The sequence below is a fragment of the Cupressus sempervirens genome, chromosome 2 (assembly GCF_028749045.1).
Source record: "Cupressus sempervirens isolate cs-2001-9-10 chromosome 2, ASM2874904v1, whole genome shotgun sequence".
In the NCBI taxonomy this organism is placed as follows: domain Eukaryota; kingdom Viridiplantae; phylum Streptophyta; class Pinopsida; order Cupressales; family Cupressaceae; genus Cupressus; species Cupressus sempervirens.
In genome coordinates, this window is record NC_143119.1 from 327,698,025 (window position 1) to 327,770,113 (window position 72,089).

The window sequence follows — 72,089 nt, forward strand, 5'->3', positions numbered from 1 at the left end:
ACATAGCCTAAGTACACTAAGGATGTCTTTGCAAATTCGCATTTTGACATCTTTGCATAGAGTTTTTCTTTTCTTAGTACATCAAGTACTTTCTTTACATGAATTACATGATCATCCCAAGACTTACTAAATACAAGAATATCATCTAAATAGACTATGACAAAATCATCAATAAAGGGACGAAAGACATCATTCATGACTCTCATGAATGTAGCTGGTGCATTACAAAGCCCGAATGGCATAACCAACCACTCATAAAGTCCCTGTTTTGTCTTAAAAGCGGTTTTCCAAATATCACTTTATGCAATTCTTATCTGATGATATCCACTACGTAAGTCTAACTTAGTGAAATAAATTGCATGTTTCAATTAATCAAGTAAATCATCAATTCTAGGAAGAGGGTACCTGTTCTTTACCGTTATCTTGTTCAGAGCCCTGTAGTCAATACACATTCTCCAAGTCCCATCTTTCTTTGGAACCAACACAATAGGAGAACCACAAGGAGAAGTACTAGGATGGATAACTCCTTTCTTGACCAGCTCTTGAACTTGCTTCTTGATTTCTTCATTCTGCAACACTGATAAGTGGTACATGCCGATATTAGGAAGTGGTGCATCTTGCTGCAACTAAATCTCATGTTGTATCTCTCTCTTAGGAGGCAATCCTTTCGGTTCCTGAAACAAGTCATTGTAGGCCAAAACAAGTTTGACCATTTTAGATTTATGTTTTGGATCACATCCCTTAAATGCCTCAGATGTTTCATCTTCTTTGGCTTTTACAATCATTAACACAAAATTCTTACTAGAGTTGACTAACCTTTTCATTTGACCAACATTGACTAATACCAAATTAGTCTTAACCTTATGTGCCCTTACAATGTATTCAATCTTGTCTTTAAACAAATGATACTTATTTTCCCCCCTATAGAAGATAGCTTGTCGATCATACAAATAGGGACTCCCAAGTACAAGACCACAAATATCTAAAGGGACTACATCAGCTTCTTTCGCATCCACAAAGTTTGCAGCAATAGCAAATCTTAACTTGCATTGTTTAGTTACCTGTAACTGTGCATCATCTCAAACCCATCCAAGAGGGTATGGTTTCAAATGAGGCATTGTAGTCAAATTAAGCTTTTTAACAACTTCTTTAGATATCAAATTAACTTGAGAACCCGTGTCAAATAGTGTATCAACCTTAGTATGCTTAATAACAACTTGGATGTGAAATAATTCATTCCTTAGCTTATCATCCTTAGGAGAAGATTCTTTACTTGTACTTGCACTTATGCGAGAAGAATTTATAATTTATGAGAGAGATATACCTTTTCCTTTACCTTGGATCCTGGTAGCAACAATTTGTGTTTCGTCTCCAGAGTCAGATCCAAGATCTTGTTGAGTTATAGTAGTAGTCTTTTGTTTGCCTCTGTTTCCACCAAATCGCTTCGACCTCTTTTCAGGATGCAGCTTCCAACACTTAGAATCATCATGCCCTTCTTTCTTGCAATGTGAGCATGTGGGTTTCTCACCCTCTTTCTTTACTGTTGGTTCCTTTTTACCCTTTCCTAGATGGCTTTTTATCAAACTTATCAATGAAAGTACCCTTGCCCCTTGATTCTAAATGTGTTGCCTAGACACATACTTCATCCAAATTACAAGGATTTAGGACGAGAATAGAATGCCTTAGGTAAGAATGAAGATCACCTATATACTTGAGTAAAGTGTCTTGGGTATATAATGGGACATTTAATGAAATAGCCTTTTTACGAAATTCATGGGTGTAATCCTGGACAGATAGACCTTTCCCTTGCCTAAAATATTGCCAGTTCATCATTAACTGTTGCATATGGCCTAGGGGATAGAATTGCTTCTTTAAGGCACTAACAAATTTTGACCAAGATAAATTAAACTTACCATGCTGTGAAGTTTCATCCCGAGACCTACTCTCCCACCAAGTTAAGGCTACACCACCTAATCGAAGAGTGGCTAACTAAATTTTGTCAACATCATCTACAAGGTTTTGAACTCTACAGTAGACTTCTACTTGTTGAATCCAGTCATCTAATTTCTCAGCATTTAACTCCCCACAATAATTTGGGAAGTTAAACTTTACATCCAACTTGATTTGAGGCTTATGTCCACCCTTAAAAATATTAGAAGACTCAGAATGGGTAGAAGAAGGAGAAGAGGGGGAAGAAGGAGAAGAGGGAGAAGAAGAAGAAGATGGAGGTGTCTTTGGCAGGTCATGATCATCACCTTTCTTTTTCCCTTTGTCCTTTTGAGCTGCACATGTTCACATCTTCTCTTCTCTTTCTTGTACCAAAACTTCTACCATTGTCTGCAAATTCTGAAGAGTCTTCTGAATACTCTTATCTTGAAAAGCTTGTCCACCACCTTCATCTGCCATTTGTGATGATGGTTTAGTCCTTCATTTTCCAATCTCAGGATTGTATTCTTTGAGCTTTCCTTCACCTTTCTCAATCCTGGATCTTGTTAGCATTCAAATCTGCAATACTAGTCCAACAAAAGCTCTGATACCAAATTTGATCTGATTAGGATCTAGGACTATTACAGAGAAATGCTAAATGATTACATAACTTAATTTAAACCTTTAATGAATCAAATTAACGTAATTGAAATAAGAGAACAACAAGATTAAGCTGTCAAAAGAGAAATTGGGAGAAAGAAGATGCAAATAATTTGATCTCGGAGTTCATCCATATGGACTATGTCTCCGGGTCCTGCTCCAATAGGGGGACCAATCTGATTATCTCCAAAATCAAGTACAGATGTTTACAAAATCACTCCTTTGGAGTACAACAGCATTACGCTATTTCAAAGTACAGGAATGAGCACTTCAAAAATCTCCCTTATACTCAGCACTTGGACATTCTCTCCTTTTTATGAATGAATATAAGAGCCTCCTAACCCCCTTTTTATATATGAAACTAGCCAAAATAAGGCTATAACAAAATTTTACAAAAATAACCCTTTAATTAATTCCCCTCTCGGAATAACCCTTTAGCCATTTTTGACAGATTTGTCTCCATGTCAATTTTGGGGTCAAAAATAAATAATAACCTTATTTTACTAAGGTTAGGCAGAATACTACTAACTTTAAATATGATATCATGCTAATAGATTATCAGGCGCCCAAATGGTGCAACAACCAACTAAATTTTATGGTGTGCTGCCGGTCGGCGGTTCCAACCCCACCGGCGGCATGGCCTTCCTTATTCAAAATTTCCATTAGATAGCATTTAAATATAAATTCTCGTCTATATACTTTAAAAGCTATGCTTGGTGTAGCGGTTGAAGTATGTGTTTTGGAAGTAAATGGTCATGAGTTCAAATTCGACCATGAACTTTTTTTTTAAAATCTTTTTTTCACTCTTCTGACATCATGATGACATAATACATATTCATCTCTTACTCTGAATTTTAAAATGTCATAACTTCCACGCACGAGCTCTTTTTTTAAAGAAACAAACACCGTCGGAAAGCTCTCACCGAGCTTTTTGTTTTGAAATCCATTATTGACCACTTTGGAGATGATTATTTTTTCACCTTTTTGATGACCTTCATTCTTAGTTTGACCAACCTTTGACTGACCATAACTTTTGTGTACGAACTGCTTTCTCACCCGTTCAAATTGTGTTGGGTTCAGAATTTCAAGGAGTTTAATCTGATGTTGATTGTTGGAGTTTTGGAGATACTTCAATTTTGACAAAAATATCCCCCGGATCACAATATAACACATAAGCTACAATTTATTTTGATGTAAGATAAAAAGTAAGAAAACAAATAATAGAAAAAATTATATTAAAAAAGTAAAGAATTCAAATAAATTTAAATTTTAAATCAAATATAAAATATAAAAGAAACGTTAAAACATCATATAAAATTATATCTAAATAAATAAAATTTATATTTATATAAAATAAAGAAACTCTAAATTAAAAGAAAAATAAGAAATATAGAATCCAAAGTGCTAAGTTCTATCAATCAATACCTTAAACCAATGTTTGAAGAAGAGAAAATTATTATAACATATATTATAATAAATTATATATATTAATATGATACACACATTACTCTTTATTATTATATTAATAATAATATTGATATAAATTTCTAAAGCATGTATTAACTAGTGATTATTTAATTTTATTTATAATAATATTTTCGTTGAGTTAATTTTTTCTCCTCCAATTTAACATTGTCTACTTATAGATTTATATAAGATTAAAAAATTTATGTCATTGTAGCTTACCAAAATTCTAAGCTAGACTATGTAGATATATTTTCTTGTATAGATTTATTCGCTGGAATAAAAATAATAGATATGGCTGCACAAACCACTTAAGGTAATCCAAGAATAGAGAAAGTGCTCAGAAAAGAGTTCAAAGTAGTTATTCCAAGCAAATGCAATGTTCATTTCTTCGGACTCTTTTCGTATTCTCATAATATTAGACCAAAAATATCTTGTTATTGAGATAATGACTAGACCTTGTTAGTACAAGTGCTAATAATAATATTTGTGATGCCTTTTCATCACATGTAAAAAATTCACCACCTCATAAATATGATGCTAAAGTGTATTATATTTGTGGTAATGTATGTACTAAAAACTAACTTTCATTTCAAAAGAACTATCTTATTTTCCTTCTTATAAAAAATATAATTTTGAAATTCTCATAACATTATAAAAATATAATTTTAAAATTCTCACAAAATTTAATTATTTGGAAGTCAAAGGAAGATTCCCCCTATTACCTCCCTACCCACTCCATCCCCTTGGTCAAAGCCACCCTCCGTACTGTCAAATTGGAAAATGCTCCCTTTGGGTAAGTTGAAGATGAGATAAAGAACCCATGGGTGTTGTCAGAGTTGAAACTGAGGTTCAACACTGTGGTGGACTTTGTTGTTAAAGTCATGCATTCTATGACTACTACCCTCCAACTCTTGTAGTAGGAAAAGGTGGAGGTTAAAGTAGAGGAGGAGATTGATATCTCCCTAAGACTCTATAAATTTTATGCAAATGACTAGAAAGATGCTTTATTTACAAAACCACCCCTCAAGAGGAGAAGAGGAATGTAAATTTGACCTCATTTTGTGATACTTATTATTTTTACTTTTTAATTATAGTTAAGTTTAGGCCTTATATGGCTGACATGAATATTTGGACTTTTAAGACAATAGTTAGTACTCCTTATAGTATAGTTTCTACTATTTACTATTTTAATACTATTTCCTATTATAGGTACCTTTCATAGTTTAATGCTAAACTATTTCCATATCATTGTGTCTTTAATATTAAATGTGGGTCACTAGTTGTTTGTTCTTGTGGTAAATGAGTTCTTAATCATGTATTGGTGTTTCTATCACTACTTTATTTTACTAGGCAAGTCACCCATTTTTTACAAATTTTAATGTAAAAAATATTTAATTATTTATTAATAAATTAAAAATATTGTAATTTTCCAATAGATATATATGAATAAACTCATTAAGAAAGAATTAAATTATTGATCTAAATACACACCTCTAGAAGTAAGAACATAATTGAGTACTACTATTAGCTTGGCTGGAACTAATAAACACAATTAATATTAGTTAGTCGATAGACATTTTCATCAGGAGCATGGACTATCGGATTCATCTCACATTGTCTAGTAGAAACCAATTCGGCCCCTTGTCTCTTGCTTCCAACCACTGCCTCAATTGTTAGCATTTGTAAGTAAATTTAGACTATTGTGAATTGAAGACATGCTAGAGAACTACTTCCCATCATTAGGGCAGTCATGGTGGCATCTAAACGGCTTAAAGGTGGAAACATTCCCACCATGGTGTTCACATGCACTGTTATAAAAAACTACTATAATTCTATGCACAGTTCAAAGTCATCTCATTTTATATTTTAAAAGAACTAATCAATAAATACAAAGTTATTTTAATTGATTTTATTTTCTCAATAAAATTTAAGATTTAACTTAATTATCTGAACGTTAATATATTAAGTAGAACAAAAGAAACGAGCTTTCTCTATACTATCTGGCCACGGCCGAATCCATGCAGCCAATATGATTGGAAATGGCGCTATCGCAAAATGGAATGGTGTTAGTTTACTAAGCCATACATACTACTTTGCATCATCCAGCTCATAGTAGGGAGACCCCAGTTTACATGGAAGAAATCTGAGAGACATAGTGGCATCTTTCTATGGTCCCAAATTAATTATGGAAGATATCTGAGAGGCATAGTGGCATCTTTCTATGGTCCCAAATCATGGAACATGTTTGGGTTATCTCTGAATGTGTTCCAGAAAAGAGAAATCATTTGAAACGGAAGTCGGTTTCCCGGTGGCGTCGAGCAAAGATTGTTGCGAGAAAATGGGAATTGGATCATAGTATCGATACCTCAAAGACAAGAATGTCAGGCATCTATAGAGTAATGGTTAAGAAAGAAACATATATGGCATCTTTAGAGAATTAGGGTATAGTATCGATGCCTCAAAGACAAGAATGTCAGGCATATGTAGAATAATGGCAAATAAAGAAACATGCACGACATCTCTAGGCCAGCACAGCACGGCATGCTCGTGATATCAGATATCGTCCAGCCACACTTATAAAACCCAGCACTCATTGGGTTTGTTTTGCAAGGTCACTGTTTTCAGAGTAAGTGATCGGGTGCGTTCTCATTATTTTCCATTTGCATTACGAGTCTGTTCACCTTTGGAAAATGGATTTCCTTGGTGGATTAGTGGGTGAGGCTATAAAGGGTCGCTTGAAAGGAACTGTGAGTGTGATTAAGCACGTAACCAGTTTGCCCGACGATGCCCAACGCCTCCATTAGGAGATAGATCATGTAAAGATCATAGTCGACGATATCAACAGTCAGTTAAGCGGGCAAGGTCGACGGCCTAAGCCACTCGTGAAGAATTGGCTTGACAGGCTACATCAAATCGTCCAATCTGCCGAAGATGTGCTTCTGCAGTACGAGCAAAGCAAGGACCGTCGCTTGTGTGGGTGCTGCCCTCACTACCTCCATGTCCACAAAAACAGTCATAAGATCCGCAATTGTATAGCGGAGATGGATAAGCTTGTGAAGAGAAAAGAATCAGATTTTCCTCAAAATGGAGAGCTGGGAGAGATCCCGGGGAAGCTGAAACAGCCCATGGAGAATGAGCTTGTCGGCAAACTTGTTCACGAGAAGCTGTCCGAGCTGGAGAGATGGCTTCTGCAAGATGACTCTGTTAGTCTCGTTGGCGTCTACGGAATGCCCGGCGTGAGAAAGACAGCCCTGCTCAAAAAGACCAACAACAAGGAAAAGGTAGTCAGTTCCTTTAAGCTTGTCATTTGAATTACTGTGTCAAGAGACTGCGATGCATCTGACCTCCAGAGACGCATTTGTGAGAGAATTGAACTGCCTTGGCGATCCGGTTGAAGCATCGACGAGGCCGCAGGGGCGTTGCACTCGGTTTTCAAGGAGAGGCGGCTGTTGCTCATTTTGGACGACGTGTGGAAAAGGGTGGATGTTTCTAATTTGGGAATTACTCCTCCTGAGAACAAATCGAAAGTTTTAGTGAGTTCCAGGGACAGAAAAGTGTGCAAGAGCATGAAAGCAGACAGGATGATTGAGATGAAGCATCTACCGGAGGAAGAAGGTTCGGAGCTTTTCTGCAGAGGAGCCTTCGTAGCAAGCGAGGTTCAGCACATGGACAGGGAGATTGAGTCTGTAGCAAGAGAAATTGCAAAGGGCATCCGCTTGACATAAGGACCCTTGCTCGGGCGATGCCGGAGCTTCACGACAGTACGGCGTCTGAATGGGAACATATTCTGAAGCAGCCAAAGGAGATTGATCCCAACTTCTATCGCGTTCATGAAGAGCTTCTGAGGGAGTTATTCAATCCTTTGAAGCACAGCTACGATGCTCTGCAAACAGATAAGCTGAGGCATTGTTTCCTGTACATGGCGGCTTATAGAGAAGACGAGGAAATCGACGCGGATGAATTGGTTCAATTGTGGTTGGCAGAGGGACTGGTGAAAAGTAGAGAGGATGGACACCAGTTTCTCAAGACCTTGGAGAACCGATGTTTGGTTCAGATTGAGAAGAAAGAGGAACGCGGGCTTCACATAAGGGAAGTGAAAATCCACGATGTTCTGAGGGATATGGCAGTACACGTCGGTGAGGTCGACCAGAATACCCTGTTCCGTGCAGGGCAGAATTTACAAGAGTTTCCAAAGAATGCAAATGCAGCAACCGTGAGGATATCACTGATGTACAACTGCATCAGATCTCTGCCTGAAACTCTTGATTGCGGGAAGCTGGTGACTCTGTTGTTGAGCTGGAACGCATTTGAACAAGTTCCAGAGGGGTTTCTGGGGAAGTTGAATATGTTGAAGGTGCTCGATCTCAGCCACACGCCGATCCAATCCTTGCCAAACTCCATCCACCAACTGAACCATCTCGTCCATCTCCAACTTTCAAGTACACAAATTAAGGTAATCCCTGATCAAACATTTGAGGTGAGCACAGTGCAATTTTTTGATCTTTCCTTCTCCCCTCTCAAAAGTATTCCATCCCTGATAAAGAAGCTGAAGCATCTGCGAGTTCTCAAGTTAGCTTACTATTACGATCTGGAGTTCATTTCGTGCGATATATCACTGCTGAGTGGATTAGAAGAGCTTGACATGTGGAAGACGACAATGTGTGCATTATCATGGGAGGTGAGGGACAGAGGAGAATTAAGGGACATTGCTCCGTTGCAAGATGTATGCAAACTCCATCGTCTGAAGCGTCTGCGGCTAACCCTAAAATGTCCAGTTGAGGAGGGAACAGTGGGGATTCTAGTGGAGGTTGAAGAGCTTTGGCTACTTTGGATGCCCGAAGTCCGTCAGACACAGCTGCCCACTGACATGCGGGTCATGCAGAAGTTGGAGAGGCTCCACCTGTATGACTGTGACATTGAGGCGACCCCAGATTTATTCTCAGGATTAAAACGTCTCAAGTACTTAAAGCTGTACCGTTCTCAAGAACTGCCCACGCTTTCAGGATTAGGGTTGGGCAAACTATCCGATTTAAAGGAAATAGATGTTGAGGAATGCCTTCTGCTCAAGGAGTTGAGAGATGATTCTGGGAGGAAAGGTTTGTTTCCAAAGCTTCGTACTCTAAAATTGTCGAAGTTGCCTTCTCTGGACAGTGTGTGTAGTTCTGTGGGAGGAGCTTTCCCTATGTTGCAGAGTATGATTATATTCCGTTGTATGAAGGTTAAAGTGCTGCCATGGGGTTTTCATAATCTCAAGTCTCTCAAAGAGATCAGAGGAGATAAAGCATGGTGGAATGATATTAGCTGGCAAGATGAAGAAATGAAGCAGCGTCTTTATCCAAGTACGTTGAAATTGTGGAGATCCGTGGTAATAATGGTGTTTGAGCCACGGTTTCCTCGTTAGTAAGACATGAAATAATTGCTTGGATGAACATGACTATGTTATATTTTTTTCGTTTTCGCTGTAGTATTTTAAAAATATCATCGCTTATGGTAATTAGCTATGAAATGAAAAGCTTTATGTTTGTAAACTGTACGCTGCTAAAGATTCTTGGGTTTGTAATTATATAACCCAGCGTTGAAAAATCATTGCTATAGAATTTGTTAGTCCCTGTTATTAAGGCAGGAGACTAAAGTTTTTCATAGCATTTTTCACATTAGTTGGATCTTTGGACAATATACATTCTTCCTTTAATCTATGGTCTTTAGAAAATTTTCTATTAAAATGATTTTTTATTTACACTCCTTTTTTTTTCCATTGGTTATGGGCTTTATTCCCACTAGTCTTTTTAATTTCTCTGCTAAAAAATCAGGAAATTTTTTGGAAGGTGTTGGAAACGTGTGATGTTGCATGAAGGTTGCATGAAGTTTGACAGCTAGCATTGGCTTTTCTTAAGTTAATCTTTTTCATTCTCTCATCTAGGAAAGTCTTAAGAAAATAGGCCTATACAAAAAGACACGTGATAGGAGCAAAAGACGTGTCACTCACGAGAGGCTTCCCATGGCTATTTGCATGTATGCTTGGTTTTGCCCTATTATTCTATTGTAATATGCCATTCATTACATTTGCCTAATCATTCTAGGTTTTTTCTAGTGTGAGAGAGGTATGTCGGATTTGTCCATTTCAAGTTTTTTGTTAGTTTTTTGTCCGCATTCTGCATCTTTTCTTGAAATTAAGATAGTTTGTATCTGTCAACGGTTAATGAGAATGTAGCTTTGTGTTCTTTAAGATTGAATTTTCTACTTGATTAAAATTTGCTATTGCGTATCACTCAACCATGTTCTAGAGATTTAATCTTCTACTGAGTGCATTTTGTTCTTAGATTAATTTTGTTCCTAGATTAAAAGTACCAAGCATATCATTTTGTACTATTCTCATATACATCACAAGCTGTGATCTTAATAATTTAGATTAACAATTTAGCAGAAAGTTCTCACAAAAAAATTCTTTGGGTATCAACATTAGATTCTTTGATATTAAACTTGTGGTGAATTATCATTCAAACATGGTTGTTTCAAATATTTTAGGTTAAAATAGAAGAACGGGAAGGGAAACAATGAGTTTTTATTTTTTTGCCAAGTGGTGTCCTCCATGGAAGGGATTTACTAGAGAATAGGGATTTTGAGATCATTTTTATCTTTGAAGATAAAGATGAGAAATCATTTGAAGAGTATTAGAAGACCATGCCATGAATAACACAATAATATTATGGGTCCAACCAAAGGCACCAAATCTATTATTTTAGCAATAATTACTATGTTTCTAAAATGTCTCTAAAATGTGGAATGTAGACTCTGGATACAACTATCTTTAAATATTTACATTCTAATATTTTCACTTTCCTTCATTGTTTGAAGTCTCCTTCCAACTCCATTTTCCCCTTCCAATGCTTTGAGTCTGCTTCGATATTCCACTTTTCTTCTCCAAAATATTTTAGCTTGTTGGCAGGATCTGCTTCTTTCTTCTAAAATTTCCATATATGTGATCAACTACCTTCACATCCATCAATAGTAGATTACCAAAACAACCAATTCATATTTTTTGGAATTAGGTTATCGCAATACCCATTTGGAGCAATAGTTTATAACAAACCCTTTTACTTAAGAAAGACCATAAGATGACTATCTTGATCACGATTCTTCTGCAAGTATCCATTTTTGAGCTCATAGGCAAGACTGTTGGTTTATATTTTTTTGCTCATTGGTGCCCATTGTACCGATCATTCACACCAAACCTTGCACAAGTATACAACAAGCTCAACAAAAATGGAAAAACCTTTTAGATTTTTTTCTTCTCTACTAATAGAGACCAAGAAGCCTTTGAAGAGTACCACAGAAGCATGCCATCGCTAGATCCTCCATTTGGAGATAGAGTGAAGAAGTATCTAAGCCATTACTTTTGAATTCAAGGAATTTCATCTTTGGTCATAATTGGCCCTGATGGAAAAACTATGACAAAAGATACTAGAAACATTGTTTCTCTTCATGGGACAAATGCTTAACCCTTTACTAGTGAACTGCAAAAAGAAGTCAAAGAAGCAACAAAGAAATATTCAAAGGAAATCAAGCATGAGCTACATGAACATTCTTTGAATTTGATTTTGAGGATGTCTTATATCTATGATGCGTGCAAGGAAGGAGGGAATGCTTGGTCTTTCTATTGCAAAAAAATGTGATTTTGATCTTCATCCAAATTGTGCTTTGAAGCATAAAGCTTCTGATGAGAATGAGAAATGGAAGACACAGGAAAGTGTATTGAAAATAGGGATGGGCACAATGTTATGATGGTAACACTTAAAAAGTGGTAGCACTTTAATACATCTACCTTTAATCTGTTGATCATAGAGGGGTAATTACTCTATTGGATATGTGGCAAATCAGCTATGTTTCAATTGGAGAAGTTATCCTAGAGTAGACACTAGAGGATACCGATTACTACATGGAATAGCCTTTGTGTTTGAAATGGAGGATTCCTACAGACCATTCACAGATGCCCCAGAGAGAGATAGACCATTAGATACTATTGTTTTTGTTTTATATTGGGGTCCAAATCCAATGTCAAATGCACTACCATTAATGCATGGTTATAATCTCTTGTACCAAAAACAATACTATGAGCAGGGGAATTCTCACAGCCACAACAAGTTATTATGCAACCACTCTTCTTACCCCACTATAGGCAGGGACTTGAGCTAGACATAGCCCTTGTTTTCATTTCTTTAACTGACATCTTAAATATATACCAAGCTAGGTTTTAAGTGTAAGGGTGCCTTTTAAATGGTAAAATAATTTATTTCATTATATAATTTATTATTTTAAAAATAATCTTGAATTTTAAATTGGATCAAATTGAATAATATAAACCAAAAGTTCTTAGGTCAAATAAGTTCATTACACATTGTAAAAGAAGTTTTGAAAGGAAATTTTATCTTTTATATTTAACCTTCTCAAAAGTTCTATTTAATTTTCATACAAGAGTTTTAATTCATCCACATCCCACCTATTAAGGTTCTTAGAATCTCATTTTTCTAGAAATCTAGCACATTTGTGGACATGATCCATCCCTGCCATAAGCTTCCAAATCCTCCAAATGTATACGGTCTCAAAGAAAAAATGAGATGCATTCTTTAGTATTACTACAAAGAACACATAAGAAAAGGAATTAAAATCATCTCTTTCATAAATTCTCCCATGCAAGGTACAAATTATACACAACTAGCCATAGAATTACATTCAAGCCAACATAAACTATTTCAAACCTATTTTCACTATGACACATTGACACAATATTTATATTTACACTCCAAAAATCACATTCAAGGCTTTTGAGCAATCTATATATATAGTTTAGTGAATTTAGATTGTTCAAAAGCCTTGAATGTGATGTTTGGAGTGTAAATATAAATATTGTGTTAGTTTGTCATAGTGAAAATAGGTTTGAAATAGTTTCTCTTGGCCTATAGAATTACATTCAAGCCAAGAGAAACTATTTCAAACCTATTTTCACTATGACACACTGACACAATACTTATATTTACACTTCAAAAATCACATTCAAGGTTTTTGAACAATCTAAATTTACTAAACTATTACACACACACACACACACACACACACACACATGTATATATATATACATATATATACATATATATCTATACATATATATATATACACATATATATATACACACACATATATATATACACATATATATACATACACACACATATATATACATGTATATATGTATATATACATATACATGTATATATTCATATACATATATATGTATGCATATATATACATATATATACATATGTATATATATATGTATATATGTATATATATACATATAAATATATATTTATATGTATATATACATATATATATATATATATATACATATATATATATATGTATACATATATATATATACATATAGATATATGTATACATATATATGTATACATATATATATATATATACATATATATATATACATATACATATATATATACATATATATGTATATATATACATGTATACATATATATATATATATGTATACATATATATGTATACATATATATATATACATATATACATGTATATATATACATATATATGTATATATATATGTATATGTATATATATATATATATATATATATATATATATATATGTCTTAAAAGAAATTAGTAATGTCAATTCTTTTGATTGTGGAAATAATGATTGAAAGTGATGTGATTTTGACGAAAAAAATTAATACATTTTGAAGTGAGCTACTACTAATGCAATCTTGGGAAAAATATCTCAAATGACATATTTTATTTAAATTGCCTCTCAATTGTCAAAGTGAAACTACTCTACCTAGATTGTATAAAATAATTTAAAAAAATCGAATCATCCATCAATCGCTCCCTAAGTCATGATGTTTATTATTGTCAAACACTTGGTCATACACAAGGTAGGGCTTTTTGGTCATCACTCCGACCAAGCCATCCTATATAGGTCGAGCTAAGCATTGATATATATATATATATATATATATATATATATATATATATATATATATATATATATATATATATATATATATATATATATATATATATATATATATATATATATATATATATATATATATATATATATATATATATATATATATTTACCCAATAGTAGTTATTTCTGAGCGAGCTAAAGGTCATCGAGTACTCCATAAATTACCAATTTTGTTAGGGACAATATTTGAGGCCAAGTAATTCAATTCATGTCGAGCACAGTTATGGCTGAGAGATAACATGATGAAATAATTTATCCCAAGCATCACTATGATGTAAATGCTAAGTAACACAGTTTCACATATTTGTTTAGAATGACATTAAATCTTATGTAAACCATTTTTATCAAGCTAGAAGCAAGTTTTGAAGACCGAAGAGGTAATCAAGAAGTTGATTATGCATTCAAATGAAGATCATTAATCCCCATGTGAGGCAATCCACCAATCAAAAAATTGCAAGGTTGAGCTAAGCATTGATATATATATATATATATATATATATATATATATATATATATATATATAGTTATGTACCCAATAGTAGTTATTTCTGAGCAAGCTAAAGGTCATCGAGTACTCCATAAATTACCAATTTTGTTAGGGACAATATTTGAGGCCAAGTAATTCAATTCATGTCGAGAACAGTTATGGCTGAGAGATAACATGATAAAATAATTTATCCCAAGCATCACTATGATGTAAATGCTGAGTAACATAGTTTCACATATTTGTTTAGAATGACATTAAATCTTATGTAAACCATTTTTATCAAGCTAGAAGCAAGTTTTGAAGACTGAAGAGGTAATCAAGAAGTTGATTATGCATTCAAATGAAGATCATTAATCCCCATGTGAGGCAATCCACCAATCAAAAAATTGCAAGGTTGAGCTAAGGATTGATATATATATATATATATACCCAATAGTAGTTATTTCTGAGCAAGCTAAAGGTCATCGAGTACTCCATAAATTACCAATTTTGTTAGGGACAATATTTGAGGCCAAGTAATTCAATTCATGTCGAGCACAGTTATGGGTGAGAGATAACATGATGAAATAATTTATCCCAAGCATCACTATGATGTAAATGCTGAATAACACAGTTTCACATATTTGTTTAGAATGACATTAAATCTTATGTAAACCATTTTTATCAAGCTAGAAGCAAGTTTTGAAGACTGAAGAGGTAATCAAGAAGTTGATTATGCATTCAAATGAAGATCATTAATCCCCATGTGAGGCAATCCACCAATCAAAAAATTGCAATGACTAAAGTGCAAAAGAAATAAATCTAGATCATTGGTTTGGATCTAGAAGGTTCACCTAAGCAGCTATTTAAGGAGGGTCTATGACATAGTTAAGGTGTGTGAGTATGTTGAATGGGAAGTTTGATTTCATGCTAAATTTTGGAATTGAATTGGAGTGTTAAGTCAGAAGAAAGCAAGCAGTGGAGTGAACAGTTTCAAGTAGAGATAAAAAAGATGAGTCATAGTAAGGTGATATTATATTTCATAGAGGAGATCTTATATCAAGCATTGAAGTGCTAACTGAAGGAATAGGTACTAAACATTCTAGCAGGTGTTTCAAGGTTTAAATCTCTTAACATAGTAGATTTAATAGGCTTTTGTAAATCTCCTAATAGATTACTCATTTAGTTGTGATGTAAAATCTTTTAATCAAGGTAGAATGATGAGGGCCCAATCCAAGACAACGAACACAACAGAAAAAGGAGAATTTTGTTATCAAATATGATATGCTATTACATTTAGTTCATTGAAAATAGACTCAACTACATGCCCTACAGGCTTACGATGCTATCAGATTCTTGAGAAAAACCCTTCTCATAATACTTTCTCCCAAACTCCACAAAAACTGCCTTCACAATGCAAGAAATGACCTTAAGTAACCTCTCTTGTACAACCTTGCTACATAATACTCACAAAGATACCACAATTAATATTGTACAAAGCTCAACAGGCAAGCTTAATTTAAAAAACTAAGGAACAACCAAAACAAAAAGCCGCAATCGCTCGTACAAGCAACTATTTTGTGCGTCTTACAGAAAACCGTGGCTTAAACACAATTACTATCATGGATTTCCACGTACTTAGCACGAAGACTTTTCTTCATCTCTTCATCTTCCCGACCTCATTACGTTCCGTTCCACCATTCTGATCTCCTCTCGAAGAATCCCAACCGTTCCCTCCGTTTTATAAGTATGGCTGGACAATATCTCTCTTTGTATTGCCCAATATTTCATGAGCATGTTGTATTGTGCTAGCCTAAATATGTCTTGTACGTTTCTTTAATTGTGATTATTCTACATATGCCTGACATTCTTGTCTTTGAGGCATCAATACTATGGCCCAACTCCCATTTTCTCGTTACATTCTTTGCTCGGCCCCAAGTGGAAACCCATTTCCATTTCAAATGATTTCTCTTTTCTGGAAACCGTCAAATTGGGACCACAGAAAGATGCCATTATACCTCTAAGACGTCTTGCAAGGAAATTGGGGTTTCCCTACGCACATTCCATTTGGGATTGCAACATTTCCAATTATTACGTCTGCATGGGTGCATGGGTTAGACCGTGGCCGGATGGTACGGAGAAAACTCATTCCTTTTGATCTATTTAATATATTAATGATTAGGAGAAATTACATATATATATATATATAATCAAGTGACTTTGAGAAAACCATCTACAAACATGTGAAGGCGCATATAATTATAATAACATTTAAATATCTATTTATATTGATTATATTAATTATTTCAAGGTAAGTAAGTAGTATTATTCAATTATGTTGTTAGTTTTTGAAATGTATATATTTGAGTCAAATTTTTAATTTTTCCTTGAGTTTATTCATATATATCTTTTGGAAAATTGTAATATTTATTTAGTGATGAATAATTAAGTATTTTATAAATTTCAAAATTATATTTTTATAAGAAAGAAAAAATATACTTGTTTTCAAATGAAGTAAATAATAGCTTTTATTTCATATTATTACAAATATAAATTGGTGTAGCATCATATTTATAAGGTGGTTAAGTTTTCTTATATGGAATAAAATGTCATGACAAATAGTACTATTAGTGTTGGCACTAACAAGGTGCAATGGTTATGCCAAGAACAAAACATGTCTTGTGTAATATATTGAGAATAATACAAAAAAGTTAGAAGAATTGAATATTGTGTTTTCTTAGAATAACTAGTTTGAACTCTCTTTTGGACACTTTTTATATTCTTGGATTAACTTTCGTAGTTTTTCCGGCCATATTTATTATACTGTCTAGCAAATTCATGAACTGAAAAAAGATAGTGTTGACATTCTCCTTGGAAAAATTGTTGATATTTGAAGTTGACTATCCATTCTAGTGATTTTACAAAAGGCATTGTCAGTACCATTTTCATTTATGTTTATTCTAGCAAATAAGTCTATATAAGAAAATATATCTATATGTCTAACTTGGAATTTTAGTAAGTTGTGATGACATATATGAATTTTATATCTCACATAAATCTATAAACAAATTATGTCAAATTGGAAGAGAATAAATTAATTGAACAAAAATAAATTTGCAAATAAAATAAAAATAAACAATAGACAATGCATGTTCTACTTGTGTTATATCAATATTAATATTAATATAATAATAAATTGTAATATATTAATTTATATTAAATATAATCAACCATAATATTTATCATATTAATACAAATAATTTATCAAAATATATTCAATAATAATGTTCTCTTCTTGTTACAATCATATGTTTGGAAACATTGGTTAAAGGTATGGGTTGATGCACCTTATTTATTTTGGTTTTATATTTCTTGTTTTGATTTAAATCTAAAATTTCATTGTTTTCCATATAATTCTAAGTTTTATTTGTTTTGATTTAATTTTATATGATTATTATTATTATTATTTATTTATTTTTGTTTAAACTTTAAATTTCTTTCAATTCTTGTCATTTTGCTAATATAATTTATTAATTAATTTATTTTTTAACTTTTACCTTTCTTTTAACCAAAAATCTCTCTACTTTCCTTATTTCTAATCTTGTCATAATTTTTGAATTCAACATTTCTTTGAACTTTTTTATCCTTAAAAAATCTCATTTCCACATCTTAAAATAGATTATGGCTAACTCACATAAATGAAGTTTGGTACATACTAGTAATTTATGTAATTAAATTATAATTTTTTTAATATTATATATTTAGTACGTGCATGTAGATGCAGATGTATACACACACAATTCTAATTATTTTCCACTATGCAAATGTGAGAAACAAATAGACCTTTAGAAGAAGATGTTTGTGTTGGAAATATAAGAGGAGTAACTAAGAGGGGAGGGGTGAATCAGTTACTACTAAAATAAATCCTAGATCCCTTAAATGTCAAATAAAATTCAGACTAATAAAACTCATTACTGCTAATACTCGGTAAGCATACAAAAATTGTTGCAACTCAGTAAATGTAGAGTGTGTATTACTTTAGCAGATCTTAAGATGTTATCAGTAATTTACTTGCAAGCATAAAAGAAATAATATGAACACATATGATACTAGGATTTAATATGGAAACCCAATTTGGAAAAAACCAATAATGTAAGGAGTTACTTTTTTCACTCTTTTGAAGTGAGCCTTGTTAGGAGCCAACCCTGTTAAAGGTTAGAAAACACATTTTTAGGTGTGACCCTATTAAAAGATTTAATCACCCTGTTAGGAGTGGCCTTGTAAGAGGTCTTGAAACAATTCAATGGAATTGCCACCTTGTTTGAGGATTTACAAATGGCAATTAAACCAACTCTATTAAGAGATTTTAGATCACTGCTACAATGGTTAGAGATTAACAATGAAATGACCTGATTGTGATGCAACTAAATTGCTGATTACATATATACTTGATCCTTCCTGATTGAATAACACTTTTCTGCTCCACAAGGATACCAACTTATCCTTCAAGTTTGCTTCCTCTCTTCTTATCTCTTCCAACTCATTCAACTTTCATATCACACACTTTGAAATCACAACTTGACCTTTTACTTATACCTTTTAGATTATCAAGTCAACCCAAATACAAATTAGAATAACCAATATTCATTACCATAATCAGCTAGAATCAATAGGTAAAACAATTAAGCTTCACATGCCAAAATAAGAAAATCCTTTGGTAGCCGACCTAGCTTGGTAGAAACTACCTCTAAAGTAATTTCCTGTGTTAACCAATAGGAGCTCAGTTAAAATTGTAAACTTGCAAAATTTCTTTGGTAACTGAGTGAACTTGGTTAATACTAACTTTGTTCACTTTTCCTTTTCTTAACCAAGTGAGCTTAGTTAACACTAGCTCTGTTCAATTTTCCTTTGTTAACTGAGTGAGCTTAGTTAACATTCTTTTCTGCATAAGTTCCTTTGACACCTGAGTGAGATTGGTAGACATTGCCTTCTATACAGAGCAGACTCAGGAATGCTTCGTAGACAAGGAAAACTGTCTTCACTAACCAAGTGAGCTCAGCATGCACTCTTTGTCAACTAATATGACATTTGTCTAACATCAAAGACAACACACAATTAATCAATTGTATCCAACAATTTCCCTCTTTAGCATTGATGGCATTACAACATGTCATAGCACAATGAAATTTTGAGAACAAGACTCCCTCTGTTAGAAAGTTTCACCCTCTTTGATTTTATATAGAAAACTTATCCTATAGTATTCTCCCTCTGTGAATGAACTTCTTAACTTCTTCTTGGAATTACAAAATTTCAAAAGGATATAATAGTAAACTTCTCCCTTTTCGAAAACACATGCCAAAGATAATTTTGATTAGTGTCAATGTACCTTGAGTACAGATTCATCTGCAATATGTCCTTTTTAATACTACATCAACCGATTGATCTTCTGCTTAGTTTTTATTGATGCATCACTAAACTTTATTTGGTGAGCTTTAGATAGGAGAATGACCCCTACCTTACCTCTTAGATACAAAAATGCATCCTTCTTAACTTCTCCTTCTTGGAATTACAAAATTTCAAAAAGATATGACAGTAAACTTCTCCCTCTTTAACAACACATACCAAAGATAATTTTGATTAGTGTCAATGTACATTGAGTACAGATTCATCTGCAATATGTCCTTTTTAATACTACATCAACTAATTGATTTTCTACTTAGTTTTTTTTGATGCATCACTAAACTTTATTTAGTGAGCTTCAGATAGGAGAATGACCCCTAGCTTACCTCTTAGATACAAAAATGCATCCTAAGGTAATGGCTTGGTGAATATATTTGAATTTTTTTTCTTTTGTATGCACATGTTCCAATCTGATTTCCTTGTCCTGTACTAATTCTTGTAAAAAGTGATATTTTATAGCAATGTGCTTTGTTTTGGAATGCATCACTTGATTCTTTGATATGTTTTGCATTGGTGTTATCACAATACATGACTATTGGCTCTTTGATTTCAACATTCATCCCTTCCAACAATTGTTTGAACCAAACAATGTTAGATCAATTCCCTACTGTAGCCACATATTCTACTTCTATTGTGGATCAAGATGTGCAGTTTTGCTTCTTACTTGTCCAAGATACCAGTCTTTTACCAAGAAAGAATGCTCCACCACTAGTGCTTTTTCTATCATCAAGATTTCTTGCCCAATCAACATCAATAAATACTTTTAAGTCAAGGTTCCCTCCAAGTTTATGCCATAAGCCATAGTCTTTAGTACCTTTTAGATGTCTCAAGAGTCTTTTTAATGCCATCATGTGGTTTTCTCTAGGTTTTGCTAAGAATCTTGCCACTATCCCAACTATTAAGGCAATATTAGGCCTTGTATGTACTACATACTATAATTTTCTAATCATTGATATGTATAAGGTCTGATCTACTTCTTTGGAGTCATCATCTTTGGTAAGCTTAAGTCCAATACACATGGGGGTTCCAACTAGTTTTGAATCTTCCATTCTAAATTTCTTGAATATCTCTTTGATATACTTAGATTGAGTGATATAGATACCATTTTTGTTCTACTGTATCTGCAATCCAACAAAGAACTTTATTTCACCAAACATGGACATCTCAAATTTTTTATTCATTTGTTCTAAAAATGCTTTGCATAAGTCATCATTTCCTATAAATAGAGTATCATCCACAAATATTTCTTCCAACACAATATTCTTATCTAGTCATTCCTTGATGTACAGACTATTGTTATCATTTTTTCTTTGAAAACCAATCTGTATCAAATAGTTATGTAATCTTTCATACCAGGCTCTAGGAGCTTGTTTAAGACCATATAGGGCTTTGTGTAATTTGTAGACCATGTCTCTTTTGTCTAGATCAAAAAAACCTTATGGTTGTTCAATGCAGACTTCCTCATCAAGAATTCTATTTAGGAATGTAGATTTAGAATCCATCTAATATACTTTGAATCCTCTATGTGTTGCATAAGCCAGTAAAGTCCTAACACCTTCTAATCTTGCAATAGGGGCAAAATTTTCACCATAATCAATACCTTCTTCTTGAGAATAGCCTTTACATACCAATCTTTCTTTGTTTCTTGACACTTTTCCATCTTCTTTCAACTTATTTCTGAATACCCATTTTGTACCAATCACATTTTTATTTTTGGGCCTAGGTGCAAGAGTCTAAGTTTTATTCTTTTCTATCTGTTCTATTTCTTCATTCATAGCCTCAATCTGACTTTCATTTTCCAATGCATCCTTAACACTTCTAGGTTCAAATTCAGCAAGTAAGCATGTACCTTTTAGTTTTCTTCTTGTCTTTGTTCCATCTGATTTGTCTCTAATGATTTGATCAGGTGCATGGTGCCTTCTAACATATTTAGCCAATACAGGTTCTTTGACTTTTGAAAGAATTGCATTGTCTTCACTTTGAATCTCAACTTAAGGCTTGGGTCCTTCTATATATGGCTCAGGTCCTTTAGACTCGATATGTACTAACCCTCTGAATGTGACTCAGGTTCCCCTAACTTGGTTTGCACTTCCTACAACTCGATAACTATTGGAGTCTTGGAGAGCTCAGGAGATGAAATCTCCTTTTTGTCAAATGTGTTTGGAAATGTATCAGGTTCATAGTAAATAAATCTTTTGTAATCTTTTGGCTCCTTTATGCTTTCTTCTTCACTCTTTTCTGCAAACTCATCAATTCTCACATGTACACTTTCTATGATTTTGTGAGTGGACAAATTCAAACATTTGTATGCTTTACTTCTGCAGGAATATCCTAAAAATATACCTTCATCACCTTTTACATCAAATTTGACTTTTCTAGATTCTTTCACGATATAAAATTTGTTTCCAAATACTTTCAAGTAACTTATATTGGGTTTGTAGCCATACCATAGTTCATAGGGAGTTTTGTTTGAGTCCTTCTTCAACTAAACTTGGTTCAAAGTATGAATTGCAGTGTTGATAGCTTCCTTGCAGTATTTGATAGCAACACTCTTCTCAATCATTAGTGTCCTTGCACAATCCATGATGGATCTTTTTTTTCTTTCAGCTATTCCATTCTGCTCAGGAGTACTAAGGGTTGATACTTGTCTTTTGATTCCTCTTTCAATGCAAAAATTATTGAATTCATTTGAGATGAATTCACCACCTTTATCTGATCTTAAGCATTTCAGTATTTTTCTAGTTTCTTTTTCTACACTAGCCAGATACCATTTGACTTTTTCAAAAACTTTTGATTTTTCTTTCATATACATAACAATCATCATTCTAAAAAAATCATCAACAAAAAGAATGAAATTTTTTTCTCCACTATAAGTTTCTATTCCAATGGGTCCACAAAAATTAGTATACACAATTTCCAAGTCATCTTCTAACTGATAGTTTTTGCTCTTAAAACTAGTCTTTCCCATTTGACCAATTTGGCAATTTTTGCATAATCCAACACCAAGTTTCTTCAAACTAGGGATACCTCTTACTCTTTTTGAGTTTTCTTATCTTGACTATATTATCAAAGTTTATATGACATAGTCTTCTGTGCCATAACCAACTTTTTTCTACTTGAGTAATAAAACATGAGCAATCACCAAGATCAATATAAAATAGGTTACCTTTTATTTGACTACCTAATCCAATCAGATTTTCTTGGTTGTCCAGTAGTCTTGCCTTGCTATTCATGAATTCTACCTTGAATCCAATGTTGTTTAGTTGTGCCACACTCAGTAAATTATGTTTTAGTCATTCAACCCAATAGGAATTTTCACATACAAGTTCATTGGTTAATGAGATACAACCTTTTCCTTTTATGCAACAAGGTTCATTGTTTCCAAACCTTACACTGCCTCCATCATAGTGTTCAAAATGTTCAAACTTAGTTTTGTCTCTAGTCATATGGTGTGAACATCCACTATCTATGATCTATGTGTCATTTTTACTAACATGAGAGACAAGTGCCATCTTATCTCCCTCATCATTAGATTCATCTTTTACAACAATATACACTATTTCATCTTCACTATTATTAGAATCTTTAGCCATAAAGCAAGTTGTCTTACCTTTTTCTTTGTAGGATTTGTGACCTTTGAATTCTTTCTTGCCTTTGTACTTGTGGCTTTTCTTTTCTTCCTTACCTTCTTTGTTTGGACACCTAGCAACAATATGACCAATTTCTTCACAAGAAAAATAGAATAAAGGAATTTACCTTTGTACTTTCCTCTACTCCTGGAATATTTCTTTGCAAGTAGGGATTCAACAATTTCATGATCACTATCAGAACTTTCTTCAGTTTCTTCCTCACTTCTTGATTGATTGTCTTTTATTTTCTTACCCTTTTCTTTGAGTGAGAGTTTAGCTTTAAATGTAGATTCAATATTCTTTGAAGCAGGAACATAGTTGTCAAAGTTGTCTAGTTCAAAAGCTATCAATCTTCCTACTAGGGCATCCAAGCCTATCTTGTTATTTGGGTCACATCTCTTTTCTTGAATAGAAGATACTCTAATTGCATAGATGGGAAGTAAAGTTCTGAGTATTTTACTTACAATAGTTTCTTCTTTGATTTCTCCTCCAGATACTCTTGTTGCACTAACACTTGCCTTGATTCTTTTCACATATTTTGCAACGTTTTCATCATATCTAATTCTCATTTGATCAAATTGTCCTCTAAGGATTTTTGCTTTGGCTCAAGATTCTTACATTTTCATCTCCTCCATAGATTTCTTTTAGTTTGTTCCACATATCAAAATTAGTTTTACAGTCTTTGACCTCATTAGATTTAGCATAACTAAGAGTAGATGCAATATCAATCATCATGATGTTATGGTTCTTTTTCTCAACAATATCTTCAACTGATAATGTTCTAGTGGGAGTTTTATATTCTTCATCAAGATATTTTCAACCTGAATCATTGATGGTAGCCATATGAAGCCTCATAAGTCTTTTCCATGTTGCAAAGTTGTCTTTATTCAGCTTTAGAATCTCTCTTTTGTAAGACATCCTGATCTTTAGCTTAGGTTCTTGAAACCTTCTCTACAAGCACCAAAAGCTCTGATACCAATTGTTGGAAATATAAGAGGAGTAATTGAGAGGGGAGGTGTGAATCAATTACTACTAAAATAAATTCTAGATCCCTTAGATGTCAAATAAAATCCAGACTAACAAAATTGATTACTGCTAATACTCGGTAAGCATACAAAAATTGTTGTAATTCAATAAATGCTGAGTGTGTATTACTTTAGCAGATCTTAAGATGTTATCAGTAATTTACTTGCAAGCATAAAAGAAATAACATGAACAGATATGACTCCAGGATATAACATGGAAACCCAATTTGGGAAAAACCATCAATGTAACTAGTTATTATTTTTTACTCTTCTGAAGTGAGCCCTATTAGGAGCCAACCCTATTAAAGGTTACAAAACACACGGTTAGGTGTGACCTTGTTAAAGGATTTTATCACCCTATTAGGAGTGCCATGTAAGAGGTCTTGAAATAATTCAATGAAATTTCCACCTTGTTAGAAGATTTACAAATGGCTGTTAACCAACTTTGTTAAGAGATTTTAGATCACTGCTACAATGGTTAGAGAGTAACAATGAAATGACCTGATTGTGATGCAACTAAATTATTGATTACTGATATCTATTCTAGTTTATATGTGATCCTTCCTAATTGAATAACACTTTTCTGTTCCATAAGGATATCAGCTTATCCTTCAAGTTCACTTCTTCTCTTCTTATCTCTTTCAACTCGTTCAACTTGCATATCGCACACTTTGAGATCACAACTTGACCTTTTATTTATACCATCTAGATTGTCAAGTTGACTCAAATACAAATTAGAATAACCAATATTCATTACCATAGTTGGCTATAATCAATAGGTAAAACAATTAAGCTTCACATGCTAAAATAAGAAAATCCTTTGGTGGCCGACCTAGCTCAGTAGAAACTACCTCTGAAGTGATTTCCTATGTTGACCAACAGGAGCTTGGTTAACATTGAAAACTTGCAAAATTCCTTTTGTAACCAAGAAAACTTGGTTAATATTAACTCTATGCACTTTTCCTTTTGTTAATTGAGTGAACTCGGTTAACACTAGCTCTATTCAATTTTTCTTTGTTAATTGAGTGAGCTCGGTTAACGCTATTTTCTACATAAGTTCCTTCGATGCCTGGGTGAGCTTGGTAGACACTATCTTTTGTACAAAGTAGACTCAAGAATGCTTGGTAGACAAGAAAAACTATCTTAACTGACCAAGTGGGCTCGGCATGCACTGTTTGTCAACTAATATGACATTTGTGTAATATCAAAGACAACACACAATTAATCAATTATATCCAACAGTTTTTAATTTTAAATTTTATTACAAGAATTGTCAAAAGATTTTTCCTTATCCACATGTCATACCAAATCATGAATGGTGTTGTAGGATTTTTTTTTAACCAACTAGAGGCATATGCCAATTTATTTATGTTTTACAAAGCTGGAGTATTCACATAAAACTATCACATTATGATCAAGGAAGAAAATAAACTAGAATATTCATTTGAACTTATGCTTTAGTTAATTGTTGAGATTGATGCTAGTTTAAATCATAGATAGCCATGCCACTAAAAATTGAAACTAAGAAAATCAACTACAGATGTGAAAAATGAGTTTGAATCTTGAGGGATCAATTTATTGGTGGCAGGGAAGAATATTGTATTACAATTTACAATTTTTTGAGATAAATACTAGCTAGTAATAGAGTAAGGCATCCAACTTCTATTTTTTCTCTTCGTTTTCACTCCTTTTTCCTCTGCATACCCTCCTCATAACTCCATTTTCTCGATATGGTGTCATATCCTCTCCTGTAAGTCATAAAGAGAATAAGTTAAATTATAAATCTATCATTTTACACCATAAATTTTGAAGATGGAGGGAGATGAAAGAAATTTTAATCTTACCCATCCATATTCCCAAACTTTAAAAGTAAAAAGAGAGTCTTGGAATCAAGTATGAAAATATATTTGGTCATGAGAAAATTCCCTATTTTCTTGATTTACAAAGACACATGAACATCAAATGAATTTCATTGATCTTACAATACAAAAGATGGAGTTGGAAAGCTAATAGGAAAAGTGATATACTGAGGGGTGGGTGGGGGTGAATTAGGATCTATCAAAACTTCTCACACTTCAAACATGAAACATATTTGACATCATCACATAAACTCTCATATGACTATTTATCCTATATCAATGTAATCATTCACATCAACATAATATCATATCTACCTTCTAATTACATGAATGAAAACCATAAAAACATAATGCATTAACACACAGATTTAGTAATGTAGAAACCCTCCAAGGTGAAGGTAAAATTTTGATGGAGATGACACCTAGAAAATGTTGATTTAGGCAAGATAGATGAAAATGGACTTGCATATCCTCCCATGAACAAAGGCTCATAGTAGCTCTACAAAATATCATAGGGAGTCTAAATGCCATGTTTCTGAAATTAGAGAACTCTAACCGATGGAAGCTTAGCAATGGGAAACTATTGAACATAAAAAGGAGAAAACTAACATATGTTTAGTTGGTTTATGAAAAGCCCTTCACAAAATCCATCACTAGCTTATTTAATCCAAGTCTTAATAGCCTCCCAAGATCTCTAAATAATTTTAGATGCAAAATTACCTTGGATCTAAACTCATTCTTTCATAACAAGAAGAGTTTGAAAGCTAATCCGCTTCCAAGAAGGTCTATGTATAGGAAACCCTAAAGAAATACAATGTATAGAAGAATTTCTAGGTTTCCTTTCTAGAAAAGTAATGAATGGTCCATTGGGAAATAGATCCAAAGCTTTCTTCTATATTTCCAAGAGGTCAAGTCCTCTAGACTTATTAGGAAAACAATAAAAAACCCAAGTGACTGTGGAATCCACAATGGTCGCTTGAGACCTAGAGAAAATATGTAAGACACTCTAACTTCAAATAAGAAGATTTTGAAGGATTCCAACAAGAAGATTAATAAACATGAGTATAAATAAGGAATTAGGAGCAAATTTGAGATTTACTTGCCAAAGATAGAGGCTTTGTAGTCTAGTAATCAAGATCCTTCTCCATTCAGGAAAGAAATGCATTCCAAAGATCCAAAAGATTGAGCAAAAAGGTGAAAGGAATGCCTAGAAACTTGAAAATATGATGTGTCTATTTCTAATAAATTTGTTGAAGCCCATGAGGTGCCAGTAGAAAAGACATGTGGTAACAAAGGGTCTTGTGCCAATGAATAGCTGACCCCAAAGCAAGACAAAAGGTGTCCACACATTAAAGAGTTTCTTTTCCATTATCCTCATCCTTAATGAGAGCGTAGAAGGATTCATTCACAAAATGACTATTCTCAAGATGAGTACGTGACTCGAGTAGGAAATTTTCTAGAAAAACCACAAGAGACATGGCATGAGAAAGTATTCAAACCCTTCTGTACTAAGCACAAATAAAGTAGGAGCTAAGTGACATCCCTAGAGAATAGAGTGAAGGAGGCCTAATTCTTGGGATTTCCAACCATTAATGCTAATACAAGAAAAGGAATCTCCAAATAGCATCTGAACAGACTTGATAAAGGTAAGGCTAAATCCAAGGGTTTTATGAATGGAAAAAATCAAATCCCACTCAATGGGATCACAGTCTTTGGAAAAAACAATCTTGAGCACTATAGTTGCTTGTTTGAATTTTTTGGGCCATTAGATATCTTTTTAGATAGAAATAATGTTGTTAAGAATGTAGCAATACTTGATAAAAGTAGTCTTCGTAGGAAATATCAAAATACCTATAGGATATGATGTTTTTGAGAGTTGTTGTAGTTTCACAACGCACACCCCATTTTCACACAGAAAATGGTGACCGCTAGTTTCAAATTTCTCCTCTAAGGCTTCTAGTCTAGAGACCTGGTCATTTTGGACCCTCCCCTAGGTCTGGGTCAAACCCTAGTCTCTAATTGGGAAGTTTTAGGTAGTCGGCAATAGAGAAGAAATTAGGTTTTGCACTCCATTATTGCTTTAAGTGTGCACATGCACACTACACCCCTAGCTTTGGGGATGTGCACATACACACATGCCCATGTGTGCATCTTCAAAGGCGTGCACAAGGGTCCACCTTGGGGTCTATAAATAAACCCTAACACCCTCCATTCCATTCACTTTTCTCTCACCTATCTCCAAGTATCGCACCTCTATACATCTACTCTTTGCGATACTCTACTCTTGTCTTCCTCTGTACATTCAAAACATAAGGTTATACTCCTTATGAGGTGTACATGTGCTAACCTCCTCGAAACAGCAAAAACATAAAAACATAAAATAAATATAAAAAAAAAATAAAAAATAAAATTAAAAAGACGTAAGGCCTTCCAAGAGGTGTGCACATGCACACCCCTAAGAGGTGCACATGTGCACACCTCCACACAAAAAACATGAATTAAGACAATTCCCCCTTTTATGCACATGAGCCACTATGCATGTGCATAGTTTCACACCTTACCAAGGTGTGCATGTGTGCAATTGCACACCTTACCAAGGTGCATGTGCAGTGATGTGCAACTATGCACTTAGCTATTTTATAGGATAAAAAATTGCACTAGCACACCTATAAGGGTGTGCTAGGTCTGCTAAGGTGCAGAACATGTTATTCTTAGGGTGGGGGACAACATTTTGGTTTTTTCTGACTATTTTTTTATCTCTTTTGGAGTTAGTCTAGGGTCTTTTAAGGTCTCATTTTTTCCTTCTAATATCCATAAGACTATTGTTTGCCTCTTTTGTGTAGATCAAATAATGTCATCATCATCCTCCATGCATGAGAAAATGACACCAAAACCTGTTTCTTTCAAAATACTAGGGAGCACCAAAGAAATCAAGATTCTAAGATGGATACAAAAAGGTCAGAGATACAAGGTTGGGCCACATCAACAAGAATGCCTTCTTGACAATCTACAACAAACACAAGGAAATGCTAGTGATGGTATCTACATTGATCTGGTCTAGGCTAGTTAATGTAATATCACATCCCCCATCAGTTCAATGTTTTGAACTAATAATGATATTAGTAGAGAATTATGAGACTTAGAAGAAGGTAGAAAAAAGTGTCACATGAGAGATAACCTTGGACCTTCAACCCTAAAACATAAAGAAAGTATTTCACCTTCCAAGGGTGGATCAATATGTCCAAATCTCATATGATGGATCAGAATGGTGGTATAGGGAGAATGAGAAAGAGGTGAAGAACCAAGTGCAAACCCCATTTATGATCGATAAGAGACCTTTGGGCCATAGAGTAGGCAAGGTAGATATGACTAGAGAGTATATAAAAGATGATATTAGATTCTCAATCATCCTCCTTAGAAGAGTAATGGGCCTTCCTACAATGCAACATCCTTAAACATGGATGGTTCATTTCATTAAAACCATAAGGACCACTAAGATGCCCGTTGATTGGGCCACCATCTTAAGTGATAACTTTGATGAGTAGCTAGTCTCTGTTAAAACTAGTCCTCATTTCTACATGACATCATACATGGTGTACTTGCTAGAGACCATAACCACTAACTATCTAGGCCTATATAGAAAGGGAAGCATGTAGGATGCAAATGCTTGGCCCTATGTAGTATACCCACAATTAGAGAAAACGAAGCTCCCATTCTATTAGTTTGGAACATAGAGTGGTCAATGATGGGTTCATCTTTCCCATCATTAGATTCATCGAAGGAGATTACACAAAATGAATGTTAGTAGAGGTGGTAGCTTGAATCACAAAAACAAGAGCCTACTACAATCAATTCAAGACCTTTACATATCTTTGGGCAAACAACTCACTTCTACTTATGATAGAGTGAGGAAAAAATATAAGAAAACATGGGTTTGGTGAATTACAATTGGCATATTTGAGGTGAAGCAAAAACAAGATATTGCCACGTTTCACTCTGAATGGGATTAGCATCGCTTGGAAGAATACAACTTCCCTCACCCATTCTTTGACAACATTAGGATGGTCTAGCATCTGGTAGGGAAAGAGTTTATTCATGTTGAAGCACTAGAAGATGACTAGATTAATGCAATAGATGACTATGATGGGTATATGCAGGATCATGGTGTGCTAAAAAGTGGAGATCTAAAAAATATGTAGTTCTAAAATGCCTCAAACCATTTCAAAATCTATGCCAAATTTTTTCCCACCCACCTTGATACTAAATGAAAACAATTAATATCTTTATAAGGTCTACTATATCTTTGGATACCAACCCTATATGGTCAAATTTAAGAACATCCTAAAATTGTGTTTTTGGCCTATTTTTATGTGATTTTTACTTCAAACATGTAGCTGACGAATTTTTTTTTGCCAAAATTTGATGAAATGAAAATGATTTCTTAAGAATGTTCTTATCTTTCCATTAATGTAAGGTTTTTCAAATTATGAGTTTAGTAAGTAATTATTACTTATTTTCTAATGGAGTTACGTATAAAGTGCTGACTGACACACTACTTGAAAAACAACTATAACTGTCAAATGGTAAAACATTTTTTAAATCCAAAAGATGCATCACATTCTATGTTTCTTCCACTATAAGGAAAAAAATGAAAAATTAAATTTTGCAAAGTTTTGAATTAGTTAAGGTGGTCAGACATGAGATTTTTTTATTCCAAAATTAATTAATAATTATTTTATTTAGAATAAAAATACACAAAAATATGTGTCACATCTAAGCATGAGTCTACTACTTATATCTAGCATATTATTAAAAAATATTATCATTTGATTTTGATTAAGGTGGTTACACATATGTCTACTTATTTTTGTTCGGAAATTTTTGTAATATTGCATTAAAATTCAAAATTTTGACCAATCAATTTTTTTTTTTTTGAGATAAGTCCTAGTAGTTTAGAAACTAGATTCATTTTCCTAGAGATTCTTTTCTCTCAACTTTTTGATATAAAGCTAATAACAAGTAGAAAATTGTGTGCCAAGTTCACATAACCCTGATTTTCTAATTTTTTATTGCCACTTTTGGTTGACCATGATCCTACACATACCCTGATGTTTGTATAAGGGATTATTGTAGGATGAGTCTATAGCTAGAGGAGAATGTGCTCAAAATGAAGATTCCTCTGAAGGTCATAGAAAAAGATGCCCCTGAAGTCATGGATCCTTTGTACAATAGAGACAAAATCTATGATGGGCCTATCATGAATGTTAAGATTGGGAAAGAGGACAATGATGACATAGATTATTAGGCCAAACATGTCATAATCTCAAGTCTCTCAAACAGATCAGAGGAGATCAAGGATGGTAGACCAAAATAAGATGGCAAGATGGAGAAATGAAGCAACATCTTCATGGTAAGTATGTTGAAATTATGGAGATCCATGATAATAATGGTGTTTAAGCCCCTGTTTCTTCATAATTAAGACATGTGAAATAATTGCTTGGATGAGCAAGACTATGTTATATATATATATATATATATATATATATATATATATATATATATATATATATATATATATATATATATATATATATATATATATATATATATATATATATATATATATATTCGCAGTAGTATTTAAAAAAACCATCACTTATGTTAATTAGCTATGACATGCACATCTTTATGTTTGTAAACTATATGCTACTAAAGATTCTTGGGTTTGTAATTATATAACCCAATGCTGAAAAAACATTGTTTATAGGATTATTTTAATGTTCTTTATCTTACAACGTTAAATATATGGAAAGCTAGGTTTTAAGCATGAGGGTGCTTTTTACATGATAAATTAATTAATTTAATTATATAATTTATTATTTTTCAAATAATATTGAAGTTTCAATTGGATTGAATTGAATTTATATAAATCAAAGGTTCTTAGGTCAAATTAAGTTCATTACACATATTGTACAAGAATGTTTGAGAGGAAATTTTTGTCCTCTATAATTAACTTTCTCAAAAGTTCTATTTAATTTTTGGACAAGAGCCTTTAGTCATTCGCATCCCATCTAGAAAGGTTCTCAGAATCTCATTTTTCCAAACAATCTAGCACATTCATGGGCATGATCCATCCTTGCCACTAGAGATTCCAAATCATCCACATGTAAAGGGCCTCAAAGAAAAAATAAGATACATTCTTTAGTATTACTACAAAGAACACATAACAAAAGCCATTAAAATCATCTCTTTTGTGAATTCTCCCACACAAGCCATTCATTATACACAACTAGCCATAGAATTACATTCAGGCCAAGAGAAACTATTTCAAACCTATTTCTAGTATGACACACTGAAACAATATTTATATTTCCAAAAATCACATTCAAGGTTCTTTAACATTCTAAATTCACTAAATTTAAAAAAAAAAATCTCCTTTATATAGATCTTAAAAGAAATTACTGATGCCAATTCTTTTGATTGTGGAAATATTGATTGAAAGTGATATGATTTTGACAAAAATGATTTAATAAATTTTAAAGTATGCTACTATTGATGTAATCCTAGGAAAAATATATCAAATGTCATAGTTAATTTAAATTGTCTCTCCATTGCAAAAGTGAAACTACTCTACCTAGATTGTATAAAATAACTTAAAAAAAACCAAAATTTAAATCATCCATCTGTTGATCCCTAAGTCATGTTGCCAAGTAGTGTCAAAGAATTGGTCATACACAAGGAAGGGTTTTTTGGCCATCACTGCAACCAAATCATCCTATATAGGTCGAGCTAAGAATTGATACTTATATATATATTTTAAGTTAACTACTAAGCAAGCTAAATGTTGCCAAGTACTCAAGAAATTATTGATTTTGTCAATGATAGTATTTGAGTCCATGAAATTCAGTTCATGTCAAGCACAATTAAGGCTGAGGGATAACATGAAATAATTTATGTCGAGCATTAGTATGGTGTAAGTGTCAAGTAACACAGTTTCACATTTTTTAGAATGTCACTAAATCTTAGGTAAACCATTTTTATCGATCTAGAAGAAAGTTTTGAAGATTGAGGAGGTAATCAAGGGGTTGATTATGCATTCAAATGAAGAACATTAATCCCTATGTGAGGAAATCCACCAATTAGAAAATTGAAAGGACTAAGAAGCAAAATAAATGAATCTAGGTCATTAATTTAGATCTAGAAGGTTCACCTAAGCAGGTATTTAAGGAGGGTCTATGACATAGTTTGGGTGTGTGAGCATGTTGAATGTAGAGTATGGTTGCATGCAAATTTCTAGAGGTGAATCAAAGTGTTATGTTAGAAGAGAGCGAGTAGTGGAGTGAACAATTTCAAGTAGAGATAAAGAAGATCAATTATAGTAAGGTGATATTATATTGCATAAAGGAGATTTGATATCAAGCATTGAAGTGCTAATCAAAGGATCGAGTACTAAACATTCTAACATGTGTTTCAAGGTCTAAATCTCTTAAGAGAGTAGATTTAATAGGATTTTGAAAATATCCTAACAGAGTACTCACTTAATTGTGATGTAAAATCCTTTAATCAAGGTACAACCTATAAATTATTTTAGCCTTTGATAGGGTAGACCCCTCGCATGGTAGATCATTAAAAATGATCAAAATATTGTAGCATTGACATGCACACTTTATTGCTGCAGTAGTAAAGAATTTATGGTTGTCATCCCCACTATTGTTTTACCTTCACCTTGGAGGGTTTGCGTGTTACCAAATATGTATTTTAATGTGTTATGTATTTATAATTTTTCATTCATGCAGTTAGAAGGTAGATCTAATACTATGTTGATGTGAATGATTACATTGATATAGGATAAATTTTCAAATGATGGTTTATATGATACGGTAAAAAATGTTTCATGTTTGAAGTGTGATAATTTGCAATAGATTGTGCTTCAACCCCCGTATTACACCACCCCCACCCCCCCCCCCCCCCCCCCCCTTAATATATCACTTTTCCTATTAGATTTCCAATACCATCTTTTATATTGTATTATGAATGAAAGCCATTTGATGTTAATTTGTGCCACGCCCTTAATATTGGTGTATATAGGGTTATGAATAGTCAACTTGTGGCTATCTTAATCCTTAATTAAGTCATGTTATCATTATTATATTATTATTTAGGTAGGTAGGTCAGCCTCGATGTTATGTAGGGTTGTGTCTATTCAACCTAAGCATAATTAGGTATATATAGGAGGTTGTTAGTCTTATTTCAAGATCATATGGTGAAGTGTGTTCTCATTGGAGATATTTGGAGGTTGGCCCCTCAAAGTGGCCTATTATTCTCAGTTATTATCAAGTGTTTATGTAATATTTCATATTATTTCTTCTATTATGCAAGTTATTTCATTAGCATGATCTTGGCACCATAGAGGCAAGATTTTTTCTCAACATTGGGGTGATTTTGCGAAGTGCATAACTTTTAGATTTTAGTGATTTTTTCAAATATTTTTAAAGGGTTTTTGAAGACCATATTATATAAGATATTATCCAAAATTCAGAGAAATTGGAGAAAATTTGAGCAAATTATTGTAGAACTACTATTTCTACACAATTTATTAAGATCTTCATATCTCTCATGTCTTGCCGAATTGGAGCATAACTTGTATTGGTTTTTGAATACATATTAGAGGAGCCTAAATTTCAAAGCTTGGAGAAATTGAAGAAAAAATAAGCAAGATATTTCAAAATTAGGAAAATTCACTCTCAAGGGAGCAAATTTGATAAAAAAGTTTGGATTTTTTTCGAGTAAGGGTATCTTAGCCCTAGTAAGTTAAATAATAAATAAATAAATGAATAAATTAGAGAATTTAAATCTCATTTGTGTGATTTATTTCAAAAATATTGGTCTCCATCATGATGGAGCCTTCAACAATAGGCAAAAAGAATGGTACCACATTGGGGAAATCCTCTGATCAAGATTGGGAAACAACAAAGGATGGTAATCCCAATGAGGAACTAAGTAAGTTCAAGGAAGAAGTTAAGAGGGATATGTGTGACCTATGAGGAGATATATCACATATATGAATCATGTTAAGCACCTATATGAATGAAACAAGGAAGGAGATCTCAAGAAATCAAGGTGAAACCTTCAAGTCAACTAATAATGACACAAATTTTAATACTCCTACGATATCTAGGAATTTTTTTTTCTAAAGGTGGATATGAAAAAATTTGATGGCAAGTATCCTCTAACATGGATAATTCAAATGGAGAATTTATTTGAAGTACATCAAACCCCATATGGACAAAAGGATACGATGGCTTCCTTATATCTAGAACCAGATCAATTCAACTGGTATCGTTGGCTTTTTACTCACAAGAGGAAAAAGGGTCTCACTATATCATGGTCAATTTTTATAGAAGAACTCCAAGCACAATATAGCAATAGTGTGACATAAAACTTCTTTAGCCAAATTGCTAAGCTTCAACAAACAAGATTAGCTAAGAATTATATTCAAAAAAATTAAAATCTATCTTTAACAATGGATATAATTATAGAGAAGAACTTGAATGATTTATTCTTGGGTGGTCTCAAGGATCACATTCAACATGAGGTACGCATGTTTTGTCCCAACTCAGTAAATGAGTCTTTTATATTGGAATGCAGGGTAGAGAAGAAGTTCTTGATTCCTAGAAAGCAAGGGGCTAATGTGACAAGAGAAAAAGGATATTCAAACTCTTCTCTTCCTTAACCTACTAGGTTGACTCGATAAAAAATTAAGGAGTAAAGAGAAAAAGGATTGTGTTTCAATTGTGATAACAAATATAGTTGAGGACATAAATGTAGTGTAAAGAAATTGTTCTATATTGAAGGTCCAAGTGAGGAAGAAGAGGATGAACCCATATTAAAGGAAGATAGGGAGTCAAGTGAGGAATCACATGATTCTCAACCAATCATTTCTTGTTATGCACTTTCAAGTTTCAGTGCACCACAAACTCTTAAGGTATTGGGTTTCTTAAAGAAGCGAAAAGTAACAATGTTGATCGACTCAGGTAGTACTAATAATTTCATCAACAAAAAGTTGGCAAATCTTCTAAATTTTTTTATATATCTAGCCCCACAGTTTCAAGTTTTGATTGTAGATGGGGGCATAGTTAGTTCAAGGAAGTGTCTTAACATCAAATTATCCATGGGATATTATCAATTTGATACCCCAGTGTATGCGATATCCATGGGTGTGGTAGATATTGTTCTAGGAGTATAATGGCTTACTACATTAGGAACAATTGAGATGAACTTCCAAGAACTATTCATGCAATTTCAATCAAAAGGAAAGGTAGTGGAGCTAAGGGGATTGAAGGAAAAATCTCCATAGATGGTAAGCTCTCATCAAATGCAAAATTTTCTTAAGAAAGGAGTGGATGGATTTATGGCCCAACTATATTCATTAGAAGTCTCTCAATCTAATGCTCTTACTCATCTAGATTGACAAGCAATAATTGATCATCACTTAGTGATTCTTGGACATATGCCTAAAGGACTTCATCCTATGAGGGATCATGACCATGCCATACAACTAGTTCCAAGGAGCCAACCACTAAACATTAGGCCATATAGGTACCCACACATACAAAAAAATGAGATGGGAATTTTTTTGAGGAAATGCTAGAGGCAGGAATTATTAGGCATAGCCAAAGTGCTTACTCCTCACCTATTGTGATGATGCATAAAACTTGGTACGTGTGTCTAGATTATAGAGTGCTCAATAGGTACACCATTAAAGTTAAGTTTCCTATTCTAGACATCGTCTATCTTCTAGATGAATTAAATTGAGCTATGTATTTTACCAAGTTAGATCTTAGATCAGGTTATCACCAAATTCAGATTAAAGAAGAAGATATTTGTAAGACATCATTTCTAACTCATGAGGGTCATTATGAAATTTTGGTGATGTCATTTGATCTTACCAATGCACCAACTACATTCCAAAATTTGATGAATTCCATTTTTAAGAAGTTCTTCAGAAGGTTTGTGTTAGAGTTTTTTTTATGATATATTAATTTATAGAAAGACTTGGGAAGAACATTTGCAACATGTAAATCAAGCATTACAATTAATCGAAGATCATCAACTCTATGCTAAGCCATCCATGTGTGCTCTTGATCTTAAGGATGTGGAGAATTTGGAACACATAGTTTCACATGAAGGAGTAAAAGTGGACCCTAACAAAATTAAGGCTATCATCAACTTGCCTATTCCAAAAACCATTAAGAAGCTGAGGGGTTTCTTGGGATTGATAGGGTACTATAAAAGATTTGTGAATAATTATGGTCATATAGCAGCACCCCTTACCACTCTATGAAAGAAGAATTCTTTTCATTAGAATCAATCTGCTAATGTAGCATTTGAGCAATTGAAGAAGGCTATGTGTACAACTCCAGTGCTTGCCACTCTGAACTTCACCAATTTATTCATTATGGAATGTGATGCCTCTAGGAATGGGATAGGAGCAGTTCTCATGCAAGAAGGTTGACCAATTTCTTTTGAGAGTCATCAATTAAAAGGTAAAAATCAACTCAAACCTATCTATGAGAAGGAAATGCTAGCAATCCTCATTGCAGTTAAAAAATGGAGGCCTTATTTAATGGGTCGACACTTCAGGGTTAAGATAGATCATGATAGCCTAAAATATTTTTTGGAACAAAGACTATCTTCAAAAGAGAACCTAAAATGGGTCACTAAGATGTTGGGATATGCCTTTGAAATTGTATACAAGAAAGCAAAGGGAATTATTGTGGTTGATGCACTTTCTAGGAAGAATCAAAAAGATGAAGCCTTATGGTGTGCCCTTTCAATATTACAAGAAAATTGGGTGGTAGAAGCCAAAGAAGAGTGAAAAAATGATGTTGCAATAAGTGATCTCATCAAGAAAACAAAAAGTGACCCTAGTAGTTCAGATAAGTTTTGTTTAGAGGGGAATATGCTTTGGTATAAAGAGTGCTTGTATCTCTACAAGAATTCCACTCTTAAACACAAGATTCTCAAAGAACTACATAAGTCCCCAATTGGTGGTCATTCAAGATTTTTGAAGACATATCATTGGGTCAAGCAAGATTTTTTTTGGGAAGGACTAAAATGTGATGTTCAAAAAATTGTGGCTAAATATTTGGTTTGTCAAAGAAATAAGGGGAAACAATTAAGACACTAGGTCTCTTGCAGCCATTATCTATTCCTAGCAAACATTGGGAAGAGGTATCCATGGCCTTCATCACAGGGTTTCCCAAATCTAAAGGTCATAATGTCATTATGGTAGTAGTTGATCACCTCACTAAATATGCACATTTCTTTGCATTATCACATCCTTTTAGAGCAAGTATAGTGGAAAATTTTTCTTGGAGAATATCCAAAAGCTACCTGGTACACCTAAGGTTACTGTTAGTGATAATGATCCTATCTTTACTAGTCACTTTTGGAAAGATTTATTCACATGTTTGTGTACTCAATTGGTTCATAGTTCTTCATACCATCCTCAATTAGGTGGGAAAATTGAGTTTGTTAATAAATGTTTGGAAGGATATCCACATTTTTTTAGTTAAGAAAAAAAATCTCAATGGATAGATTGGATACCTCTTGTAGAATGGTGATACAATACTTCTTTTCATAGCTCATAAAAAATGTCTCCATTTTTGGCACTTGATGGATATCATCCTCCTTCCATCACATCATCATTAAAGGTTTCACCAAGAGTTCAAGTAGTAGAGGACCACTTGCTTCATCAACAATAGGTACTTTCAAGACTCAAGGAGAATTTAGCTATGGCACATAATCAAATAAAACAACAAGCACACCAACATCATAGTGAAAGAAATTTTGAAGTTGGGGACTGGGTCTTCTTGAGATTGCAAACTTATAAATAAATCTCAATTAAGGAACAAAAAAAGAATAACAAGTTGTCTCCAAGATATTATGGACCATACCAAATCATGCAAAAGATTGGTAGTGTTGCCTACAAGCTTGAGTTGCCACCAAAAAAAAACATACATCTAGTTTTTCATGTTTCTTGTTTGAAGAAGGTAATTGGGTAGAATATTCCTACTCAAACAATACTACTAAAGCTTGATGAAGAAGGAAGAATAATTTTGGAACTAGAGTGCATTCTTCAAACACAGACAAAGAAGCTAATGAATAGAACCCTCACTTAATATCTCATCCAATGGAAGAACTTACTAGTTGAAGAGGCCACATGGGAGGATGAGGAGTTCATTCAAAAGAATCCACACTTGGTTAGCATTGAGGACAATGTTTCTTTCAAGAGAGGGGGCATGCTATGCCCTTAATATTGGTGTAAATAGGGTTATGAATAGTCAACTTGTGGCTATCTTAATCCTTAATTAAGTTATATTATTATTATTATATTATTATTTAGGTAGGTATGTCAGCCTAGGTGTTATGTAGAGTTGTGTCTATTCAACCTAAGCATAATTAGGTATATATAGGAGGTTGTGATTCTCATTTCAAGATCATATGGTGAAGTGTGTTCTCATTGGAGATATTTGGAGGTTGCCCCCTCAAAGTGGCCTATTACTCTTAGTTATTATCAAGTATTTATATAATAATTCATATTATTTCTTCTATTGCCCAAGTTATTTCATTACAATTTGTGCCTTAGTAAATCAAAAAAATAGGGAATTTTCTCATGGCCAAATATATCTCCATGCTTGATTCCAAAGATCTCTTTTACTTTTGAGGTTTGGCAATATGGTTAGGTAATCTTAAAATTTCCTTCATCTCCCTCCATCTTCAAATTTTTTGGCATAAAATGATAGGTTTTTAATTTAACTTATTTTCTTTATGACTTGTAGGAAAGGATATGACACCATATTGAGAAAATGGATTTATGAGGAGGGTATGCAGAGGAAAAAGGAGTGAAAATGAAGAGAAAAATAGAAGTTGGATGCCTAATTACTAGCTAGTATTTATCTCAAAAAAATGTAAATTGTAATGCAATACTCTTTGCTACCACCAATAAATTGATCCCTCAAGATTTAGACTCAATTTCTCCATTTTTAGTAGATACTTTTTAGTTTCAAGTTTTAGTGACATGTCTTGTTGCGATTTAAACTAGAATCAATCTCAATAGTTAACCAAAATATGTATATGAATGAATATTCTAGTTTATTTTCTCCCTAGATCATAATGTGACTGATTGAGCTTTGTAAAACATAAATAAATTGATATATGCTTCTAGTTGCTAAAAAAATATCCTACAAAAAAATTCATGATTTGATTAGACACACAAATAAGGAAAAATCTTTTCACGGTTCTTCTAAAAAAAATAAAAATTACAAACATCTTCTTGTAAAGGTCCATTCGTTTCCCACATCTACATAGTGGAAAATAATTGTGTGTGTATGTGTGTGTGAATGCACTAAATATATATTGTTAAAATAATTATAATTTAATTACGTAAATTATTAATATGTACCAAACTTCATTTATGTGAGTTAGTCAAAATCTATTTTAAGATGTGGAAATGAATATTTTTTAAAGATTGAAAAGTTCAAAGAAATCTTGAATTTAAAAAAAGATGGAAAGATTAGAAATAAGGGAAGTAAAGAGATGTTTTATTAAAAGAAATGTAAAAAGTAATAAATAAATAAATAAATAGTATAAACAAAATGAGAAGAATTGAAAGAAATTACAAGTTTAAAGAAAAATATAAATATAAATGAAAATAAAATCATTTTATAAAATTAAATTAAAATAAATTAAACTTAGAATCATATGGAAAACAAAGAAATTTAGATTCACATCAAAGCAAGAAATACAAAACCAAAAAGAAACAAGGTGCATCAAGCAATACATTTAACCTTGATGTCTTCAAACATATGATTGTAACAAGAAGAGAACACTATTATTGAATATATTATAATAATTTATTCATATTAATATGATAAATATTATAGCCAAGAGCCTACAACACAACAATAAATTTTGAGCCTCTTACATGGAAGGTCTTGGGTTCATAATAATAATTAAGCACAATGCATAATAATAATGAATCTTGGATCTAGCTGCTTACCAATCCAAAAAAAATGATAAATATTATACTTTATTATATTTAATATAAATTAATATATTACGATATATTATTATATTAATATTAATATTGATATAATAGTAAAGTAGAACATGTGTCATCTATTATTTATTTTATTTTATTTACAATTTTATTTTTGTTCAATTTATTTTTTCTCTTCCAATTTGACATTATTTATTTATATATTTATGTAAGATATAAAATTCACATGTCATCACAACTTACTATATTTTCTTATATAGACTTATTTGGTGGAATAAACACAAAGGCAAATGGTAGTGACAATACCTTTTGCAAAACCACTAGAATGGATAGTCAACCTCAAATATCAACAAATTTCCAAGGAGAATGTTTACTTAATCATTTTTCTTTTCATGAATTTGCTAAACAATATAATAAATATGGCCGCACAAACTACTAAAGGTAATCCAAGAATATAGAAAGTGTTCAAAAAAAATTCAAACTAGTTATTCTAAGCAAACACAATATTCAGTTCTTCTAACTTTTTTTGTATTATTCTTAATATATTACACAAGACATGTCTTGTCGTTGGCATAACCATTGTACCTTGCTAGTGCAAGCATTAATAGTAGTATTTTCCATGACTCTTTATTCCATATAAGAAAACTTCATGACCTTATAAATATGATGGTACAACAATTTATATTTGTAATAATATGAAATATAAACTACTCTTTACTTCATTTCAAAAGAAGTATAAAGAAGTATATTGTTTTTCCTTCTTATAAAAATATAACTTTGAAATTCATAAAATATTTAATTATTTATCACTAAATAAATATTAATTTTTTTTCAAAAGATACATATCAATAAACTCAAGGAAGAATTAAAAAACTGACCCAGATATACACATTTGAATAACTAACAACATAATTGAATAACACTACTTTACTTACCTAGAAATAATAAATACAACTAGAACTTGTACTCTAAAGGTTAAAGAGTTATGCCGATTCATGATGCCACAATCTCGATTCTAATCTTATAATTAAATGTGTTATTAATCTACAACTTACAAGCTTAAATAAATAATTTATTTTCATAAATTCACACTCTTTATAGGCAACAACCTTAACAAAGACATTTTCATAAATTCACATTCTTTATAGGCAACAACCTTAACAAAGACATGAGAACATTCCAAGAACATTTCTATTTATTCACAGCGAAGACAAAATAATAGAAACATAGAATGCGTTATTTAATACAAAAAGCAGAGGCCAAAAAAGACTTTTTATTTTTAAGATTTATACAGCTATCTTCTTAATCTATGCAAAGATTTGGTGCCATGCAAGTACCAGAAAATTCTAGAATGCACACCGGAGTGCACCAGAATCTCCCATGTTGTGGAGGTCTCTTGCTGAAGTGCAATTGAGAGGGGGGGGGCTGACTCTAAAATGCTGCTTGAAATGGTAGCGTTATTGCTGGGTACATTTATGTTTGTCATGTTGGGTAACCTGCATGCACCCATTGTTATAGTCCCTTAGATCCTCCTTATTGTCATTACAATGCCAATTATTGTCATTTTAATTTCTATATAGCATTATTATTACATGCCTTTAACAAATAAGAATCTAATTTGCATTGAACTCCATCATTTGACAATGCTTCGTTTAGATATTTATATTTATGGTATATGCTTCCACATTCCAGCTCTCTGTCCTACGCCTGTAATAAATCATTGTCTATGTATTCCAAACACTAACAACAAACACATATTTCACAACACAAACATTAGGAAGGTAGAATAGCAAATAGACAATAACAAACCCTCTTAACTATTACAAGCATCTCTATTTTCATTTGTGTGCATGGTTCAAAAGTTTTAGCGTTAAACGTCCTTTCCACTTTTTACATTTTGTCGGACGAGGGTCCAAATAGATAGTATTGTATTGTTTCTAACATGTGAATGGTCAAAACATTAAATAAATTCAAGACCTTTGGAAATATAAGGCAACATTAAGTGGGAGGCATCTTGATATGCATAAATGTGCGTATCAGCAAAACATGTTTCATTATGCAATGATTGGCTGAAACTCTACCTCAACTATTTTATTTGAGTTTCACTTGCTATATGTTATATATGAAGAACTTGCTATATGTTATACATGAATATGTTTGACATCCTCCTAGAGTTAATTTAGAGTAAACTTAGACTGGTTTGTATCTCCAAATGATAGATCACCATTTCCAGACAATGTTTATTAAACAAACTTAAAACATGTCAAACTTGTCCACATTAAGAATACAGTTCACGTAAGAAAAATATAAAAAATATCAATAAAATCCTTGAAAGACATCCTCAACTGCATTGTAAGTCCAGTAAAAATCATCTGTTTGGACTTATCCTCAACAAGAACGGCTCCATTCCAAAATGTGGACCAATCCATCATTCAAATTAATAAACAAGAAAGTGGAAACGATTCAAATACAATTCCATCCAAATGAGAAAGAAAGAGAAGGTAAATGGTTCAAATATAATTGAAAAAGGTATTGAGATTGATTACAACATACATTCTTGAAGATATCGTTGTAGTCATCCAATACTGTTGAATTTTTAATGTAGCATTTGTCCTTTTGATTTTCAATGGCCTTAATAGTCTATTCCGAAAACACCATACCTAGATTGAGCAAGCTTGATTGCACATTATGCCAAACAAATGTATTACATAAAATCGATATAGAGATTAATTTTCCAACATGCAAACTGCATTTGCTTCCCACATCTCATAAATATGTTGCATTCCATTCCATACGCTCAAAAATAATCATAAATGAATCATGTGATCACGACTACAAATGCATTAACAAAAAATTTCTTAATCCATTAACAAATATATTTTTCTTATTCTTACAACAGGATAAGAAAACCACAGCTTGAGGAGATTTTAGAGGCAACCATCTACAAGTAAATATCTACACTCTGGAATTTTGAATGGAATTCTACAAAAAATAATCAGAATCTGTTCAGTCCATATCTATATCCAGCATATGCAGTGACTTCCTAACTGGCTAGCTATTTACGAGGTTGGGTTTGGCCTACTCGGAGCTTCATTAACCTTGTGCTTGACATGTTGGATTCTCACCATTGAAACTCTTCTTTATATACTGTGGAGTCTAAGCTGTAAGGATACATGAACTCACTTTTCATGGAAAGCATTCACAGACCTCTGGTCTTTCCTCAAACTATCCTTAGTCTTCAACAAATATTTAATTCTATTTGTTTTTTCTGTTCAATTTAACTGCAGATTTGAATTCAAATGATCACATTTAGGTAGTTATTCTAGATGGAAGGAAGGAATGGAGAGATAGAGTTTACTTGACATTTGCATTAGAATCATACTAGTCTTTGGGTAACTGGCAATTACTAGTGGAAGTCCAATGCCTCCTTTGTGTGAGAGGGATGTAAGGGCCTTTCAACCACAGACTTTTAGCTTTTGTTTTGACGTTTTCTGGAACTTTTTATGCCATGGATTTCATATTCCCCGAGATACTTTTATGTGTTATTTATTTCAATTAAGGGATGCTTTTATGTGTTATTTATTTGAGCTAAACTTCACATATATATTTGAGTGATCTATGTAGACTGATATATGTGGGAAAATTAGCTTCTACAATATGTATGTGGGCCAATTAGCTTCTATTTGAACAGCCATGGAACGTCCTCACGATGGAACTCATTAGAAGTACATGGTGGACACCAGTTACCTATGGAACAATACAATATTATATCAGCTCCACAAATAGTACAATAAAAATTTGCCAATTATCATGCTGTAGCAATACCCTTAATCAATTTGCAAAATAGGGCTAGCATATATATGCTTACCACTCCTACTGCACTACAATTGAAGGCAACATGAAATTCAAAACTTGGTGTTGGTAGCTCAGGTGTTGGATATGCAAAAAGTAGCACAGATTCAAGGCTAGCCCAATAACTTACATCATTAAGCACTTCCTTAATTTTTCAGTAAAAAAATTGAAACTAAAAGTAATTAAATCTATATTTCTCTTTCTTTTGTCAATTTAATAGTTAGTTTTCAGTTAAACATATTTTGGAATGTAATCAGGCTAGTTTATTTAAGAATTCTATTTGTTTTATTTACTATATCCCAATAGAAGTTGAGGTACTTGCAAGTATGTGTAAGTCCTAGTCTGATAATAGAGTACCTACGGTTTCCTTTGAAGATCCAGATATATGATATGATGAGTCTATGCATGTTCTCTTTAATCTTCATCCTTTTAAGCAAGTTTATTGGATATGTCTCAGATGCCTCGTATTTTACAAACCCCTCTTTAATCTTCATCCTTTTAAACAAGTTTTTGGATATGTGTCAGAACCTTCATATGTTACAGACCCCTCTTTAATCTTCATCCTTTTAAACAAGTTTATTGGATATACACTTGGGGGACATATAAATTTTTTTGGTCTATAAAGGTGGTAGTTTTTGTGATTGTTTAATATCAGTTGTATAAAATATTACTTACTGGAAAAGTTTATTGGATATACATCTAGGAAACATATAAATGTTTTTGATCCATAAAGGTGGTAGTTTGTGTGATTGTTTGATATCAGTTGTATGAAATATTACTTACTGGTTTCCTAAATTTATGTGCTTATAAATACTCACATATGGATCACTACTATGCTCAAATACAAAGTGTATCAATGTTATGGTCAAATAGATCGAAATCAGTTTTTCTAATATGAAAATTGATTTTGACCCTCATAACAGGCATGTCTCCCCCATGTATTGAACAAGTTCAGCATGCTTGTTAATACTCCCCTGTTCTCCTTGACTAACGCAACAAGAGAAATGAACACCTTTACTAATGTCATGAAATTTTGTATACATGTTCTCCCATATTATTTAAAGAGAGATATAAATAACCATAATGTCATAGGCTGTATAAATTTCTTGATTTCCTTGAATACCAACTATATGGCTACAAAACTCAGTAGTGTAACATATAATACAAAAATAGGAGATGCAAACACTTGCCTGTATAAATGACCCAGTTTCCAATATTTAAGACCTTTTTATGAGGAGGAAGCTTACTAGAATGAATGAATGAATATTATTGATAGAGTTGTCTACTTTTGATCTAGATGACATACAACTGCATATAAGCCCAATATTCAGACAATGCGAATGACATGGAGCCTCTGATTCAGCCTTCTTTCCCCTGCTTCCAACTCTCTTTGATTCCCACCTGCTCCGCCCTAATCCCATAAACCCCTACCACTGTAGACACCTAAATCTTTTAGAAAATAAAGTATTTTTATTTTCTAAAAAAGTTTCTGATGACATCATCATTAATTAATTAATTAATTTTTTTTTTATGCCATTAAATCCCTTTATCTTAATTAAAAATATTTAATTAAGGAATCCCTCTCAAAAATGTTTAAATCTTATTTAAACATTATTTCCTTATTTATTAATTATTTAATTAATAAAATGACCAAAAATTTCAAAATAAATAATTTATTTATTTTTTGCCCAAACTTGGCCAATTTCCTTAAGACCACTAACCTCTTCCAAAATCTTCTAATCCCCCTTTAATTTCGATTAAAGGCTAATCTCATCATTTCCTACCCCTAATCCCAATTCAAATTATTTAATTAAGATTAAATATTAATCCTTATGTTTATTAAAAATATTTTAATAAATATCTCCTCAACCCAAACCCTTGAAATAAATAAAACTTTATTTATTTCCTAAAAACCTTATTTATCCTCATCCTAGGAAGTTCTAGACTCTTCTAGAAAGTCTTCATCCTCATCCAAAGCCTAGACTCTTTTAGAAGATGTCAATCCTTATCTTTGACCCTAATCCTAATCACCCCCTAACCTTGTCACATTCTCTAAACATGAGTTAAAACTTGCTAACCCAAGCCAAAGCCAAAAAATATCTCCTCCTTCACCCACCCTCATTAAATGCCATCCACTTGCCCATCTCTAACAAGCCTCATCTAATCTTAACCCAAGCCTAATCCAAGCCTTAATCATTTGCACATTCCTAAGTCAAGCTTAAGACTTTCTTAATACAACCCAAGTCAAAATATCTCAACTCTCTCACAAATATTCCAACCATAAAACTTTATGAAGCCCACAAAGTCATAAATGACTCTTACAAGCTCATTCATTGCTCTTAAAAGCCATTATGAGGGTCTTTATGAGCTTTGATCCTCCTTTGTTGACCCTTCAACTCCTCTTGCTCTAACCAATGACCCTGTGACATGTGTCACTCCTTGATTGGTTGTAAGGAAGCACAATCCATGTGCTCTCCTCTCATTCAATCTAAACCTTCCATAAGCTTTCTCCCATCCTTGTATCCTAGCCCTTGATCCCTCAAGCCCTTTGCCTATTTAAGGAATCCTCTCCCAAGCCATTTTAACACAATCACCCATAGTAACAAAGTAATGCCATTTTGATCATGAAGTAAAGCCATAATGCCATTTTTGAGAAGCCATTTTACATCAAATCCATTCACCCAAGACAAAATCCATCAAGAACACCATTGAAGCCTTTGGAGAATTGAGCATGTTGGGACGAAAAATTACATGCTTCATTTTTAGTCCCATTTCAGAATTTGATAAATCAAGCCCCATAAATGCTTGTGTAATCGGCTATACCTTTAAAGCCCTTAAGGTGTTCAATGTTTCTGACACCTTTCATTCAGTTTGCCTAAACGTTCCATGATGATAAATTGTCATTCTGAGTTATCTGACAAAGCCTTATTTTGAACCAATCCTAAATCTGCCTTCTACCCCAATTAATATGCAAAATCCAGTCAAAAACCTATTACTTTATGCAAATTTGCCACATCTTGTGAAATCCTTTAGCCCCTTCTCAATTTCTTTCTTAGGACATGCCTTTTAAACCTTAGGCAAGTATGAAATAATGTTTTGTTAAATCTGTTTTAAGTTTAAGGTAATCATGGTTTACATGGTTTTAAATCTAAAAGAGTTTCATTTCAAAATTACCATGCAAGTCTCGGTGATCGTTGATCTTGTTCAGATCGACAAACCCTGCATTCTCACATTTTCAAGATGTGAGGCCTTTACAAAATGCAGGGAAGCGCGAAGAGGGCATGTAGCACAGTTTGATTATGTGGGTCCGAAATAATTCAAAGGTTGATTCACCGTTGATCTTGGATAGATCAACGGATGCCGCTTGCCCACAAGATGAAGACGAGCATGTTTTAAACAAAGCGGGAAAGCACATAAGTGACATTTGTCCCTTGTGAAGACACAAGGGGTATTCGCACGAGTGAAGTGGACAAGTTATGAACATTGTCGATCTGTGAGAGATCGACGAATGAAGCATACTCACATTTTCAAGATGTGCAATAGATAAATATTGTGAGAATGCCACCTTGCGACATGTGGCACAGTGAGACCAAGCGTGGAAGTGACGATGTCATGGGCGTGGAAGTTTTGAATGCCGCAGTTAGGTTTGTTAGAGCACGTGCATTAAAAGGTGATTTCTCATTGGTCAGGATCATTTAGTGGGCCGCCAAATATTTAAATCTTGAATCACCATCGATTTAAGCCAGCATCAAGGGCTAGCATTTGCCCGCATTGTTTAATCTCAATATGTTTTTAATAATGTGGGTAAACAGGTTGTGGACATGCATCGCAATTGACCAAGTCACGCCATTTTGAAATGCCATGTGTTTTGTGATAAAGGAACACTGCAATGGTTATTAAAGAGTTTTCCATCAACTGTTGATCTTCTTTAGATCGATGAAGGGCACTGGCCTGCTTTATCAACATGCAGGGAGATTAAGGAAAGCGGGCATGTGTCGTAAAGACATGTGTCCCCGGTGATATCAAGTCCTACCTTATGAGCTTACATAGATCTTTCTCGGCCGTTGATCTTAGTCAAATTAACGGCCGACGCATTTCCACTTTATGAAGATGCTCGCAAGATAAGAAATGCGGGAATGCGCAAGCCTGACACGTGGGATGGACTCAAGTCATTGATTCAATTCAAATCTATGGCTCTTGTACGTTTGCATTTCTTAGAAGCAAGAAGTGCCAACTAAAAGAGGAATTGCACACATGGCTAATTATGATTGCATTATTTCAGACCAGCTTGTCTAGTGGATTTCGAAGTCATCATGTTCACAGCTTCGACTTGTAAGATCTTCAAGATCGATGGCGCATATTTTACTATTGAAGGTGGTGTCATTTTGCACATTAATGAGACTTGAAAACCCTCACGTGTGACAGTGAAGAATAGAATGTAACAGGTAAGATTTTCCCAATTTCAACTTGTGCGAGTAGAAATTCATGAGTCACCTCTGAACAGAAACAATTACTGCTAGGATTGAGATAAATTTGGCACGAGTGTCAAGTAGTTGGCTCAAGGATAAAGTGCAGAGTTACAGAGATAAAAAGAAAAGGCTTCAGGTAAGTTTGTATACCATAGTCTTTGCATTTTTCAGTCTTGGTGATTTATTCAAAAGATGATTCTAAAGATTTCACTAAGTCTGAGGGTGTGGATAGCGGAAGGATTGCTTGTTAAGAGTAATTGGTTTTGGGGCACCGATAGTTTGAAAAAAGATTTATTTATTTTCAAAGGATGGTTTGCAAAAGGAAAATGGTTAGCTTCATATGCTTATGTATTGTTTTTTGATAGACAAAAGCTAGTAATCAGGTGTTGTAGTCAAGTCACCAAGGTGGTAAGAAGAACAAGGAACAGACTTGGTAGGCTAACAACCTTTTCAGTAGTAACATCATCTTTTAAACAAATTTTCAAAACATCTTAGTTTGATGCCAGGGTAGCGGAAATATTTGAGACCCTGTGCATAGTTTTGGAAGAGGGTGAAGAAGATTTTATACCCTTGGGTATAGTATTTTTCATTTTTTGTTCACATACCCCCTTTTTGTGTTAGTGGATGGCAAATTTTGGCAGGAAGTTGGTTAAGAAAGAAGACGTGGCTGGGGATCAAAGGATCCCTAATTTGTTTTTTTTAATAGCCACATTGTTTTTCGGCTTTTGTACTGCATGCTAAATAATGATTCTGTTATTTCTGAAGCCTGGCATGATTAGTAAAGAGTGGGAAGTAAAGATGATTCTCATTCAGTAGTCATCTTGACAAAATCCACGGGCCTAGGTTGGTGCGTATTTTTCAGAGTTGATTTTGTCATTGATGGGGCGGTCTTAGCAGTTGAGCACACAACAAATTAGTGGTAGAGCCGAGTCAGCAAAAAGTTGTAACAAAAAGGAGCCTATAGGAGAATATTTGATCTACATGATGTTCTATTAATCATTCTTCTTCTTTTTCTGTTATAAGCTTGTGATATCTTTTGTAAGGGACACTTGTCAGTTCTCTACGCCTGAAGCTTGTTACATCTTACAGTATTTAAGTGAGATCCCAGGGCTAGAGAGGGGGTTGTTGGTTGGTTTTCAATTTCTAGTTCTTGGAGCTCTGCTCAGGTTGTGAAATCCACACACCCAACATATCTTGTATGAATAGCATATGAATTTTATAGATAGTTCTGATACAGTAGTGTGATCTTGTATCATGTTTTATGCATTCTTAATGTACTTATTTCAAGGAGATAAATACAATGTGCAGAAGGTTTTGAATTTCAATATAATTTTGTCTCCTTTCTTGTTGAATTTGTAATTTTATATGTTCAAGAACAAAGAGCTTGAACCTATTTGCAATTGTCTGGTTGTATGTTTGAGGTTTGCTTGCCTTTGACTTAAGGAGTCATATAATTGCTTGTGGTTTCAGACAAGGTTGCAGATTAATTAAGAAGGATGTGTGAAAATATGGAATTATATTGGATATTTTTGTCTAATTCATAAAGTGAATAGACTGAACATGAATGTCTCAACATATACCATATGTTGATTAATGTTCAAGGATGCGTAATTTTGAAGTATAAAATTGCCCTAATGGATAAGGCACTGGTCATTTGTAGGACCATTAAGTTTTTGCTACATATTGGACATGTTGTCTTTTCTCAATATAAATCAATCATTTTTCCCTTCATGTTGAAGTGGACATAAAAGTTTAAACCCTCACTCAGTTTATGAATAATATAGGTTTGCACCTAGCTATTGTAGAATCTGTGTTGTTTCATAAGCCATTAGGAGATAGTAGGGGTTTCATCTGCTATCATAGACCCTGATTATGTTTATTACACTAGTTTCATATGTCAAATCTAAAGAGGTTCACCCGCCTAGGTTTTGCAGAGCCTAAAGTAGAAGAAGGGTCATGCCTTATAGTTGGCCCCGTGTCTGAAATGATATGTTGATAATGGGAGTTAGCTGCCCCTAGATGTGTCATATTCTCATGGGGATAATTGGAAACCCTCTAGCGTTTTCAAACTCCAACAGAGCATACATCCTATCTAATTAGACAAAGCTACTCAACAAGAGAGCTTCTCATTGAGAGAGCCCATTAATGACTCATATTCTCGATTGAGAGCTCATCTTAGTTTATCTTGAAGTTACATTTATTTAGTTTTGTGAATACTTTTGATTTGATATTTAGTGCTCTTTGCATTACTAATCCTCATATACATTCTGGCACGCCCGGTGGGACAGAATGTATACGAGGATTAGTAATGCAAAGAACACTAAATATCAAATCAAAAGTATTCACAAAACTAAATAAACGTAACTTCAAGATAGACTAAGAGAGCTTCTCATTGAGAGAGCCCATTAATGGCTCATATTCTCAATTGAGAGCTCATCTTAGTCTATCTTGAAGTTACGTTTATTTAGTTTTGTGAATACTTTTGATTTGATATTTAGTGTACTTTGCATTACTAATCCTCATATACAACCACTAGTTCACCTACATACAAATAGATCTCCAAATCACCACGAAACTTCAAAATTTTCACTTCCAAAGTAATCTCTTGAAGATAAAGAATCTAGCAGCCCAAATGGTTTACTTGAAACCAAAATACACAAATTGGAAAACCCCAAATCATCTCACCGATGTAAAACCCATTTGTACTTTATACCCGAACGGTTTCCAATCGTTGAAAACAAGGCTAGACTCGGTGATCACAACACATTGTAAAATAACAAGTGCCCGCGCAAATAAAACAATGAGGAACCATTCATCTTGTTTGCTACCATTGTCAAGAGATGATCAATTCCTATAATGCATAGGCATCTGGCAGTGAAAAGAGTCTGTAGGTGTTCTTCATACTAGATCAGTAGTTGCCTAAAATAATGTTAAAGCTTCTCTGTGGCTTGAAAATCATTGGTGCTTAATGCCTGCCAAAAGCGCTCGTAGACACCTGGTGCGATCATCTTAAACACGATAGCAGCGGTTGAATCAAATCCTCATCGACAAGCATCTTAGTGTCACCCATCTCACAGGTAGAGCTTTTCCGGCATCAGACGCTTCTGAACACGACCATTCTGTTCATTTCTTTCTTTCCTCAGTACCTGAACAGGGGATTCTGACTTGGACGGGACAATTCCCAGCCAAGAATCCCGTAGTAAATAGCCTATCGGCTAAATAAATATGAATAGATATTTAAATGTTATCATATAATTATATGCGCCTTTCAAATGTTTGTAGATGGGAAGATGAAGAGATGAAAAAGCCTTCATGCTAAGTGCGTGCAAATCATAACAGTAATTTTGTTTAAGCCATGGTTTTTTGTAAGACACATAAAATAGTTGCTTGTATCGGTGATTGCTGCTTTTGTTTTGGTTGTACTTTAGTTTTTAAAATTAAACTTGCATATTATGTTTTGTACAATATTACTTGTAGTAACTTTGTGAGTATTATGTAAGAATGTTTTACAAGAGAGTAGTTTTGTATAAAAATGATATAATTCAGATATCTATTTATTTATAATCTATTAAACACTAAAAATTATTTATTTATATAATTTTAATAAATTAAATAATAATAATGTTATTTTTTCTTGTAATAAATTACTAAATTAAATTAAATTATTAATATGTTATTAATATTTTTTTGAAAAATTATTGAACGCATAATTAATTATCTTTATATTATATGCAATAATATTAAGAATAATAAATATTATTTAAAATTGTTAAATATAATTGAGTATTTCGACGGGGAAAATAATTCTTAAAAAGGGTTCATGTGGGTCCAAGTTTTCTCCCAATCAAAATATTAAAAAAAGGTTCTAAAATATATTTCGTTAAAAAAATTGCATGCTTATTTGTTAATGGGTAATTGGCAGAAGCTAAGGTTTATTATTATTTGTTAAACTTTAGATGATTTGAATCCAAGACGTCTAAGAGAAGAGGCTCACACTTTACCATTGTATTATAAATTCTTACCTAAATTGCATGTATATTTTAGTTAATTTAAATAATTTTATTAATAGTTTTTTTAAAGACATGTGATTGATTGGGATATATTAGTTTAATCAGTAGTTAAATTTTGTGAATGCCTAGATAGCTCTATAACCTACAAGGAACTAATAAAGTCTTTGATTCTCAAGAAATTCTATATCTTTTAATTATATAACCACATATTGCAAAACTATTCCTATATTTTTAAAAATAACTTTATTTAATTATATGTTAGCATGCTTAATTTCTAAATATTTATATAAAGAATTAAAAAATATTTTTTTAATGAATAATCATATTCTATTAACAAAAATATAACGTTCAATGTTAAAAAAAGATAAGAGGATATATGATCACCCCATGAAAGTCCACTTAACACTAAGGTCAGAAACTACTTAACTAATCATATGAAAGAGTATAGACAGCGCTCATGCTACAAGAGCAATGGCAATCAAGGGAGGATGATCGTGGCAATCATCAAAATCCCATACATCAACAAGGTTTGGTGGTGAGTATGAAAGAGCCCACTCATCATCATCATTTTTTATATTTTTCATCTTCCTTTCTCTTCAAAGATAGAAAGGCAAGCATAAAATGAGGAATTTTTTTGTTATTGGTGGTAGAGGGCCACCTAGTAGAAGAAGTAGTAGGAGAAATACGAGCATTAGCAGGGGACCAACTAGAGCCATGTCACAAAGAAGAGGAAAAGTGGCATTACCACTTGCCTTTAACTCCACGAAGAGTATCAAGAGGCTAGTGACAGTGGGGTCTATGAGTCGCAAGCAAAGGATTTGTTGTCATGGAAACTTCTATGTGGAAAAGTGTGGTTAGTAGAGGAAATTTTTGTAGGCACTCAATCCATCACACATAGGGAATTTCCCTAGTGCTCAAGGAGCTCCTAAAGGTGGGCCACCTCTAGAGCAACTTTATTTGCTTCAACTTGAATCTGCAACACTACATTATGAAATATACAAGCTTTAGTGTCCATAGAGACATGAACATCCATATTAAAAAGATTAAAAATAGTAGCATTTCTATCTTTCCAAATTGTAAAATGATCTCTATCCTAAAATCATGCTAGATTTGAGAAAAATTGGGAGAAAGCCTAGGTGGATCACCCAAAAAGATCATGTGCCAAGAAATATACTCTAGTCTAAAAGACTTACAAAATCATGTATCTAGCTTCAAAAATGTTGAGCTCTCAAAGAAAACAAGAAAAGATACATGAAAGCCTCAAGTTGACCATAATGAAGACATCTAGGATAAAGAATTCCTAGATGTCTAAGGTGCACTACTAAAGGAAACCCCTAGTAAAGAAAACAAGAAGATAAATAAGAAATTTTAGGTTCCATTGTTGCAAACCATACAGTAAGGAACCTACGACACCAAGCTTTTTGGAAAGAATTCAAATGCCAACACTGGTTGAGAATAGAGACCATAGGAAATGGGGTACTAAACAATGATAACCCAGGTTTTCCTTATAACTAGAAAGATTACACAGATACCATCTCTAGTCCTTACACAAAGGTTTAATAGAAGCAATACCTGACTTGTGAATTAACTAAGGCAGAAAGGGAGAGACTAGTAAGTCAAAAGTCTGTTGATTTGGGTGAGATAGAAGAAATTGGATTTGCATATCCTTCCATGAACAAAGGCCCATAGTAGCTCTAGAAAAATATCTTGGGGAGTTTAAATGTTATGTTTGTGATATTAAAGCTCTAACCCATGGAAGCTAGCAATTGGAAATTATTGAACATAAAAAAGAGAAGACTATCATATGTTCTGTTGGTTTATGGAAAGCCCTTCACAAAATCCATCACTAGCTCATCGAAACCAATGCTTAATAGGCTCCCAAGATCTCTAAATAATTTTAGATATGATTTGAACTCGTTCTTTCATAACAAGAAGGGTTTGAAAGCTAATTAATCCCCTTCCAAGAAGGTCTATGTATAGGAAACCATAAAGAAATGCAATATGTAGAAGAATTTCTATGCTTCCTTTCTACAAAGGTAGCTCATTTATAAAATAGAGCCAAATCTTTCTTCTATATGGCCAAGAGGCCAAGTCCTCTGGAATTCTTAGAAAAACTAAAAATGACCCAAGTGACTCTATGGAATCCATGATGGTAACTTGAAACCTAGAGAAAATCTCTGAGGTACTATAACTTTAAATAAGAGTTTTTTGAAGGATCCCAACAAGAAGATTAATAAAAAAGAGTAGAAATGAGAACTTAGGAACAAATTTGAAATTGGTAGTCTAGTAATCAAAATCCTTCTCGATTCAGGAAATAAACACATTCCAAAGATCCACAAGATTAAGCCAAAAGGTGAAAGGAATGCCTAGGAACATAAAAATATCTTCATAATGGATCCCTTTCTAATCACATTTTTGAAACCCATGAGGTGCAAGTCGAAAAGACATGTGGTAATAAAGGTTTTTGTGCTAGTAAATGGCCAAACTCAAAGCAAGACAAAAGGTATCCATACATTGAAGAGTTTCTTTTACATTATCCTCATCCTCAACAAGAGTGAGGAAGGATTCATCTGAAAAATGATCATTAACAAGATGAGCTAGTGACTCAAATAGGGAAGTTTCTCTATAAAAAAATACAAGAGAGGGCATGAGAAAGTATCCAAACCCTTTTGTAATAAGCACAAATAAAGTACGAGCTGAGGGACATCACCAAAGAATAGAGAGAATGAGGCAAAATTGTTGGGATTGCCAACCATTAATGGTAATACAAGCAAAGGAATCTCCAAATAACATCTGAACAAACTAGATAAAGGCAAGTCTAAAGCCAAGGGATTTAAGAATGGAAAAAATCAAATGCCACTCAATGGGATCATAGGCTTTGGAAAAATAAATCTTGAGGCAAATGGTTTCTTATTTGGATTTCTAGGCCCATTCGATATCTTTTGAGATAGAAATGGTGTTGTCAAGAATGTAGGAAGACTTGATAAAACTAATATTCTTAGGAAAAATCAAAATAGGTATGATATAAAAAAAAATTGAGAGTGAAAGCCTTAGTAATGATCTTCTAACAAACATTAATGAGAATAATAGGTCTCCAATTATAGATATTTTTAGGATGTCCTTCCTTGAGAATAAATTTAATACTTCACATGCTAATGATTTCTCCCCAGGATTGGGACTGACAAGCCTTTAGATATACCTTGTGTAGGTCAAGATCTAGTTAATATTATATAGCCATGTAAATTTCATAAGGCTGTAAACCATCATATCTCAATGTTTTGTCATCAACCATGTAGAAAATAATCTCTTTAAGATCCTATAAGGTAAGCTTTTGGTAACAAAAATCTCTATGTTCAGGAGCAAGGTGATAAGGGACAATCATAAGACATTCCTACAAAGCTTGATCTCTAGTAGGTGAGTTTCCTTGGACAATGAAAACCTTCTCATAATGTCAAATTTATTTTTTGGAAAATATCAAGGAGTTAAGAAAGAATTGTCTAAGCTTCTTTTTTCTTTTAAATCTCCATGGAGGTATGTCTTGATCTAAGGTCCTAGAAAAATTCCTCAGATGCCTGATCCCCCACCTAAAGCAAATGGAGATGAGCCTTGATATGAGTACCCCTAACATTGTAATTTTCTATAATTTTCTTCTAATGCCCAACTTGAGAAATCCTAACTTAAAGACCCAAATCAAATAGATTCAAGTCCAAATCCTCAGCTACAATGGTGAGATCCTTGACAAAAGTCTTATAAAATCTTTGTTAATAAATTGCAACTAGTCTTCCACAAATGCACAAAAATATTGTAATGTGATCTATGAAATCATTCGATCATTGAACCTTCCCAAAATGATGATGGGGCTTGTCCTCTAAATTCCACATACCTTGGATATGTGTAAGGGTAGCTTGATGATGAAGTAATGAAATTTTGAGGTAGAATTTCATCTTGGAAGGATGTATATGAGTTGTTTTCCATAAAATAGAAAAATATATTTGGAAGTGACTTGACAAGGTCACATCAACCATTAGAGTGACTAGTAATTCCTTTTCTTTGAGAAAAAGAGAAGAAATATTGCACTGAGATCATAGAAAAATCTAGCCTCTTAAAAATCCTATTTAATCCACCTCTAAAATCAGGCCAAAAGTGTTAGACCATATCTGGGTGGTGGCAGTTCATGTTAAAAAATCTTAATTTTTTATGCATGTGATAGCAAAATTCTCTCTCACTAGATGTCCAAATAAAAGGAAAAACCCCATCCTTGTTTGTGGACACCTCAACCATGTTGAAGTCCCAAAAAATGACCCAGGTTGCAGGTGGCGAGTAGTCTACAAGCCAATGCCAAAGATGTTACAACTCAATCACATCATTAGTGTTGAGATAATGTGTGTTTCACACATTGCATAATACTCTTATATTGTATTATTTAAATTTATTATGTAATGTTGCACTTAGGAGCATCTAGATGGGCATACAACATGTAAAGATTCCCATAGGATTGTTGGACATAATTGATTAATTGTGTGTTGTCTTTAATGTTATACAAATGCCATATCATTATCAGTCAGTGCATGTCAAGCTCACTCAGGTAGTTCAAACTATTTTCTATGTCTACTGAGCATTCATATGTTTGCCTAGTTCAGAAGGCAATATCTACCAAGTTCACTTGGGCATTGGAGGAAAGTTTGCAGAAGATGAGTGTTAACTGAGCTCACTCAATTAATGAAGGAAACATTGGATGGAACTCATGTTAACTAAGCTCACTCGGTTGCTAAAGGATCTTGTGAGTTTGCAGTATTAACTGAGCTTCTATTGGTTAACATAGAAAATCATTTATGAGTTAGTGTCTACCGAGCTGGGTTGACTAATGAAGGATTTTTTTATTTTTGCATATTAATCTTAATTGATTTATCTATTGGTTCTAGCCAACTAAGATGATGAATATTAATTATTCTAAGTTTTATATGAGCTGGCTTGATAATATAAAAGATATAAGTATAAGGTCAACTTGTGGATTCAATGTAAGTGAGAAGTTATGAATGTATTGAAGATCTAATGGTGAAGAGAGGAAGTGAATTTGAAGGATAAGAAAAATATCCTTGTGGAGTAGAAAAGATATATTCAATCAAGAAGGATCAAGTACAAGCTAGAAAAAAGATCTATAATAAGGAATTCAATTGCATTCAAATTAGGTCATCTCATTATTACTCTCTAACCATTGTAGCAATGATCTAAATATCTTAATAGATTTGGCTTAACAACTATTTGTAAATCCTCTAACAAGGTGGTAGTTCTATTGAATTGATTAAAGCCTTTAATAGGGTCACACCTAATAGTGTGCTTTATAACCTTTAACAGGGTTGGCTTCTAATAGGGGTCACTTCATAAGAGTGAAAATAATAACTAGTTGCAATTAGTGATTTTTTCCAAATTGGGTTTCCACATTAAATCCTAGTGTCAAATGTGTTCATGCTATTTTATTTTATTTGTTTGTAAATAAGTTAAAGTAACGGTAATCATAGATAAGATCTAAACTTTTCATGTTCAACACTTACTGAGTTACAACATTTTATGTGTGTTTGCATAGCATTAGTAGTATTTTACTATCAAACTTTATTTTGTACTGACATCTAAGGGATCTGAGATTTATTTTAGTAGTAAAAAATTCACCCCTCCCCTCTCAGTTATGCCTCTTATATTTCCAGCAATTAGTATCAGAGATTTTGGTGCTTGTAGAGAAGGTTTCAAGAACCTAAGCTAAATATTAGGATGCCTTACAGAAGAGAGATTCCCAAATTGAATAGAGACAATTTTGTAGCATGGCAAGGACTTATGAGGTTACATCTAGATAATATCAGTGATTTAGGGTGCAAATATTTTGATGCCAAATACAAGACTCCTACTAGAACATTATCAATTAAAGATATTGTTGAAAAGAAGAATCATAATATCATGATGATTGATATTGCATCTGCTCTTAGTTATGCTGAATTTGATGAAGTTAAAGACTACAAAATAGATCATGAGATATGGACCAAACTAAAAGGCATATATGGAGGAGATTACAATGTAAGAAGAGCTAAGGATGAAAGTCTTAGAGGTCATTTTGATCAGATGAAAATGAGAGAAGATGAGAACATTGCAAAATATATGGAAATAATCAAAGCAAGTGTAACTACAATCAAAGCATCTAAAGGAGACATTGAAGAGAAAATAATTGTAAGAAAGTTACTTAGAACTCTTCTTTCTATTTATCAATTAGAGTGTTTTCTATTTAAGATATGAGATGTCATCCAAATAACAAAATATCTTTGGATTCTCTAGTTGGAGGATTGATAGCTTTTGAGTTAGATAACTTTGATAACTATGTTCCTAGTTCAAAAATTATTGAATTTTCTTTTAAAGCTAAAATCTCAATCAAAGAAAAGGGTAAGAAATCAAAGTCTAGTCAATCAAGAAGTGAAGAAGAAGAAAGAAAATAAAGTTCAAATAGTGATATTAAAGTTGTTGAAGCCCTACTTGCAAGAAAGTATTCCAAAGGTAGAGGAAAGTGCAAAGGTAAAGTTCCTTTGATCTGTATTTCTTGTGAAGAAGTTGGTCACATTGCTACAAGGTGTCCAAAAAGAGAAAACAAAGATGAAAATAAAATCAATAAGCACAAAGGCACGAAGGATTCCAAGAACTACAAGAACTACAAGGACAAAGGTAAGAAATCTTGTTTTATAGCTAAAGATTCTAATAATAGTGAAAATGAAATGATATATATTTTTGTAAAAGATGCATATGATGATGAAGGAGATAAGCTGACACTTATATCTCATTTTAGCAAAAATGATATATGGATTATTGATAGTGTTTGTTCACATCATATGACTGGAGATAAAAAAAAATTTAAGCACATGAAATATTATAATGAAGGTAGTGTGAGATCTGGAAACAATGAACCTTGTAACATAAAAGGAAAAGGATGTATTTCATTGACCAAAGAACTTTTTTGTAACAATTCTTATTGGGTTGGAGGACTAAAGCATAATCTATTGAGTGTTTCATAGTTGAATAACATTGAATTCAAGGTATAATTCATGAATGAATAGCCCAAACTACTAGATATAAAAGGAAATTTGGTTGGATCTGGCAAGAAAACAAAAGGTAATCTCTTTTATCTTGATCTCAATAAATGTTCATGTTTTATTGCTTAAGCAGAGGAAAGTTGGTTATTACATAAAAGACTATGTCATGTAAACTTTCATAATCTAGTTAAGATAAGCAAACATAGAAGAGTAAGAGTTATTCCTAGTTTGAAGAAACCTGATATGGGTTTATGCGAGAATTTCCAAATTAGTAAGATGGGAAAGACTAGTTTCAAAAGAAAAAACTATCAGTCAAAAGAAGTCTTAAAAATCATTCATACAGACAAATGTGGACCTATTCGAATAGAGTTCTAGTGGAGAAAAGTTTTTCATTCTTTTTGTTGATGACTATTCTAGAATGATGACTATAATTTATCTAAAAGAAAAATCATAAGCTTTTCAAAAGTTCAAATGGTATCTAGAAAGAGTAGAAAAAGAAACTAGAAAGAGATTGAAATGTTTAAGATCAGAAAAAGGTGGTGAATTCATCTCCAATGAATTCAATAATTTCTGCATTGAAAGAGGAATTAAAAGATAAGTATCAAACCGTAGTACACTGTAGTAGAATGGTATAGCTGAAAGAAGAAACAGATCCATCATGGATTGTGCAAGAACATTGATGATAGAAAAGAATGTTTCTATCAAATACTAGAAGGAAGCTATTAGCACTATAGTTCATATCTTGAACAAAGTACAATTGAAGAAAGATTCAAAGAAAACTCCCTATGAACTATGGTATGGCTACAAACCTAATGTAAGTTACTTGAAGGTATTTGGTAGAAAATGTTATATTTTGAAAGAATCGAGAAAAGGAAAATTTGAACTAAAAGGTGATGAAGGCATATTTCTAAGATACTCCTACATAAGTAAAGCATACAAATTTTTGAATTAGTTTATTCATAAAATCATAGAAGTGCACATGTTAGAATTGATGACTTTGCAGAAAAGAGTGAAGAAAAAAGCAAGAAGGAGCCAAAAGATTACAGAAGATTTGTTTACTATGAGCCTAATACCTTGCCAAACCTATCTAAAAGAAAGGAGGATTTATCTCCTCTATCCCCAAAATCTCCAATACTTACTGAGTTGCAAATAGTGCAACCTAAGTCACAATTTGAAGGACCCAAGTCAAAGTTAGAGGCTATCAAGCTAGTTCAAACCAAGTCTGATGGACCTAAGTCATAGATAGTGGGACCCAAGCTTAATACTAAAGTTCATGATGAAAATAGTGGAGCTCATTCAAAACCCAAAGAACCTATGTTAGCAAGATATGTCAAAAGGCATCATGCACCTGATCAGATCATTGGAGACAAATTTGATGGAACAATGATAAGAAGCAAATTAAAAGGTACATGTTTACTTATTGAATTTGAACCTAGAAATGTTAAAGATGCTTTGGAAAATGAAAATTAGGTTGAAGCAATGAATGAAGTGATAGAATAGATAGAAAAGAACAAAACTTGAACTCTTTTTCCTAGACCTAAGGATAAAAATGTAATTGACACAAAGTGGGTGTTCAAAAATAAGCTGAATGAAGATGGAAAAGTTTCTAGAAACTAGGCAAGACTGGTATGTAAAGGTTATTCTCAAGAAGAAGGGATTGATTATGGTGAGAATTTTTCTCCTATTGCAAGATTAGAAGGTGTTAGAACTTTACTAGCATATGTAATGCACAGAGGATTTAAAGTGTATCAAATTGATGTTAAATCTGTATTCTTGAATGTAAATCTTGATGAGGAAGTCTACATTGAACAACTAGAAGGTTGTGTAGATCCTAGCAAAAGAGACATGGTTTTCAAGTTACACAAAACATTATATGGTCTCAAGCAAGCTCCTAGAGTTTGGTATGAAAGAATTCATAATTATTTGATATAGATTGGCTTTCAAAAAATAAATGATAGCAATAGTCTATATATCAAAGAAGGACTAGACAAGAAGATTATGTTGGCAAAAATATTTGTTGATGATACTTTATTCATAGGAAATGATGATTTGTGCAAAGCATTTTAATAAGAAATGAGTAAAGAATTTGAGATGTCCATGTTTGGTGAGATAAAATTATTTGTTGGGTTGCAGACACAATAGAGCAAAAATGGTATCTACATCACTCAATCTAAGTATATCAAGGAGATACTAATGAAGTTTAAAATGGAAGATTCAAGACCAATTGGAACCCCTATGTCTATTGGACATAAGCTTTCCAAGAATGATGATTCCAAAGAAGTAGATTAGACCACATACAAGTCAATGATTGGAAAATTCTAGTATGTAGTACATACAAGGCCTGATATTGCATTAGCAGTTGGTATGGTGGCAAGATTCTCAGTAAATCGCAAAAAAAATCACATGATGGAAATCAAGAGAATCATGAGATATATGAAAGGTAATGAAACTATGGCTTATGGTACAAACTTGGAGGCAATTTAGACTTGAAAGTGTTTACTAATGTTGATTGGGCAGAAAGTCTTGACAACAAAAAATGCACTAGTTGTGGAGCATTCTTTCTTGGTAAAAGACTAGTGTCTTAGAGAAGAAAGAAATAAAATTGCATCTCTCAATCCACAGTAGAGGCAAAATATGTGGCAGCAATAGTTAATTGTTCTAACATTGTTTGGTTCAAACAACTATTGGAAGAAATGAAGATAGAGATCAAGGATCCAATAGTCATATATTGTGATAACACTAGTACAATCAATATATCAAAGAATCTAGTGATGCATACCAAAACAAAGTACATTGCTATAAAATATCACTTCTTAAGAGAATTGGTGTAGGATAAAGAAGTCAAATTGGAATATGTAAATACAAAAAGAATAGATTGAAGACATATTCACCAAGCCATTACCTATGGATGCATTTCTATATCTAAGAGGTAAGCTAGAGGTCACTCTCCTATCTAAAGCTCACTAAATAAAGTTTAGTGATGCATCAACCAAAGCAAGTTGAAGATCAATCAGTTGGTGCAAAATTGACAAGGGCATATTGCAAATGAATTAGCACTTAAGGTATGTTGATATTAATAGAGTTGTTTTCTTAGGCATGTGTCGTCAAAGAGGTACAAGTTTACTGTCATATCTCATAGAAATTTTTGTCATTCCAAAGAGGAATAAATTTTCTATTAGAGGGAGAAGTTTGCTATCATAGAAACTTTATGAAGAAATATATGTGAGGAAAAATGAACTTAGTAGAAGTTGTTGTAGATAGAGGGAGGAACTAAAGACAAAAGAGCTTAAACTGATAGAGGGAGTTCTCATGAATAAAACTAAGGATATGTTACTTACTTAATTCATGTTCCAAAATTTCATACTATTATGACATCTTGTGTTGCCATCAATGCTAAAGAGGGAGATTGTTGGATATAATTGATTAATTATGTACTATCTTTGATATTACACAAATGTCATATCATTATTAGTTAGTGCATGCCAAACTCACTTAGGTAGTGAAGATAATTTTTTGTGTCTATCAAGTGTTCCTATGTTTGCCTAATTCAGAAGGTAGTGTCTATTAAGTTCACTCGGGCATCAAAGGAAAGTCTACAGAAGATGAGTGTTAACTGTACCTATGAATTGTGGGCCTTTGAAACTCATAGACACTTCAAGACGGTCCTTATTTATGGATTCATCCTGGGATGAACATGAGACTATTCACCCAAGATTAGCCCTGCAAGCCGACCTGTTGCCTTCTATCTAAAGGGATATTGCTTATTATATATCCTCGGATTCAAGGTGTAAGAAACCAGACCATTTAAGAATGAAGGATTTGAGAGATGCAACTAAGCTAGATGAATGCACAAATTTACTCTAAATGTATATTGCAAACTAATTTAAGAACTTGTAAAAGAAATTATACTAGATACATAAATTTTAAATGCTAAATGAAATTAAGCTAAATGATGAAAATATCTGAGAATGTATTGAGCTACATGAGTGCAAAATGCGACAGCAATTTGATAGCAAATCAAAAATCCACCTTCGTAATGAAGAATTGAGGGTCTCTTAAATAGAAATCCTAAAATCTTTCAATGGTTGAGATCAATTCCAATCAACGGACATGATTGAAGATGAGGTTCAGTCATGGTGGAAAATTCCCAAATTAAAGGGAGTTAATTGGCTCAGATCTAAGTGTAAGAGTCAGTAAGCTTACATAGACTTTAGTGTGAGAGAAAGTGATCTAGGTCACTTCTAATTTGATTAGTAATTGTCTAGGAATTTCCATTTTTGAACTAAAGAATAGAATTAGAAAGAATATTTAATTTAATAAAATGAGATATGTTCTCATAAATACATTTTCTATTTAATTAAACAATTTCATTTAATTAATTAGAGACACTTTTCTATTTAATTAAATAACTTCATTTAATTAATTAGGAATAACTTCCTATTTAATTAAATATCTTTTCTTAATTAATTAGAAATAGCATTCCATTTAATTAAATAATTTTGTTTAATTAATTAGAAATAGGCATACTTATTAAATTAAATAAATTTAATTTCGTAGTACATTAGCCTTAGGAGATAATTAAATTTAATAAATTATAAATACTTTAGATTAAATTAAACTTAAATCAAATAGGTTTAATGTGGCCAATATGAGTGAGTACTATAGGAATTAAATTAGGAAATATGATGAACGTAGATTGGGGTTTTCTACATTTGACAATTAAGTCAAGTAGTGAATATCAGGACAAGAATTTGCCTAGTGAAATAGGACTTAGCAATTATCAGGATAGACCAAAATTGGTATCATGGCAATGAGCCAATTTTGGGGTATTACATTTTTCCCCTCTTTGAATGAATGTGTGAGCAATACGTTCAATTCAAAGAAAAATCAGAAAGCATGATGGGAAGATGAGATTGGTTCCAAAGTTGATGATACAGAGACCAATTAATAAGCTTTTAAGAACCATCTCCAGAATGGAGCTTGATCCTAAGGAATCCAAGCAAAACACCTAGATACCTAAATTGATAAGCATTGAAAAGATTATCTCCAGAACAAAGTTTAACCTTTAAGGATCCAGATAGAATGTCTAGATACCCAATATTGATAGTAATTAAAAGATCATCTCTAGAACAGAGCTTAACCTTTAAGGATCTAGAAAAAATGTCTAGATAACTGAGATCAATAGCATTTAAAAGATCATCTCCAGAATAGAGCTTAACCTTTAAGGATCCAGATAGAACACCTAGATACATGAGATCAATAGCATTTAAAAGATCATCTCCAGAATGGAGCTTAACCTTTAAGGATCTATATAGAACACCTAGATACCTGAGATTTGATAGCATTTAAAAGATCATCTCCAGAATAGAGCTTAACCTTTAAGGATCTAGACAAAACATCTAGATACCTAAGATCAATAGAATTTAAAAGATCATCTCTAGAACAAAGCTTAACCTTTAAGGATCCAGATACAACACCTAGATACCTGAGATCAATAGCATTTAAAAGATCATCTCCAGAACGAAGCTTAACCTTTAAGGATCTATATAGAGAACCTAGATACCTAAGATTTGGTAACATTTAAAATATCATCTCCAGAATGGAGCTCAACCTTTAAGGATCTAGATAGAACATCTAGATACCTGAGATCAATAGCATTAAAAAAAATATCTCCAGAACAGAGCTTAATCTTTAAGGATCCAGACAAAATGTTTAGATACCTAAGATTTGATAGCATTTAAAAGATCATCTCTAGGATAGAGCTTAACCTTTAAGGATCCAGATAGAACATCTAGATACTTGAGATCAATAGCATTTAAAAGATTATATCCAGAATGGAGCTTAATCTTTAAGGATCAAGATAGAACATCTAGATACCTTAGATCAATAGAATTTAAAAGATTATCTCCAGAATGGAGCTTAATCTTTAAGGATCCAAACAGAATGTCTAGATACCTGAGATCAATAGCATTTAAAAGATTGTCTCTAGAATGGAGCTTAATCTTTAAGGATCCAAACAAAATGTCTAGATACCTGAGAGCAATATCATTTAAAATATTGTCTCCTGAATGGAGCTTAATCTTTAAGGATCCAAATAGAACACCTAGATACTTAAAATTGATAAGCATTTAAAAGATTATCTCCAGAACGGAGCTTAATCTTTAAGGATCTAGATAGAACACCTAGATACCTGAAATTGATAAGCATTAAAAAAATTATCTCCAAAATAGAGAATAATCTTTAAGGATCCATATAGAATAGCTAGATAGCTAAAATTGATAAAAGATAGCAAGATCGAATTATGAGTCATAGAATCATCCCTATAATGAGGCTTGATCCTTAGGATTCGAGGTTTAGATTGTCTTGATACCTATAATCAAATAATGACAAGATCAAAAAGATGCTAGAAAGAGGGAAACAAGATGCCCCTAGTGGTGAGATGCCCTAAATGATGATGACATAAAATGGGAATGAGATGCCTCGAGCAATAAGTATTCAATGATGTAATCATCCTACCCCCTCGGGAGTGAAATCAAAAGATGACACACTAGAACTGTGACATAAATCAGTAGAAGTAATCTAAAATTCAACAGAATCTAGAAGAAATTAGAAGAAGATTCAGAGTTAATTTGGCATGGTTTTGAGGTCTAGAAGACCAAGTTTGACCAAAACCAGAATTGGCCATTATTGACCTGAGTTGTATATTTCAAAAATTGATTTTGAAAATATGATGAAGTTTGAGTTGAAAAAATTTCAGGAATCCCAAAATATTAGAAAAATTCAAACTGCACAAGTGTTCAATCGCGTCAGACCCAAAAATTTTAAAACACGTTCTTGAGGCACTTAGGCATGTAAGATTTCAAATTTGATCCTAAAAATGGATTCAAAGTAGCCAAAATAGCCAAGAGGGTGATTGATCGATTATTTGTGCCGTCATTAAGAAACATGATACTTTGAAGAGATCAGCAATCCCTCATCATAGAAGGTGAAAGTAGATTTGCAATTGAATTGCATGCTTATGCTAGTGAAGTATGCAATGCAAGACTATGTTAAATGCAACCCTAGGTCTGGTTACTGAGCCTCAACAATTTATCATCACTAGATATAAAATAAAGCTCGTATGTTATACAAGTCACACTGACATTTGCAACCATGGGAATATGAATAGACCATACATTATAGGTTTGTCGAGATTAAATGTAAGCATCTGAGGCACAAGAAGCCAGAATGACTAGAACATTTGTCCCTTTTAATATAACAAGTTAACATAAGCATTAGAGTATAAATGCTAAGATGACTAGAATGTTTCTTGCATGCAGACATGTCGAACACACAGAAGATCGTTCTTATGCTAAGCAATCAATAAATAGTATGCCCACAATGACCTTTGCATCCATATCCTAGGACAACATTCATAATTTGTACTCGCAGTGACCCATGCATTCACTTAGCAGGATGAGTATTAGATATTACTAAAGCATGAAGACTTCACTTCAATAGACAAGGAAAAGTACCAATCTTATTGATTATCCAATTAAGAGGAGTCAAGGTACACATGGCCATCCAACACGAGATGGAGGCTCTTATAGTGGACAGCCTTCTTTCATGAATGTTTCAGATGTTTTGGAACTAAACTACAAACAAAAAAAAAAGAAAAGATTGTGCCCCTAGTCATTACTTCTCTAGTCAAAAATAACATCATCGAGTTGCTTGAGGAGACATGATAAAGCAAAAATGAAGAAAACAAAGAAAAGAACTCAACATATCCTAACAAGTATGTCATTTTGAGTTCATTTCTATGTTATAGGATTGATGTCAAGTATCGGTGTCCAGAGTATGTTTAAAAGAAATCTCTTTAGTAGGGTGATAATAGTAGGCAGACGTAGTCAGAATGATTGGTGACTAAGGTCAAAGAGGAAACTTCAAGGTGAAGAACCTAGGAGGACTGAGCGATAGTAGATAGACATAGCCAGGATGACTGGTGACTGATGCAAGAGGGGTCTTCCATAAAGGAATCTAGAAACATAACCCAAGCAATAGTAGGCAAACACAGTTGAAACAACTGGTGACTATTGCGAAAGAGATTCTATGAGGATAATCTTGAAAAGAGTGACACTAGCGACAGTAGGCGAACATAGCCAGAATGATCGGTAATTGTCGCGAAAGAGATTCTATGAGGAGAATCTTGAAAGGAGTGACACTTAAAGGGGAATGCCCCCAAGCTATGAGAAACTCAATCCATAGATACATGAGCGAAAAGCAAGAAAAGTGGCAAAGCAATTATATAGAGAGCCAAAAGATGCGTTGCAAGATGGAGCATTAAAAACAAGAGGCACCTATTTACCAAGTTTTCACCTTCTGGCTAGAAATTTCCTTTTTTTACTACCATGATGCCTGTTTCCAGGTTTTCACCAATGGCACTTTTCTTGTTTTTCAAATTTTTTGGTATTTTTCCTTTTTTTTTGTATTTTTGAGATTTTTCACCTTTTTTTTTGTGTTACCAAGGCGCCTATTGCTAGGTTTTCACCAGGGTAACAATCTTTTTTAGGACTTTTTGCAATTTTTAGGATTTTTTTTAGGACATATAGATATTTACAAAGAGGTATTGCTATAAAATCAACTGTAAAACTGCTTTAGGTGGAGAGTGTTTAAGGTTCCTTTAGCACTTCTCCCTCAGTTGTGGAAAGTCGATAGGCACCGAATCCATATACTATAGTAATGAAGTAGGGATCGAGCCAGTTTGGTTCAAACTTCCCTTTTTGGACTCATTGCTATTGATTCTTAGGGTTCTCTCTTAGGACAAGATCACCCAACTAGAAGTCATATGGCTTGACCCTCTGATTGTAGCTTCTTGCCATTTGGTGTTGATATGCTCATAGATGATCACATGCCACTTGTCGACCTTCATCCAGTAACACAAGCTCTTGAAACCAAGCTATCCTATAGTCATCATCAGTAATAAGGCCCTTCATAGAGATTCTCAAGGTAGGAATCTCGACCTCTATTGAAAGCACAACATCTACTCCATACACCAAAGCAAAGGGAGTCTTGTCAGTTGGAGTTTTGATACTTTTCCTATATGCCCATAGGCCTAGATTGATCTGGAGATGCCAGTATCTTCTTGATTTTCTGACTATACGATGAAGAATTTTGAGGATCATCTTATTGGATGCCTCAGCCTAGCCATTACCCTGGGGGTAATAAATGGAAGACCAATGTTGTGTGATTTTGAATTTCTTGCATAGTTTCTTGAGGTCTTTGTTCTTGAATTGTCCTCCATTGTCAATAATGATTGAGGATGGTACACCATATTCATAGATGATGTAGTTTGTGATAAAAAGTGCTACAATTTTTCCATCAGCAACTGTGAGAGGTATTGACTCTACCCACTTCGTGACGTAATTTGTAGTCGTGATAATGAACTTATGTCCATTAGAGGAGGTTGGGTGGATCTGTCCCACCAAGTCAAAGGCCCATTGTTGAAATGACCATGTTGTAGTAGAGGGAATCAACTCTCTAGTTGGAGCATGGATCGGATTCCCATTTAACTAACACTGCTTGCAGGATCTAGCATACTTGATAGCTTATTGCTCCATTTTAGGCCAATAGTAACCAGCTCTAAAGAGTTTGCAAGCTAGTGTCTGGCCATTAGAGTGAGATTCACAAATGCCCTTGTGAACATCAATTAGTGTGTGTTTAGACTCTTCAGGTTCTAAACACCTAAGGAGTCTTCCATCGAGACCTCTCCTATATAGATCGTCAGCAATAATGATATAATGTGAAGCATTATGGATTAGGTAATGTTTCTCATTCTAGGTCAAACCTTCTAGAATGGTTTGATTGTGGAGATAGGAATAAATGTTATGGTAGCGAGATGATTCTTGTCCAACTATAGAATATATCATCCTAGAATCAAGGGTGTCATAGGCTGGGTAGTGTAACATTTCCACCAAGAATTCATGTCGGAGGTCATTTTCAAGCCTTTGTAGCAGGGAGGCCAAAGTAGCCATGGCATCAGCCACTTTATTATCTGCTCGTGGAACTTTTTGGAAGGTTATATGTGAAAAGTACTTCTTTAAGTCATCAATCATGCACTTGTAAGGAATTAGTTTCTCATCCTTTGTTTGGTACACATCATTAACTTGGTTGATGACAAGTTGAAAGTCACCAAAGATGTCTAAATGATCCACTCTCCATTCAGCCACAATCTTCATGCCATTGATCAAAGCCTCATATTTAGTAATGTTGGTTGTACAAGGAAACATAATCTTGTACACTTTGGGCAATGAGTATCTCTGTGGTGTAATAAAGAGTAATCCATCACCTGATCCTTGTTGTGTGAAGGACCCATCAAAGAACATAACCCATGTGTGGTGCATGAGTGTCAAAATTGACTCATCTAGGAAATCAATGTTCATTGGTAGAAAAATTTGTATGGGTGCATCGACTAGCTGATATGCAATTGCTTGTCCCTTGATAGCCTTGTGTTCAATGTATTGGATGTCAAACTCACTGAGTATCATAACCCATTTAGCCAATCTTCCTATGAGAGCTACCTTACTGAGCAAGTACTTTAGTGGGTCTATTTTAGCCACTAGACTCATAGTATGGGCGATCATGTATTGTCTCAACTTCTTGGAAGAAAAGACAACTGCCAAGCAATATTTCCCAATAATGCTATAGTTCTTCTCATAATAAACCAGTGTTTGGCTCAAGTAATAAATAGCCATTTCTTTGTTGTCATTATCTTCTTGGGCCAATAGGATTCCCAGAGATGTTTTAGTTGCTAAGATGTATAAGAGCAAAGGCTTTCCATGGATAGGAGGCATCAAGATTAGTAGATTGACAAGATATTGCTTGATCTGTGTTAAGCTTTGCTCACAATCTTGGCTCCAATTGAATTTCACACCCTTATGTAAGGTCTTTGTGAAGGGTTGTGATCTATTCGCCAATTGTGAAATAAACTTGTGAATAGATTGGAGCCTTCCTTGTAGTCCTCTCATCTGACTGATGTTTTGAGGTGGTGGCATGTCCATTATTGCTTGTACTTTCTTTGGATCTACCTCAATT

The 72,089-nt window shown here is 33.2% G+C and overlaps 2 pseudogenes; both read left to right on the forward strand.

The window, feature by feature from the left end:
- Positions 1-6,743: 6,743 nt before the first annotated feature.
- Positions 6,744-32,014, forward strand: LOC149572429 (disease resistance protein At4g27190-like; annotated as a pseudogene).
- On the forward strand, positions 11,169-11,835 carry LOC149572430 (putative nucleoredoxin 1-2 pseudogene; annotated as a pseudogene).
- Positions 32,015-72,089: the final 40,075 nt, after the last annotated feature.